Source organism: Pseudochaenichthys georgianus, chromosome 11 (genome assembly GCF_902827115.2).
Source record: "Pseudochaenichthys georgianus chromosome 11, fPseGeo1.2, whole genome shotgun sequence".
NCBI lineage: Eukaryota > Metazoa > Chordata > Actinopteri > Perciformes > Channichthyidae > Pseudochaenichthys > Pseudochaenichthys georgianus.
The window spans coordinates 14,876,248-14,948,336 of NC_047513.1; the positions used below are offsets into that span (position 1 = coordinate 14,876,248).

General features: G+C 41.5%; 3 protein-coding genes across 7 annotated transcripts in view; all 3 read left to right on the forward strand.

Annotated features, from left to right (window-relative positions):
- The first annotated feature begins 5,882 nt into the window (after window positions 1-5,882).
- On the forward strand, window positions 5,883-19,749 carry LOC117455584 (histone-lysine N-methyltransferase SETDB1-B-like). Its single transcript, XM_034095145.2, has 7 exons — window positions 5,883-6,029; window positions 8,762-9,079; window positions 9,228-9,395; window positions 15,047-15,242; window positions 15,559-15,632; window positions 16,151-16,341; window positions 16,447-19,749. The coding sequence occupies exons 2-7, from the start codon at window positions 8,767-8,769 to the stop codon at window positions 16,552-16,554; spliced, it is 1,050 nt and encodes a 349-aa protein (XP_033951036.1). The 5' UTR covers window positions 5,883-6,029; window positions 8,762-8,766; the 3' UTR covers window positions 16,555-19,749.
- Window positions 19,750-22,111: 2,362 nt separating this feature from the next.
- On the forward strand, window positions 22,112-48,213 carry LOC117455543 (histone-lysine N-methyltransferase SETDB1-B-like). Of its 3 annotated transcripts, none has more exons than XM_034095084.2 (10): window positions 22,112-22,403; window positions 40,968-41,127; window positions 41,538-41,635; window positions 41,767-42,204; window positions 42,714-42,881; window positions 44,287-44,488; window positions 45,637-45,710; window positions 47,268-47,458; window positions 47,578-47,686; window positions 47,772-48,213. In XM_034095084.2, exons 1-9 carry the CDS (start codon window positions 22,382-22,384, stop codon window positions 47,653-47,655), a joined length of 1,431 nt encoding a protein of 476 aa, XP_033950975.1. In that variant the 5' UTR covers window positions 22,112-22,381; the 3' UTR covers window positions 47,656-47,686; window positions 47,772-48,213. The 3 variants fall into 3 exon arrangements, with proteins under 3 accessions (XP_033950975.1, XP_033950977.1, XP_033950976.1); XM_034095086.2 differs by lacking the exon at window positions 22,112-22,403 and adding an exon at window positions 27,102-27,193; XM_034095085.1 differs by lacking the exon at window positions 22,112-22,403 and adding an exon at window positions 27,253-27,343.
- A 19,941-nt stretch (window positions 48,214-68,154) lies between these two features.
- The window catches only part of clk2a (CDC-like kinase 2a), a 13,209-nt gene continuing 9,274 nt past the window's right edge, over window positions 68,155-72,089 (forward strand). For 2 of the 3 annotated variants that reach the window (XM_034094306.1, XM_071204808.1), the window contains exons 1-4: window positions 68,155-68,466; window positions 70,030-70,229; window positions 70,367-70,646; window positions 72,053-72,089. The exon at window positions 72,053-72,089 is cut by the window's right edge and continues 54 nt beyond it. In XM_034094306.1, coding sequence (XP_033950197.1) covers window positions 70,030-70,229; window positions 70,367-70,646; window positions 72,053-72,089 — 517 coding nt within the window. In that variant the 5' untranslated portion in view covers window positions 68,155-68,466. Of the gene's footprint in view, window positions 68,467-70,029; window positions 70,230-70,366; window positions 70,647-72,052 lie in introns of those variants that run through there. The other variant, XM_034094307.2, reaches the window with a different exon arrangement.

Genomic DNA, 72,089 nt, shown 5'->3' on the forward strand with positions numbered 1-72,089 from the left:
CTTTCTCCGTGCAGTCTAAAAAAATAACCACTGCACTGTTCATGCGGGAGGCAGATTTAACTCTGCCATATCCCACCACAGCCCCCACAGCCAGACCACACTCCTCCACCGACACACCGACAGGTGAAGAGAGCTTGATGGCGTGTTGGCGAGTCAGCTTCTCTAACACAGCGCAGCTGGCACGGAACGCCATACCTGGCGGCGTGACTGCAGCTGCAGCCGCTCGACAAACAATTAGACGAACAATTCACCAGTGCAACCAAACAACACCACCGAAAAACACCAAAGTCGGCGAAGTGATGCACAAAGACATAAACTATCACCCAGAGAAAAATGAATTGTAAACAATGGTTTGAAAAGTTGTAAAACTTTAAACGATCGCTCTCCGCTATACTCACCGGTCCACTCACAATCAGAGAGAGAGAGAGAATTAATTGAAAATAGGGATGTCCCGAGCACCTTTTTTGCTTCCGATCATTTGATTTTGACAATCTGCCGATACCGATTTTTTTGCGATCTTTATGCATTAAGAGAAGAAAAAAGAAGGTAACAGATAACGGCTGGTCATCCAACGCGATGAATTCAGCTATCTTGGCTGTTATTGTATTGTTCTGGGGCAGTTTCTCTTTCCTTTTAAAAGTCTCTGAAAGTGTTGGTTGTTTCAGTGCCGTTACCCGAGTGGCCGCTGTGTACTCGCCGTGTTGTTGTTGGTGTTTGTTTCTCAGGTAGCGTATTAGATTGGTCGTGTTGAACGTAGCTCTGTTCTTTCCACCACGTGGAAACTCTGCCTTGCAAACATTGCATCTGGCTGTTACACTGCCTTCGCTTTCAATTTTATAATACTTCCAAACTCCTGACATTTTCTCTGTCCCGACTCCCGAGTCACCAGCTGAACGTAGCCTCTCGTTAGCTTACTGCTACCATTAGACACTGCGCCCACTCTGTTGCCAGATTTCAGAGAAATAAGCAACCAGGTCTATGAAAACAAGCCCAAAGAAAGCAACACATACATGATGTTGTGTAACTTTAAACCAAAACTAAGTCCTCAGGATGACTTTAAGACGTGAACATGGTCATTTTTGTTTTGTAACATTAAATAAAAAAAATAAAAATGTATTAAAAAAAAAAAATCCCGATCCCCGATTTTTAGAAAATCACGTGATCGGCTCCGATCCCCGATCACGTGATCGGATCGGGACATCTCTAATTGAAAATGTTACTTAAGTGAAAATACAAAAGTATAAGCATCAAAGTATGGAGTGGCGAAGTCTTCCGGTGGACCTCCATGGGACCTTATTCCGAAAAAATTATGTATTGAAGTCAATGGAGAGAGAGAGATTATCTTTCGATCCCGTTTGAATTGTGCCACGAATTACACATATGATTGTCAATTTAAAAGATAATTTTGTGTGTGTGTGACAAGAGCTATACTCAGAGCTCTGCTGCCTTGGCTACAATCTTTCATCGTTGCTGTTGTATGATTGGTGTTTAACTACGGTATTTAGCTTCTACAGCACCTCCGCTTTTAGGGTTGACGTCGCCCGGAGGTCCCCCGGAGTGGAGTGCACCAGCTGGGCATAAGCTGGGCGTAACTCTACGTCCGACGTAGAACCGAAGGTTAAGACCAAACTAAAGTTATGACTAGTGCACCACTTAGACTTAAGCCCTGTATGCGTTGCGCCCGGGTGTAACTTTTACGCCTAGTAAATCGGAAAGACAGACATAGTAACGTAAAACAGGCAAGAAGGATATTAACGATGGCAGGGCGTCTTGTTTACATGTTTAACAATGAAAGGGCATTAAGAAGAGAGAGTCGTCCGTGATCAAACAAACCCACTGGACATCTATTCAGACAGTGAACTGATAGAGGTTTCGTTTCGGCAGACAAGCCCTTTTTGATTTAATCGAGGAGATCTCCCCTCAACTCCAGCACGGATCAGATCGAAACGCTGCGCTCTCCCCAACCTTGCAGGTGCTGATTGCGCTCAGATTCAGAATTGTTTTGTGTTCCGCTCTCAATTTGACGGTCTCCACCGCCACACGAACGATTTCTTTCTCCGTCAGTTCCCGCTGTAGCTCTGACAAATCCCTCTTTCTCTTTCGGGGTGTGGCCATTTGGGATTCCCCTTGAGTCATCGCTGACGCTGTGGGTGTGGGAATTCCCACTTCTCTGCGGTCCTCTGAGTCTGTAAAATGGTAAAATGGCGTTGCTTGGCAACAATTACTGTTTCGCGTGTGTATTTACGTGGACGCGCATCTTAAGACCAGGCGCAGCCACGCCCGAGACTAGTCAGGCTTGGTGCACTCGGTGTAAATTCGAATCACTACGTCGGACATAGCTAAGCCCGACGTTAGAGTTAAGCCCTACTTTTTTACGTCCAGCTGGTGCACTCCACTCCCGGTGTCATTGTGGGAGCTGCTGCATTAGCGAACGCTACATTAGCAAAACAAACGCTATTTTTTTATGTGTGCAAAAGGTGCAGCAGGCTTCAAACACGTTCCCTCCACTGGTTTCAACCAAGCACTAAATTCGATGTTTTCCAATTAAATACGGTTGAACTTACACATCCCCATATTTATTTGTAAGTGCATTCGAAGATACATGAGTTTCTGACTGCAGCTAGCTGAAGCTTGGTTGCTAGGTTACTAGCTGGGTGTTCTCCGATAAGGGGCCGGGGGAAACAAAGTTAGTGATTACTGGTTCCATGTTGATTTATTTCAATACAAATTGTTGGGGGGAACTGAATGGCTCTTAAGGCCCTGACACACCAAGCAGACACCAGAGAACTCGCCGAAGCCGACTATTGCGTCGCCGTGTCCTCCTGCGTCTTGGCCATGTGTCGCACGGGAACACACCGCAAAGACATCAGTGCATGAGTGGCAATAACTCTCCTTACCAGCAGGCGGCGGTAGTGTGTATTCGTCATTCAAAAGAGGCAACAACCGGAAGACAGAGAAGAAGAACAGACTGCATGATATAAACAAACAACAAGTAGCGTGTGCGTTCCATTTCCCTCTCGTCCATCGAAAACATGTTTCGTGCGGCACTGGAGCGATCAGCCATAAGAGGGGTTAGCGATAAGAAACAATAACAATGTGCCTACATAACTGTCAGTTGCAGCCTTAGTATTGGTTATAGTAACAGCTACAACATTAAAATACTAATACTAATAATAACTTTATTTGTATCGCACCTTTCATACAGGGGATTGCAGTTCAAAGTGCTTTACATCAGTAAGATATAAAATCAGTGTAAAATAAGCAGCAAGAGCAAAGCATAAAGTGGGATAAAATAATGCAGATATATATATATATATATATATATATATATAGTAATCCCAACAGGCCACCTTGTTTATGGTTTGATTCAGTTTTACATTACATTTATTTGATAACTTCAGTTAACTTTGAAGATTCCAAACACTACAAAATATAATCAAGACATATTTGATCATGTATTATAGTAGAAAGTAGAAATAGTTTGAGTAGTTTTTAGTAGAAATATCCCTTACAATAAAGGCAGTATAGTATGCCCGTGTGTCATGTCCAATAAATGGCTTCCCCCATCCTTTAAACTCAGGGTTTGATTCCCACTCCTTTCTGTACTTTTGTAAATACAGTTTAGACTGTGACATGATGACCTACGTGGATGTTTAGCTTGTCACAGAGAGGCACACACACAGTGGACGAGGTGATTAAGTGACTGAAGCTGTCTCGACGCGGGAGAGTGTGGCTGTCTCCTTTCTGCTCTGACTGCAGCTGAGCTGCTGTGGGAGGCAAAGTCTGCGCGCCTGTCAGTACTATGGGAGGGCTGAGGGGCTCACGGCAGATCGTTAACTGCAGAACAATACGTGAGTCTCCAAACACCAGAAAAGTCCCTAATAACACCATTACAAGTCGTTAGATCAGTCGTTAGTCGCTTTTGACAAAAATAAGTAGCCAGAGGGTTTGGAAAGCCGCCGAATTTAACGACAAAGTCGCCAAGTTGGCAACACTGGTCTGTGTGTGACTTCTTAAATCGTTTGTTTACGTCCCTCACTTCCGTTTCGCTTCTGATTCGCTAGCTGAACAGCCAATCAGAGTGATTGCTTGGTCCGACTGATGTTGAATCGGCCATGCATCGGGTCAGGCAGTCCAAATAAAGCGTGTCACGGCAGACGGTGCAGGACACACCAACCTGACTACGGCGCCGCGAATGCCCGACAGCCTCTGACGGCCTCTCACTCCCAAAATCGGGTTGTTGTGTCAGGGCCTTTACTGTACTGGTTACTTTGCAGCACGGACATTTCCCCCAAAACACATTTTAGATGAGATCGCAACACAGAAGTACCTTTCAAATCCGATAATTTTTAAGACCTTCTAAATCAGTGGTCGCCAACCAGTCGATCGACCGGTCGATCGCGAGTGTGGTGCGGGTAGATCGCGGACCGCTAAAAAAAAAAGTAATAATAATAAAATCAAATAAAAATAATAATGTTTGAAAAATACGTTTTTAGGTGTAAACCTATCATCCACCACCCCGTTAACAGGTGCCACTTGATTGACGTATATTTGAGACACCTCAATAATATAATACATTAACCGTGCTTTACGTGAACATCATCCTGACACAAGAGAGGACGGCAGGACTGCAATTTCCCGTGTTCAGTGAATGCAACAGAGGCAAGTCACCAGACCAATCAGAGAGTTGCATGGAAATACACGTGTGCTTGTGTTAGGACTGCACGATATTGGAAAAAAATGACATTGCGGTTTTTTGTTCCCCATTATATATTGCGTTTTTTTTAACCTGTTAAGCCCCAAGGTCCCGGTGGGTACTTTACTTTTTTTTTCACGACACTGTGTCTCTTAATATTTAAGAACCTATTAATGTGTTATACCAGATTAACGGGAATAATCTCAGCTAACTGACGATACAAACCATTTTTACCAAAACATAACACAAGTCTCATAAGAAGCATCTAAATGACCCCTGAGCGAAAAATGCTAAAAGTACCCTTATTACTTATCGTAGCTGCACATACAAGATATCCGATTAAAGCTGAGGTTCCACAGATTATTTAGGTATATAGTATCATCACTGAGTCATCCGAACTCGCGACAGGGGAAGCAAACACAGACATCACAACACGTACCTTTACGGAGCTTCTAGGGAGATCGTCTCACCGTAGCTGTCAATCTGATCAAAAGACGTGTTCAATGGCATTAAAACGAGAAACGCGGCTGAATCGGTTAATCCATAGGTTTTTAACGTCTCTGTATAAAAAAATTATTCCATTTATAATCCACAATTCCATTTTTATGTAAAAATCGCAGAGCAAAAGTTAGCTGCTAATGGTAGCCACCAGAGTGGCTGCTGCTTCCAGTCTTGGCTATGCGGCAGTCTAATACACACATTACCAAATAAGGAGTGAGAGTGACGCGTAGCCAAAACCGGAAGCTGCATACACTCTGGTGGCTACCATTAGCAGCTAACTTTTGTGCTCCGATTTTTACATAAAAATGATCAGATTGACAGCTACGGTGAGACGTAAAAGGTACGTGTTGTGATGTCTGTGTTTGCTTCCCCTGTCGCGAGATCGGATCGCTTGGATACTATACTTAAATAATCTGTGGAGTCTCAGCGTTAATCGGATATATTATATGTGCAGTTTCGATAAGTAATAAGGGTATCTTTATTTTGAATTCTGTGCTAAAGTGCGTTAGCATTTTAAAAAAAAGAAGAAGAAAACCGCACGTCCCTGCGGTGTGAATATTGCGCATATCGCGGTTATCGCCATGACGCGGTATATCGTTCAGCCCTAGCTTATGTCATTCAAGCTCGGCTCTGTGTGTGTGTGTGTGTGTGTGTGTGGCAATAGCGCATTTAGTGTGATAAGGAGAGAGAGGGACCGGTGCTAGCGGGGACCGTGATGTTAGCGGGGACCGTGATGTTAGCATCTGGTTAGCTAGCTGCACTAACGGACATAAGGAGCTGTTTCCACAACAAGCTGGAGGAGAGTCCTCCCCTGTCAGACTGAGGGGCTCAGGTGAGCTTAAGGACTCTTGAGTGTTTATAACGGTTTTGTCACAAATTATTCAAAAGATTATTTCCGCGGCACACCTTCATATCATTATAGTTATACAAACAATAAGAGAATACATGAAAAACAGGTATGAAATACTATATGGCAGTAAAACAAGAATACAGTTTAAAAGGGGAGTGATTTGTAAACTATCCATAAAGTAACAGAAAATCTGTTTACAGTTCTGTTTCATATGAGTACTGAGAGAGGTATCCATAGATTTCTTCATGTTGCTCTTAAAGTGCACCAGATTGATGCTTTCAACTTCAATATTTTAAAAAAATCTTCCCGGGGGATCATCCCCCCGGACCCCCCTAGAGGAGGTGAGGTCCGCTCTCCACTCTTAAAAAATAGCAAGAATACCCCTGCCTATATGCTGTGAGCTGATTATGGAGCCTTCATTGTAACAGTAATTCAGATGCAATTAGCCTATATAAAAGGCCTCAAATTGGAAGCACCGTCTTTTTCACTCAATTCGGCAATAGGTGGATCTCGCCTCTTGGGCTTAAAAAGGTTGGTGACCACTGTTCTAAATCATATTTAAGACCTTTCCTATTTTTTTGGTCATATTTTAGACCTTTTTAAGGCCTTAAATTCAGATTATCAGATTTAAGACTTTTTGAGACCCCGCGGGAACCCTGACATACTGACTGCAGTAGGGTTTGAACCTGTGACCCCCTGATCCGAACACCAATGCACCAACCCACTACACCACACGCCTCCACTTAATGTTACTTCATATTAACGCTAATAAAAATGACAAGGCTGTAATGCTAACTAACGTGCTAGCTACTAGCTAGGTAGCTAACTTGATCCAGCCACTCCTGGTCCTTTCATCAGACGGGAAGCGAAAGAACGAGCAAGACCCATTGCTGGTATGATAACAATCTGGTACTAAGCACACAGGCATCTTGTTAACGTTATCTTAGCCAGCGCCATATAGATAGATTATACCTATATGGCGCTGATCTTGGCTATCTCAGTGGAGGAAAACAATTGTGACATCACTTACGCGACTCTGGGATTTGTAATCTTTCTAGTTGCCTATTTTTTTATTGTGCCACGAATTACACATATGATGTTTGTCAATCTTAAAAAATGATTTCCATGTCAAAAAGTCACAGTTTGTCATAAAACTGTTGAAATATAAGACATATAATACAAATACTAGAAAGACTACAAATCCCAGAGTGGCGTAAGTGATGTCATAACTGATGTCACAATTGTTTTCCTCCGCTAAATATAAGAGATAGCTAAGATAACTTTAACAAGATGCCTGTGTGCTTAGTACTAGGTTTTTATCATTCCAGCAATGGGTCTTGCTCGTTCTTTCGCTACCCGTCTGATGAAAGGACCAGGAGTGGCTCGCTGGATCAAGTTAGCTACTTAGCTAGTAGCAAGCACGTTAGTTAGCATTACAGTCTTAGCCTTGTCATTTTTATTAGCCTTAACATGAAGTAACATAAAGTAACCCAAAATATTAAACAGTAAGAGTAGTAGTCATATTTCGTGAACCCTTTGAAGAGTACTGTCACACTGGTGTGATCATTCTATAATACACCATTTAACCCCGGGGGAGAAATGCTAATGCTAACGATACATTAGCACCGGCGATCTGTCCTACTTCATGCTATCTGCACAAATGGTTGACATTAAAAAGACCAGGCAGTTCAGAGAGAATCAAAGGAAGGCAGGCAGCTTTGCATTCTTCTGGACGTGTTTCATTGTGTTGATAGTAAGGGTAGTCAATCCCTTTTTTGACAAGACAGTAGTGACGGCCATCTTGGTGACGTGTGTTGTTGTGAGAGTCTGCGAGACCAGAGATGTAGTTCATTGAGCGTTTCACACAAAAAAATGTGTTACACAGTTTTACAACAAATTTTTCTTTTTTTGACTTGCAAAATTATCTTTTAAATTGACAAACATCATATGTGTAATTTGTGACACAATTCAAATGGGATTGAAAGATAATCTTTCTCTCTCCATTGATTTCAATACATAATTTTTCCGAAATAAGGTCCCATGGAGCTCCCCCGGAAGGGGAGGGACTTCGCCACTCTATTTCCAAAATAGTATTATTTATTATATTTATTGTCCGACTTTTATTGATGTATTATTGTGTTTTCATGCAGCTGGTAAAGTTGGAGACAATCGAATTACTTTATAGATAAACTGTAGATTGGGAATCAATTCACACTAAAGGTGGCTCGAATAAATGTAGTAGAGAAAAAGTACAATATTTAACTTTGAATGTAGTAGCGTAAAGTATAGAGTAGCATGAGATGGAAATACTCAAACAAAGTTGAAGTACCATAACATTTTAAGTACGGTACCTAAATAAACGTACTTACGATATATAATATTCACTGGCAGAGAATTTGTACACATCATTGTCTGTATGGTACCGAACTAGGAACTTGACAACATTTTTTTTTTTTTTAAATGACAATATTTGCAAATATGTGTCTTATTCGTGAGAAAGTTTAGTCTTTAAATGATAAATAGTACAGACACTCTACTTATTTAGGAAACGGGAGCTAGCAAATCTTTGGCATGTTTGCTTGAAAATGTCACAACGATTATTTATAACAAAGGTTTTCATTCACTAATTTCTGCAGCTCTGGAACAAAATCATCTTTGCTGTAAATCTTTTTTGTTGTAAGGCACAATTTCACCCATGCTTTTTTTCTTTTCAGAAAACATGTCTGACTCTCCTTGTGAGTCTGTTCCCTCCACAAGTGAAAGTCCCAACAAGGAGACACAATTGAAGGACAGCTGTGACCCTCTCAGTTTAATAAAAACCGCTGTGGTGGTCTTGACCCGACTCCCTGACTATAAGATCAGCGCTCTGCGACCACCGACGCCACAGCAGTTCTACAGTGAAGACGACTCCTGCAGTAGCTCTGACTCTGATATGCTGTGGGAACAAGACGATGATTCTAGTGATTCTGATTTCTCACTCTCAAACAACAAACGGAAAACTCAAAAAAAGAACTCCAGCAGAAACGACAATGGTAATTATTGCCACCTACATAAAAACCCATTTTAAATGGGCCTTTTCCAGGACATTTCTCTGAAAATCCTGTGACCAGCCATTCATATCTTAAAATCTTTCTAGCTCGTTGGTTTTAATTTACACATTTTTGTTTGTCACTGTTTCAGAACAAGCCCCTATAATAGTGTCATCGGCTTTTGCGCATTGCTCCACTGAAACCACCAAGGTCCGTCCTAACTTGCCAGAAAAAGAGGTCGCAGTGGGCATGATGATCCTGGCCAAGAGGAAGACGATGAAATGGCAACGGGGAAAAATAGTGGATATCGTAACAAAGGGTAAGAAATTCGATTTTCAAGGAGCGAAATGTGCACACACATAACACCCAGGTCTTTAATAATAGAGATATGCGTATTATTTGAAGATGGCTTTTATGAAGTGCTTATCCATAGTGAGTTTAATACTTATAGTACATTACGGTTGGCACGCAGATAGGAGTACCGCCACCGGAGCAAATATACACTGAACAAAAATATAAATGCAACACTTTTGTTTTTGCTCCCATTTTTCATGAGATGAACTCAAAGATCTAAAATCAATCAATCAATCAATGTTTATTTATATAGCCCAATATCACACACTTGTCTCAGTGGACTTCACAGTTTGTACAGAATATCAGTATGACAATACGGCACCCTCTGTCCTTAGACCCTCACATCGTACAAGGAAAAACTTCCGGAGAAAACCCACAGTTTAAAGGGAAAAATGGGAGAAACCTCAGGGAGAGCAACAGAGGAGGGATCCCTCTCCCAGGACAGACAGACGTGCAATAGATGCCGTGTGTAAATTGAAAAGATAATACATTTGCAACATAGGTAGTCTAAATGTTTGGAAATGCATGTGTCTGTAATAAGAAGATGAATCCACGAGGATATCCATCCAGGACCACAGCCATGACTCAAGATCCAGGGCTCGCAATCCAGGACACAGGACCGCAGGATCATCCATGACTCCGGATCCCAGCGTATATAGACACCAAAAAGAAAGAAATTTGGGGAAGCTGGGTTAATCGGAACATGAGAGTACACAGGTATAGACAGAGAAAAGGAAGAAGTAAGATGTCCCCCGACAAACTAAGCCTATATCAGCAAAACTAGGGCTGAATCTAATCAGCCCTAACTATAAGCTTTATCAAAAAGGAAGGTCTTAAGCGCACTCTTAAAAACGGATAGGGTGTCTGCTGCCCGAACACAAACTGGAAGCTGATTCCACAAATGTGGAGCTTGATAAGAAAAGGCTCTGGCTCCCATTGTACTTTTAGAGATTCTAGGAACAACCAACAACCCTGCATTCTTAGAACGCAATGCCCTAATAGGACAGTAGGGTATAATGAGTTCTTTAAGGTAAGATGGCGCCTGCCCATTAAGGGCTTTGTAGGCGAGAAGAAGAATTTTAAATTCTATCCTGTATTCTATAGGGAGCCAGTGTAAGGCAGCCAGAACAGGAGTAATGTGGTCCCTTTTCCTAACTCTGGTTAGTACACGAGCTGCAGCATTTTGAATCAGCTGAAGCGACTTGACTGACTTCTTGGTACACCCTGATAATAAAGAGTTACAATAATACAGCCTTGAAGTAACAAGTGCATGGACTAGTTTCTCTGCATCGTTTTGAGGCAAGATATGCCTGATTTTTGCAATGTTACATAGATGGAAATAGGCAGTCCTTGAAATTGATTTTATGTGGGCGTTAAAGGATAAATCCTGATCAAATATAACACCAAGATTCCTTACAGTCTCACTGGAGGCCAAATGAATGCCATCCATAGTTAGTATATCTTTAGATAATTTGTTTCGTAGATTCTTCGGGCCAAGTACAATAACTTCAGTTTTGGTCGTGTTTAACATAAAAAAATGTAAGGTCATCCACGTTTTTAAGTCCTTGATGCAGTCTTGAATTTTATTTAGATTAGGGATCGACCGATATGGCTTTTTCAAGGCCGATACCGATTATTAGTAATCAAGGAGACCGATAACCGATATTTGGAACCGATATACATTTGCAGTAAAATCAGAAAATCTTGGTGTCAAAATGTAGAATAACACAAACTCCAACACAACTCAACACAACTTCTTTGAAATGCATTTAAGCATATATTATGTTTAATTAACTTTTAAACATCTTACAACTGGTTTCCTCTCTGTGCCCTTTTCTTTAGTGCAGTCATCTGCAATGAGTTAGAGAGAGAGACAAGAAGTGGGGCTGCAGGCTGACATGCTTAACTAACAATAATGCTTAATTTATTATATCTGTCTATCTAGCATAAAATCCCAATAAGCTGCTAGCAACTGCAAAACACTAGTGCTAGCTAATGTTTTGCAAACTATTAAAAGTGAGGCTATTACAGTAGACCTAACGTTAGTCTAGTAGCCTCACTTCTAATATTTTGCTAAACATTTGCTAGATACATGTTGGCTAGCTAATGAGCTTCTCATATCAACCTGAAAAACTGCGAGGCTCCACTCGCAGCCCCTCCCCTCCCCTCCGCACCACAGTTACTCCGCTGGGAGACGCTGCACGCACCCCCAACTCTGACTGACTTCCCGCGTCCCTGTGTAACTGGGAAACTGATAGAATTGGATCATAAGATCGTGGTGTTTTTGCAACTTCAGCATAGGGGATAGGGATGTTTATTGAACTTCGGTTTAACACATGTATGGCTCTGCCGCTCAGCGCTGCTGCTTGCTTCAATCTGTGTCTGCGTTCTTTCGCACCTGCCTGTAATCTGAGAAGGTCCCGCCTCTCTGGCTGGCTCCCGCCCGGAAAATCTTCAGTAATAGCCTATCAGATAGCGCTGTGGGTGGGACATTGCTCGTGTACACACAGAGTGGTGACTGCAGCCAGAGAAACGGCCGAGCCGATTATCGGTCGACCCCTAATTTAGATGATTAATTTCATCAGACTTTATTGATAAATATAGTTGAGTATCATCCGCATAACAATGAAAGTTTACAGAATGATTCCTTATAATATTGCCTAAAGGAAGCATATACAATGTGAACTAAATAGGCCCGATCACTGAGCCCTGTGGCACTCCATGGCTAACTTTGGTTTGCGTGGAAGATTTATCATTGACACGTACAAACTGAGAGCGTTCAGATAGATAGGACCTAAACCAGCCTAAAGCAGTTCCCTGTATGCCAACTAAGTGTTCTAGTCTTTGCAATAAGATATCATGGTCGATAGTATCAAATGCAGCACTGAGATCGAGCAAAACAAGAATAGAGACAAGTCCCTTGTCTGAGGCTATTAGAATGTCATTTGTGACTTTAACCAGAGCTGTCTCTGTGCTATGATGTGTTCTAAAGCCAGACTGAAAATCTTCAAATAAATCATTGTTTTTTAAGTAATCACACAACTGTTTTGCGACCGCTTTCTCGAGAATTTTTGAGAGGAACGGAAGATTAGAAATAGGTCTATAGTTGGCTAACACCTCTGGATCGAGGTTGTGCTTTTTAAGAAGCGGTTTTATCACTGCTACTTTGAATGATTGTGGAACATAGCCTGATAATAAAGACATATTCATAATATTTAATAAAGAAGTACTAATTAATGTAAAAACTTCCTTCAACAGCTTAGTTGGAATTGGGTCTAACATGCACGTTCATGGGTTAGAAGAGAGAATCATTGAATTTAATTGTTCAAGGTTTATGGCTGAAAAGCATTCTAGTTTACTATCTAGTGTAATATTAGAACTTGCGTTTCCGGGAGCTGTTGATAACACTATACTGGTTAAAGGCAAGAGGTCATTAATTTTGTTTCTAAGAGTAACAATTTTATCGTTAAAAAAGCACATAAAATCAGTACTACTGAGTGCTATGGAAATGGAAGGCTCAATCGAGCTATGGCTCTCTGTCAGCCTGGCTACAGTGCTGAAAAGAAATCTTGCATTATTCTTATTCTCATCTATTAATGGAGTAGTAGGCTGCTCTCACTTTACGCAGTGCTTTCTTATATTCATTGAGAGTAATATGCCAAATTAAACGAGATTCTTCAAGTTTAGTGGAACGCCATATCCTTTCAAGTTGTCTCGACTTTTGCTTTATTTTGCGGGTTTCGGCATTATGCCATGGAGCTAATCTATGTTGTTTTATTTTCTTCTTTTTCAAAGGAGCAACAGAGTCTAATTTTATTCGCAGCGCATCTATAGCACTATCAACAACATGATCAATTTGGGGTGGTGTACATTTTGTATAAGTTTCCTCCCTTACATGCAGACATGCTATCGAGTTAAGTATTGGTGGAATCTCTTCCTTAAATGTGGCTATAGCACTAACAGATAGGTTTCTGCTGCAGGAGCTTTTGATTAATGCTTTGTAGTCTAGTAACAGTACTTCAAAAGTTACTAAGACTTGGTCGGATAAAGCAGGATTATGCGGTTCGCCTAATAGTTGCTCAATTTCAATACCATAAATCAGAACAAGGTCGAGAGTGTGATTTATATTAGTGGGTTGGTTTATTTACACTCTGACAAAAACCAACAGAATCTAATATATAGCATATATCAATATTATAATCTGATATTAAATCATTTACCAATATTGCTTTAGATGCTAGAGATCTTATGTTTAAGAGACCACATTTAATCTTCCTGTTTTGTTGCACTGTAGTAGTTGTTACATTTACTTTTATTAGGTTATTATGTATGACACCTCTATTAGGTTTTACCTTAAATTGTCCTTGGGCAGACACACACACCGCTAATATTGGGTATTTTATTGGGTTCGGGATTCCTATGGATGACTGCCTAGGAGAGAGCGCAGAGAAGCGTGTAAGACTGCGACTCCGCCTCCTGGTCTCAACTCCAGTTTGTCATGGATTAAGTCCACAAAGCCCTGAAATGTTTTCCGAAATGAGATTTGCACCTTCCAAAGTAGGATGAATGCCGTCCCTATTAATCAGACCAGGTTTTCCCCAGAAGGCTGTCCAATTATTTACGAAGCCCACATTGTTTGCTGGACACCATCAAGACAACCAGCGCTGAAATGATGACATGCGGCTATACATGTCATCATTGATCAGATTGGGGGGGGGACCAGAGAAGATTACGGTGTCCGACATTGTTTTAGCATAACTACACTAAAACAATTTCTATATACACAAAATAACCATTTCTCTCAAATATTGTTCACAAATCTGAAAAAAATCTGTGATAGTGAGCACTTCTCCTTTGCAGAGATAATCCATCCCACCTCACAGGTGTGGCATATCAAGATGCTGATTAGACAGCATGATTATAGCACAGGTGTGCATTTTTGCCCCCCCAATAAAGCAAAAACGCACGTTTCAGAGTGGCCTTTTATTGTGGCCAGCCTAAGGCACACCTGTGCAATAATCATGCTGTCTAATCAGCATCTTGATATGCCACACCTGTGAGGTGGGATGGATTATCTCGGCAAAGGAGAAGTGCTCACTATCACAGATTTTTTCAGATTTGTGAACAATATTTGAGAGAAATGGTTATTTTGTGTATATAGAAATTGTTTTAGATCTTTGAGTTCATCTCAGCAAAAACAAAAGTGTTGCGTTTATATTTTTGTTCAGTGTACTTTTGTGAGTGGAGGCAGCAGCAAAATGCATTCTAGCCACCTGAAAGATCAATATCAGTTTAAATGTAGCTATATTTTTGACTGCTTTACCTGGACGTATACAGCCCTTTCCCACAGGAAGCTATAGTTGTTATCTGTGCTCTCTTGACAGCCACTAGGCTCCATTGACAAAACCATACATTTAACAAGCAGTTCGTTTTTTGTGTTATTGTGTGACTTTGGTAAATCCGAAGGGACCCTTTCAGAACATCAAAGTTACACATTAATACTAACCGATCTAGGCAGTGGTAGAGCAGAAACTCTTGTATTTTATTTGAAGAACACTGTAGACGGGGAAAAAAATGACTGTTCTGATTTCATTCTTGGACTGTCTTTGTTTACAGAAGATGGGCGGTTGAAGTACAAAGTTTGTTTTGAACAGAAGGGGAGAAGCCTGGTGTCCGGCCACCACATTGCCTTTGACACCATACCCGATCTGGAGCAGCTGTATGTCGGGGCCCGTGTGGTGGTCCGGTTTCCAGATCACAAGTTCCGGCCCGGAGTTTTGTCAGAGCTCCCCAGCAGAAAGAACCGCCTGAGGTGTGTGGTTTTATACCCATGTCCATGTCTCACCACTAAGCCTGTTCCAATAATTACGTTATCAATTCATGGACATAACCTCGTATTATATTTTATCATTTTTTTTCAACTTCCAATTCTGATATCTGGATATTCATAAGAATTAGACATTTATTGCTCTGCCAAAGTAAGTAGTTGTTTTAATGAAATATAATATTGTTTAATTCTTGAACAATCTATCGTCCAACAAAAGTAGTGACATGACACGCCTACTCCTCACAGAAAATCTAAATGCTTTAGTATATGTTTGATGTTAAACCTATTTTTTCTTTTCCAGGTTCTTGGTTTTCATAGATGATCACACGCCGCTCTATCTTGGTTTACCTTCATTTCACCTGGTGTGCAGACCATGTAAGTCTTGCTGTTGTCACACTCTTTTATTCGATTTTTCTTTTATTTGGGGCAATGTGTCGTGGGAGAATAGCATCTATTAAGCACTATCAAAAGAGTACCTTGTTTATTATGCATACTGACCATCTTTTTTGGATGAAATACCAACTAACTAGGGGTATTCTGTTTTTGGGAACAGTTCTAAATATAAAAATATACATATTGTTTGCTTTATTTTGTATACAAAGCATAACATAATTTGACCAATACTGATGTCCATATCAAGTACACATGGTTCCTTCACAACACTTGACTACACAAGTTCACATGCTCGTCCGATAATTAATTTAGAATGCAACAAAAGTATTGTGCAAAAACATCACAGTGAGCATATTCATTAAAAGTGACATGGCCACAGTTGCATGCATTTGAAGCATGGCAGCATAAAGAATATTGGCACCTATTGAGATGCAGTTATAACTAGCACTAACTAAACCATACGCTTCCTTAATAAGAGTGATTCATTGTTTTCCTTACAGTGGATGATATTTTAGAGGACATTCCCGACGACCCTCATAAGGCCTTCATGGCGCGGTACCTGAAGGACTGGCCGTACCCACATTTAACGCAGTTCAAGGCTGGACAGATGCTCAATGTGCAGTTAAATGGAGTCTATCAGAGGAGTGAGGTGCAGGCGGTCGACTGCAGCGTGATGCAGGTCCTATTTCAGGTCAGCACCATTCACAAAGCTGCGTTTTTTTTAACTATTGTTATTAATCGACACATTTTTTTTTTATTTCTGTGAAATAATGTATTTTTTCTTTGTCACTGTCAGGATACTCAAGTAAGGGAGTGGGTCCATCGAGGCTCCATCCGACTTCAACACATGGCTAGATTTTTGGACATAAATACAGTGGAAGAGCAAGATTATGATTCTGATTAAAAACCCAAAGACACAGGAATAATTATAATGTGGATCGGACGAGCCCCCCATTAATTACAAGCTGGCTCCTTCTTGCAACAAAAGTTAAGGTCACAAATAACAAAATGGAAACTGAGGAGGGCTGGTTTGGTGCACGGGGCAGCGAGAGAGCAGGGGAATGATCTGCAGCGCTCTTTACCAGGCTGGAGCCACAGGGGGGCCTCATCTCTCCTGATTACAGGACACAATATCGTCTCCAGGAGTGGAGTGCACCAGCTGGGCGTAACTCTACGTCCGACGTAGAACCGAAGGTTAAGACCAAACTAAAGTTATGACTAGTGCACCACTTAGACTTAAGCCCTGTATGCGTTGCGCCCGGGTGTAACTTTTACGACCAGTATGGAGCAGGCGTAAATCGGAAAGACAGACTAGTATCCATAGTAACGTAAAACAGGCAAGAAGGATATTAACGATGGCAGGGCGTCTTGTTTACATGTTTAACAATGAAAGGGCATTAAGAAGAGAAAGAGTCGTCCGTGATCAAACAAACCCACTGGACATCTATTCAGACAGTGAACTGATAGAGGTTTCGTTTCGGCAGACAAGCCCTTTTTGATTTAATCGAGGAGATCTCCCCTCAACTCCAGCACGGATCAGATCGAAACGCTGTGCTCTCCCCAACCTTGCAGGTGCTGATTGCGCTCAGATTCTACGTGAACGGGGCCTTTCAAAATACTGTGGGAGACATGATTAATGTTCATCGCACAACTGCATGTCGGGCTATAAGACAAGTTTCATTGGCCCTTCAGCACCGATTTCTTTCTCCGTCAGTTCCCACTGTAGCTCTGACAAATCCCTCTTTCTCTTTCGGGGTGTGGCCATATGGGATTCCCCTTGAGTCATCGCTGACGCTGTGGGTGTGGGAATTCCCTCTTCTCTGCGGTCCTCTGAGTCTGTAAAATGGAAAAATGGCATTGCTTGGCAACAATTACTGTTTCACGTGGACGCGCATCTTAAGACCAGGCGCAGCTACGCCCGAGACTAGTCAGGCTTGGTGCACTCTGTGTAAATTCGAATCACTACGTCGGACGTAGCTAAGCCCGACGTTAGAGTTAAGCCCTACTTTTTTACGCCCAGCTGGTGCACTCCACTCCTGGTTCTCTGCAAGAAAAAACTAAAACACAGCACCATACAATGGACAAACACAGGGTTGTCACAACCCCAAAAGAAGAATTGCTATTATTTAATGCTGGTATATTCTACTCACGCCTGGCAACTATTCTTTTTTTTAAAAAAAAAAATTTAAAAATAAGTGCAAAAACGGAATAATAGTACATTTCCTTTTGTCCAGAAATGTTGCAACTCTGGTGTACTGAATGTACTATTTTTTAGTACATTTTAATGTATATAATACATTGAAAAATAGCCGTTCTGCATAATAAGTGATTTTACTATTGGTTCTTTCAGTATACTTTGATGCTTATACTTTTGTATTTTCACTTAAAGGTGGTAAGTTTCAGAAACCAGCTCGAGATACACTTTTTGTTATATTCCATGGAATACTCTTAACATCCCGATAGCAATGAATATCTTAAGTGCTTTGACAAAAAATCCATAAAAAAATGTCATCTGTGGAACCCGTAAAGTACAACCAATTGGATTGGATTGCCGCCCTGTCTGTCAGCCTTCCATCTCGTGCACGTACAAATGTATCTCGTGCCCTCATTGGGCGTGCATTGCAGCAGTACTTCAATGACTCGCCAGCAACAGGCGGCCACTTTCACCAGTCTGCTGACATCATGTGCGCGTTCATGTGTGTTGGAGGAGGTGCTCTGTAAGGAAGTCTGAAGGAAGGGGCGGATTCTTTTCGGCTGTGTACTTTCAAATTTTAGTGCACTCGAGCCGGTTTCTGAAACGTACCTACCCCACCTTTAAGTAACATTTTCAATACAGAATTTATACTTGCAGCAGAGCTTTCGACTTATTTTTTAAATGTTTACTTAAGTACAGGATCCAATAACTTATTCATCTTTTGGTTACCTGCGTACAGGACACAGCAAGGAAGCTGACACATTATGACTGTTTTACAGTTCAGTGAACATAACCAAATGAGAGGACAACACGTGTCGTTAGACTTACAGAAATACACATGGCTTATTTGTTATTTAAAGATGACATATGTATAACGGCCCGTCCACACTACAGCTTCGACAGCTTCAAAAGCGGTTTCCAACTCTTCTGCCCATTCACCTTGAATGGGGTGACGTCACTTTTTGCCGAACTGCATTGTGGGAAGCAGAGCGGAGCTTTCCTGGCGTTTCAGGCTGCAAAAGTTGAGCAATGTTCAACTTTTGAAGCTTCTGAAGCTTTCGGTGGAAGCGTCAGCCAATCAAATCATATGCCAGTACAAGCTCTAGCCAATCAAACCGCTGCTTGTGTGTCAGGGGAGGGAGATTCATGTGACTGGTTGTTGGTCAAGCTTCCCACACGCCCAGCTCCAAGCTTTTTTTGAAGCTGTAGTGAGGACGGGCCGTTAACGTTAGAGCTCAGCCGAGTTATTCGTTTTAATACAAGACAGTAAATGATGCACTTTATGCTGAGTTTTTGTTAATTCATTATTTGAAGCAATATTTGTTGTAACCATAGAGGTTGTAACGTATTGAAAAGGTGAGATGTTGGCAGGTGTTGATAAATTCCAGCGAAATAGGGAATAACATTGTTCTTAATCCTTCAGTTGTATGATTTCTTTTTTTATTTAGCGACTTCAACAACAGTAATTCCTACGAGTCAAAATGTACATAAACTTCTTCAAAATGTGTTCAACTGATTAATGATTACATTTAAAGATAAGCATAAACACTTTTTGTCCCAATATTTTATGGGTGAAGGTGCACTCTGAACAGATGAGTTTGAGGCTATGATGAAAGACTTTCTGATGTCCAATATGGAGTTTGTTACATTGTTGTTGAACCTAAACATCCAGCAGATTTTTACAGAACCCTAGAACAGTCAGTGACTCTTTATTCATGGACATCTTTTTTGTATTCTTTGTTTTGCTCATGTAGTGCTTTCATTTTCTCAACATTTTAGAAGTTGCATATGTTTTTTGCTTTCTTTTGTTTTATTTAAAAATGTTAGGTTGAAAATATGTACATTGTATACTATCTTGACTCAGCTTCCAATTCAGAGATTAATAAAAAATAATCTTCAACTTTGTTTTTTTTCCCGCTGTGTGCCTGATTGTCTGACATCACTTATTGTAGCTACTGTGCAGCTACCTCCACATATTTGAGACATATTTTATGACATTTTAAGGGAGGAAAATGTGGCTGAGAAGAAAGGCGTAACAAAATGCCAACATGCTTGACAGAAGAGCTGTAACAAAACATTCAAACAAGTAAAAAAGGAGTGGAGAGAGAAAATAAAGAGTTCTATTTAAACACTAAAAGATCATTTGCTTGTTGAAATAATCGTAAACTGCAAGAAATCTCCAACTGTATGACCAGGAGTATTAATATGGGTCTGCAAAGTGTTACGCCCCACCCTTAAAATGGCCCTATGGGGCTAACAAATTTCCACCACTGACCCAAATAGAACACGAAAGACACCTTTTTAAAATCATCGAATCCATAGGATTTATTATAACCAACACATCAAATGTTTAAGTAGGCATCCTAGGATGAGAGGCAGAAACACAGCAGTCCCCACACCAGAGGCCTCTCTCTTCTAGTAATGTTACGTATTGCGCCGAGACTTCGGAGCGTGTGTCGAAGCTTTTTGTGAAGCATGTATCGAGGCTTGTATCGTTTTGGGCCAGTGACGTCATCGATGACAAACGAAGCCTCGCTGCCTGTCGATACCACGTGACTGCTTCACGAAGTGATTCAGATTGGTTGAACCGTTGAACCACAACGCTCATAATACCAATGGATGTATAATAAGAACCATATTATCCCTCCTGTACCCGGGCCCGGTGACACGATGGAATCAAAAGAGCTCAGACCCTCACTTATATCGAGGTCGGAACATGTCCTACGTAAATGGATACAAGCATAAATAAATGTAGGAATAAAAACATGAATAAGTAAATGAATAAATACAGGAATAAATATCGTCCAGTGTTTTAGTGTGTGTGCTGTGGCTCAGTTGGAAAGCAGTTGACTCACGACCGCAGGGTCCCTGGTTCAACGACTGAACAATACATATTTTTTGTTGTTTATAAAAGCTAGAGCTAAATGAGATAATGTAGTTAATAAATGTATTCTTTGATATGGTTTAGCCTTTCTCAGGCTACAACATGGTTAAGTTTATGAATATTATTAAGGAATACAAATCCCTCTTTGCAATGTTTACCAGCATCCTTAGGCTTTTCAATCACAATTGTTCAATTGGAATAAAAACAATATTGTTAACATGAAAATATGATTTTATGTTCGTTGTTTAGAGTTATTCTAAGGCTTTACTCAGAGCCATATAATGGCTCTGGCTTTACTCATTGGGAACTCGGTATGATAGAGCACATTGTTGAGAGAGCACACTGTTGAGATGTCCAATCTGCCTGTTTTACACACTTTGACCAACAGGGGGTTTGTGTTCAAATGAAGCCCATGATAAAGCCTCATGAGATGAATCCTTTTGCGAACCAAGTCCCTCAGTGGCAGCCATGATAAGTGCCGTTCGAATTCTCTAGAATGATGAGAATGATAGGAAAGGAGGTTTCAAACTTCCTTTATAACCTCCTTTAGCTTAGGAACCACTGGACCTCCCTAACCGACAGGAGAAGCGAAAATGCTGCCCCACAATGCCTTGCAGCCGCAGCATTTGCCATCGCTCAACAGTCGGCCGTTCACGGAAACAACCGATTATGACCGAGAAATTATATCATGAAAGTTACGGTGCTTATTAAGCATTTTAAAACATAGGTGGTAAGTTGCCAAAGTGCTTTGTTTTGAACGTTCATCAGTATTATAATCAAAAAGAGAAATATGAACGTTAGTTTTTACTGAAATGATCAAATAAAGTCAACATTTCACTGAGCTGTGTGGGGTTTGTTCAACTTTTAAAAGATGTTTGAATGGTGATATACACAGTGATAGATGTTAAGGACTAACGTTTATAATAAATACATCTGTATTGATTTTAAGGTCTTTAGTTCATACAATCATACGTATTGGGATCATTAGCAGTGGCGGCCGGCCCATAGGGGCGCTAGGGGCGCCGCCCCACCTCTTGCCTGATACAAAATAAAAAAAATTAAATAAAAAAAAAATATTTAAAAAAAATATATATTTTATATTTTAATTTTTAATGAACAAGGTAAATATCATACAATTAGTATCACAACAATGTATAATCTACAATACAATCTCGTTTAAAATGGTGTTACGATGTCTAAAGTTACTGATAAGTCACCTGTTTCCTGCCTGGCCTTGCCCATGGCATTAGTTTATCATTACGGGGCAGAGCCCCCGAGCGAAACAGCAGCAACCAGCACGTTGCAAAAGTCTCAATAGTAAACTGTGCCGCCGAAACATAATTTCAGCCAATCAGCGCCGTCAAATATTTTGGTCACGTGGGCGCTCAGGTTGGCGCCCATGTTGCTTACGTGCGTTGACGTGATTTGTTTTTTAGACTCGTGAGTAACCAAGGTGACGCAGTATTTGGATGAGAATGGTGTGCAGGTGGAGTCGCCGGAGCCTCGGTCCGCCCAAGAGCTACTCTCCAATCCTTTTGAAAGGAGAAGTTTGGGAGATAAATTGATACTTAAAGACCTTGGACCGGACCAACCCGATTTGTATATATCACAGCAAGCTCGTGAAAAATACAACGTATCAACAAGGCTTCTCACATGGCTGGCTGGATGCAAACAGGTAAATGCTATCTTTTGTTTCACATGCTTGCTCTTCAAACAGCCGGGGACAGATACGATCTGTTCAGAAACTAGACAAAAGTTAAACAAGTACAAACCACAGACTGTCTGTGTCATGGAGAATACAGTCGCTGGTTTATTTATGTCTGTAGGCCGTTGTTGTGAGTGTGTACGGTCGGAGCATATATAGCGTTAGCTTAGCCAAGCTCCATTCAGGGAACAAGCATTCTAAAAGGTTTTTCGCCTGCCGTCTGTCTGCAGACTTGTCAAAGCATTAATTCATGGTTTTTACTAACCGGTATCAGTATGTTGTTACGTCGGCATCATTTAGAAACGTGTATTACAATTTAATCACGGTAAAATATGTTCATGTTGTTGTAGCTCCCGAGCCAGCGCGTCTTGTTTGAATGATGCGAGTAAACACAGCTGACAGCTGCGGTGAAACTCAGCGACTAGAGCGATGCGATAGGAGCGTTTAGAGCAAGCGAATATTCGCATCGCGTCTGGTCTGAACGCAGCATTAAAGCGAGCTCCACGCTGCACTGGAAACGCGCCATTACATCTCCAGAAGTCCTAATTTAAGGGGTCATTGGTCCCAAAAAACTTTACTCACTCTATCAATAGCCCCACCAAAAATATTTTCCACCAGCCGCCACTGATCATTAGTATTAATGTGGACCGGAGGGAGAGGGTGACGAGCATAAGTTTCACTTTCCTTTTTTATTTCAATTCCAACTTTGGTCATGAAGAATATGTTTCTCTGTTGTCCACGTTCATAAAGCAAAGCAGCAGAATCAGAGCACGGTGCAGAGTCTCTAGATGAGTCCGTCGTTCTTATTAAACATCCATGTTGTAGTCCGCTGTATAGAAAACTGTGGTTTCCATAGTTTCCCCACAGCAGCAGACGCACACAATGACGTCCGCTGGCTGGCGTCGGATAGTGAAAGTGCATTCGGATTCTCTAAAGTACCGCAGTCTCTTCTCCGAAGTCCTTTTGAATTCTCCTATCCACTATCCCTTAACCCCGTGACGTTTCACTCAGAGGTCAAGGAATAGACGACAGGGTTAGAATTTAGGAGCTGATTTTTAAACTATCCGACTGCAGTCATGGGCTGAAGTCGAATAGTCCATTTAGCTTAGGAACCTTCCTAAAGGAGTGAAATGACCCGGAAGTCCCTCAGTGGCAGCCATGATACGTGCCGTTCAAATTATCTAGAATGATGAGAGTGAAAGGAAAGGAGGTTTCAAACTTCCTTTATAACCTCCTTTAGCTTAGGAACCACTGGACCTCCCTAACCGGCAGGAGAAGCGAAAATGCTGCCCCACAATGCCTTGCAGCCGCAGCATTTGCCGTCACTCAACAGTCGGCCGTTCACGGAAACAACCGATTATGACCGAGAAATGATATCATGAAAGTTACGGTGCTTATTAAGCTTTTTAAAACATAGGTGGTAAGTTGCCAAAGTGCTTTGTTTTGAACGTTCATCAGTATTATAATCAAAGAGAGAAATATGAACGTTAGTTTTTACTGAAATGATCAAATAAAGTCAACATTTCAGTCTTTACTGAGCTGTGTGGGGTTTGTTCAACTTTTAAAAGATGTTTGAATGGTGATATACACAGTGATAGATGTTAAGGACTAACGTTTATAATAAATACATCTGTATTGATTTTAAGATCTTTAGTTCATACAATCATACGTATTGGGATCATTTGTATTAATGTGGACCGGAGGGAGAGGGTGACGAGCATAAGTTTCACTTTCCTTTTTTATTTCAATTCCAACTTTGGTCCTGAAGAATATGTTTCTCTGTTGTCCACGTTCATAAAGCATAAAGCAGGCCTATTCAAATGGCGGCCCGCGGGCCAGATGCGGCCCAGAACCAACTCCCGAGTGGCCCAGCCTCCCGTGGCCAAATTCCTACACTAGTACAGACCATGAACGCAACACTCCGCGTTGCTTAGAAACCACCAAACCACAACGCAGCACGTTTTTGGAAAGTGCATCTAGTGGTGCTAGTAACGGTGGTCCTATGATAGCAACTCTAAAACATGTCTCTCTCAACTCTGAAGTGTAAACAAAGACAAAACGGTCATTGATCTTGTGGAGCAGATGCGCGAGTCATTGCCCAAGTCAAGCTGGACCTTTTCGCGACCGTCTTACGGGTCGGATAGTGCATTTTCCGACGCTCCGCAAACACATCACATCCCCAGCACAAATCACGGATGTGATGACAGATTTCATTGCGAGGTTGAAAGAGAACTTTGCCGGTCGATTGGATGGACTTGCTCTGCCCATAGAGGTGATGGGCTTTGCCAGAGACCCCTTCACTGTTGCAATAGAGGGGGGCGTATCCACCAGAGCAAAGGAAGTGGTCCCCTCCATCGACGAGGAGAAATGTACACTGAAACTTATTGACATGCATTCATCCGTAACCATGGCACAAGAGCAGCGCACTAACGGGCCAGCGAAGTTTTGGAGTGATGTCAAAAAACAGCAGTTCCCTAAAGTTCAGAAAGTAGCGATCTGTGTGCTCAGTATGTTTGGATCAACATACAATGTGAGTCAAGCTTTTCACACATGAACTCAATCAAAAGTAGCACTCGCTGCTCCCTGACTGACAGCACTCTTCACCAATGTCTTAGGATTGCATTGGCATCCTATGAGCCAAAGATCACTGCTCTTGTTCAAGACTAAAAATGTCACTTCTCCCATTGAGAAAGTCAGCGATGACAAATCACACATGAGGTGATAGTAAGCAGCTAGTTTACTATAGTAGACGTGTAGTGTAGTGTAGTGTAGTGTAGTGTAGTGTAGTGTAGTATTCATTCATGTTAGTTACCCTTATCCCTTGTTTTGGGTTTGTGCACTGAAGGGTTTGACAGTTCTTTTTGTATTTAAATGCACTTTGTAATGTGTCTGGGTCAAATGTGACCAACACGTATGATTTTTTGTTAATACTTGAAAAGTGAAAAAATAGTATTGCTACAGTACTACCTCTTCATGTTACATTGGAGCTCTTTAACGGTTTGCTAATGCACTTTTTGATGTGCATGTGTCATATGTATCCAATTTTATTTTGTATGTATGAAGACATTTATTAAGACTGCTATTATTGTATTCAGTTAAATGCACGTTGTGATGTGCCTGGTTCAATAAAATAACCTGAATATTTGACTTCTAAAGCGAACAAATGTAATGCTTCAACTGTGCACTTTTTGTTTTGTATGCACTTTGAGAATCCTCAGATTCTGTTAAATTAATGCTATTATAGTTGCTATAGTATATTTAGTAGTTATAATGCTAATGATATTAATTTGTTGTGTTTGTATGCACTTTTTGACGTGCCTTTTGTTAGATGAACAATGAATACAAATGGCATGTTTTTCATCGCAGTAATATGTGTTGGTTTAAAATGTGTCATTACCCGCTTTTTACAGGCCGCTGAATGTCTGGCCCAGCTGAATTTTGTAGTTATAAAATCTGGCCCAACTGAATGTGTAATTGAATAGCCCTGGCATAAAGCAACAGCATCAGATCACGGTGCAGAATCTCTAGATGAGTTTACAGTCGTCCCTCGTTCTTATTAAACATCCATGTTGTAGTCCGCTGTATAGAAAACTGTGGTTTCCATAGTTTCCCCACAGCAGCAGACGCACACAATGACGTCCGCTGCTGCATCATAAACACGTCGGATAGTGAAAGTGCATTCGGATTCTCTAAAGTACCGCAGTCTCTTCTCCTAAGTCCTTTTTAATTCCCCTATCCACTATCCCTTAACCCCGTGACGTTTCACTCAGAGGTCAAGGAATAGACGATAGGGTTAGAACCTAGGAGCTGATTTTTAAACTATCCGACTGCAGCCATGGTTCCTAAACTAAAGGAGGTTATAAAGGAAGTTTGAAACCTCCTTTCCTATCATTCTATAGAATTCGAACGGCACTGCCACTGAGGGACATCCGGGTCATTTCACTCCGTTAGGAAGGTTCCTAAACTAAATGGATTATTCGACTTCAGCCAGGGAATACATACAGCCGTAACAAAAGTAATTTATGTTGTCAAATAAATGGAAAACAAGTCTTTTTTTTCTTGTTTCCAAATTGAGGAGCAGGAGTATACAGTAAGTAAGCAAAACAATTATAACTAAGTTGTAGTATATACTTGGTTATTATTGAGTATATTTACTCAAGTAATGTCCTTAAGTACAATTTAGAGTACTTGTATGTATGTGTAAGTATTTTTATGGTAATATGTATACTTTTACTCACTACGATTTGGAAGCAATAGCCTACTTGTTTACTTCTACTGAATGTATCTCTGCAACATTTTAGTTTAGTGACTAGTTACTTAGAAAGTTCATATTATAGGAAAAATAAATCCACTAATGACTTATGATGTACTATTATCGATTGTGATACCTGGTCGTATACAAAAGTAATTCATGTTAGCTCCACCTTCAGAAGTAAAAGTTCTTAATACGCACAGCTTGTACGGTACCTTAGGTATATTGTGATGGTAATACTTGTACTTTTGCTTAAGTAACATTTTGAATTACATACTTTTACTTGTGGGTATTTTTAGACTGTGGTATTACTACTTTTACCAAGTCAAAGTTCTGAGTACTTCGTCCACCACTGCAAATGATGTATATTTAACAGTATGCAGAGCTGTTTGTCAGTACGACCACCGGGAGCAGCAGTGAGCTTCCGTCTGGTGCAGCCAGCAGTATACGCCGAAGAAGATATCGCGCGCGTTGTCGTTTCCCAGATCTAGATGAGACATACAAAGAGGTAAGCTACGGTGTGGGATTTAAAAAAGAAAAAGGATCTACAAACTTATTTGCTAAACCTTTACAAGAGAAAAGGCTTCACGGTCGAGGACTAACCGATGAGTTGGGCGGGTGTGTCGGGCGGATGTGTCGTAGGCTCTGTTATCATGGAGTATGTATCTTTAGCATTAGCAACGGCTAAAAACAATCTGAAAAATCAGTTGTTCTTATATTAAAAGTGTATTTAGCTTGTTTCTACTAAAGCAATGATATGTATGCAGACTTTAACGCCAGGTATTTGAAATGATAAATGTTGTTTTACTAAAGACAGGAAACAAAGGGAGCTGTTTTGTTCCAATACAACCCCCACCTTTCAGCACCATCTCCTGCCAAAATGTAGATCATGTTTTCATTTTCTAGATACATTTTTACCTCTAGAAAATGGCAGACAATAGTAAAAATGCTCAAGTCCAAGGAGATGTGTGTTAATGTCTTGTTTTGTCAGTCCAAGACGAGTGGCGGTTCTAGACCAATTTGACTGGGGGAGGCCAGGCTGGGGCCAGTTATTTTCTGAGGAGGGCACAATAAATGCAGGACGAAAAAGACAAAGACAGTGTGAAGTAATTGCGCATAAGAAAACAATGTAATACAGTTATTGGTATTTGTTTCATTACACATTATTATATGCTTACCTTTAGGGCTGCAACAGACGAGTAATTTGATTATCGATTAATGAAACGATTAGTCGACTATTATGCTTTGCACAATTTCTCAAACGCTCTTATTTAGCCATCAACTTTTAGATTTAGCTTGAGGTTGTTTAGGCATGTGGAAACTAACAATAAAGACAATAAAGATGAATACTTAATTCAAAAATACATATATTATTACATTAACAAAACAAAATTAACATTGCTTTTTATTTAATTAAATAAATAATATTTCACATCAAAAGAAACAATATTTTAACAAATCGTATTAAATAATGTGATAACAGAATTGTAAACAGAATAGCTGAAACTTTAACAAAATAAATAACTCAGTTACCTCTAATAATCTAGTTACCTCTTTCCATGTTTGTATAATTGTGTTAACTGCGTGTGTTGCTGACATGGAAAAGTTATTCGTGGATGGGGGGACTACAGAGCTACTAAAGACAGTCGAACCCGGTGCATTCCTCCGTCTGAATGTGGTGCACTTTTGCTAAATGTTTAGACAAATTGCTCGTGTTACCGCCCTGACATGCTAAACACTATTGGCAAAGATCGAAAATACATCATAGACGCATTTTCTTTTCTTTTTGCATATTAGAAACAAGTTGGCGACACTAAGACTGCGATATAATGTTTATGTAGCAATAATACATATGACATATATTTTTTAAATGTCTCCAGTACCGATAAAAAGACCTATAACGTTGGAGCTTAACGGCGCGTAGAACACACGTGATGACGTCAACGAATCGATGACTGAATTAGTTGGCAACTAATTTGGTCATCGATTTTAATCGATTAAGTCGATTAGTTGTTGCACCCCTACTTACCTTTGTGTGCTGTTTGGGTCTGTGGGACCCGTTTTCAGTGTTTACTAAAAGAAAATGTATGCAATTTAATTATTTTAACCTGCTTTATTTGGGGGTGGACCTCACATCCTCTAGGGGGGGTCCGGGAAGATATTTTTTTTAAATGTTGAAGTTTAATGCATCAATCTGGTGCACTTTGAGCACAAAATGAATTTATGGATACAGCTTTCAACAAAGGGAGCTGTATACTTTTCAATAATCCAAACATCTTTAGAATATGATCACAACCAATAACAAATCATTTAAACTTGTTTATTCTTATCTTATGTTACCTATAGTTAGCATTCTTAGTTTAGTTTATTTATTTATTTCGAGCGTGTAAAACCAAAGATGATACAGTACTATACAAATGAATGCAATAACAAAACGAAATATTTAATTAATAATTGAATAATCTGTAGTATCATTGTCTGATATCAATAAACAACAAAGATTCAGCTAATTACACGTCTGAAACATACAATATAAATGTATACTTATAATCTTGAATAATTTATATAATATATACAGGCAAGTTATGAGAATGGTCTCTATATATATATATACATATGTACATACACAAATTCATACAAACACAAATTCATAAATTGAATACAAAACAAGAATATAAACAGTTATGATTTAGCAATCCCTGTACCTTGTGAGAATTGTCTTTATACCTCTTTTTGAATAGTTTTATGTTTGGACATCCCTTTAGCTCCTCACTCAAATTGTTCCAGATCTTCACCCCACAAACAGAAACACAACAACTTCTCTTCACATTAGTGAATATAAATTAACCACGTAAATAATAATTCCCTTGTCTTTCATTGAACAATATCTGAATATTCCCAGGTCATTGAACTTGGAATTCAACAAGATCAGACAGTTTTAATAATTTCAGCTCTAAGAATAATGGGTTTGTATGACCCCTATAGCCAGGGGTGCACATAACTTTTTTGCCCTGGTTCTCAAAGGAGCACCTGGAGATGTTGCAGGTGATCCTTAAAAATGAAATAAACCGTAACTTTTGAGGGGGTCTTGACTTTATTTGCCAGACACACGGCACTGAACACACATGCAGAGGTGAACACAGAACACACATGCAGAGGTGAACACAGAACACACATGCAGAGGTGAACACAGAACACACATGCAGAGGTGAACACAGAACACACGTGCAGAGGTGAACACAGAACACACGTGCAGAGGTGAACACAGAACACACATGCAGAGGTGAACAAAGAACATACGTGCAGAGGTGAACACAAGACAACATTAGCACGACCAGTAATCCTACAAGCTGTCATCACTACCCTCCTGACTGTCAGACATGGTAGCTGATGATGTGGCCTACTACTTTCTCTCTGGTTGAGTCTGCGATTAGATGCTTGCATCCACAAGTCAACAGCTGGTTTTGGGTCAAAAGTCTCTGTTGTCATCTTAGACAAGTGGATGTAATCAAATAAGTATGTGAACATAACCAATAACCTACCATAGCCAATAACAAATGAATGCAACTTATTTTATTTGTGTTGTTCATTCATATCTTATTTCACCTTTACATTTATTTATTTATGCATTTTTTTTTCTCTCCAGTTTTAAAGGATATTTTTGGTTACTGTCCTATAGTATACATTGGAATGATTTCAAACCTGTTTATCCCAATAATTATAAAGGAGTGCCTTGGAAATATGTGTTTACATAAATTGTGACCAAACTGTTTGAACTTAGACTAAAGTGAACTATCTAAACACTCAAGAGTCCTTTACCTCACTGAGCTGTAGTATCAGCCTCTCAGTCTGACTGGAGAGGACTCTCCCTCCACATTATTGTAGAAACATCTTTTTCTTACATCCGTTAGAGCAGCTAGCACCAGATTCTAATAACAACAGCGCCGGTACCGGGCAGTGCGCCCTTCTCCCTCGAACACTCGCATTTTGGCTGTGAGCTGCGGGCGCCAGAAAAGCCAACATCCCCCACTTTCATCACTGACAGCGCCCATCGTACAGGGAAAATGAAAAGTGTAACCGGGGTGAAAAGGGTGTTACATTTACTTAATTATGAATATTGTTAGATCAAGGCTGAAAATTAGGATGAGCCACAACGGTCAAAAATGTTTTTTTTTTCTCCCAGAACTGCCAGCGCAGCGCCTCCCCAGATCTGGCGCCCTAGGCGAACATCTATAACGCCAGTGCTACGGGCCGACCCTGAGTTCATATGCAACTCGCAAATATCTTTCTTTCTCTCTCCTCTCTTTTCTCTTCTCTCTCTTCTCTCTCTCTCTCTCTCTCTCTCAATTTTGGTACGCAAATGCGCCTTTTTGCAAATGACCCGGTGCTCTTGTTTTGGCGCACCAGTTATGTACAGCCCTGCCTATAGTCGACATTTTTAATAAGTCTTATTGCTCTTTTTTGTAGAATAAATAGGGATTGTGTTGTAGTTTTATAATTACTGCCCCAAACCTCTGCACAGTAACTTAAATAAGGTAACACCAATGAAAAGTAAGGAATGTAACCTCCTTTAGCTTAGTAACCACTGGACCTCCCTTGACGAAAGGAGAGGAGAAAGTGCTGCCCCACAATGCCTTGCAGCCGCAGCATTTGCCGTCACACAACAGACGGCCGTTCACGGAAACAACCGATTATGACCGAGAAATGATATCATGAAAGTTATTGTGCTTATTATCAGGGCTGCACATAACTGGTGTGCAGGTGTCAACCTCCGCCAACAAAAGAGCACCGGGTCATTTGAGAAAAGGCACATTGGCGTACCAACATTGAGAGAGAGAGGAGAGAGAGAAAGATATTTGCGAGTTGCATATGAACCATGATATGAACTCAGGGCCGGCCCGTAGCACTGGCTAGATGTTCAGGGCGCCAGATCTGGGGAGGTGCAGCGCTGGCAGTTCTGGGAGGGAAAAAAACATTTTTGACCGTTGTGCAGGGGTAGACATTAAGGGTAAATGTCTACCTCCGGGCCAGTGGCATTGTATTATCACTGGCCCCACCATTGTAACCACTGGCCCGGAGCATTTGTCCAAAAAAAATCGACTAATAATGAAGAAAATTAACACATTTGTTGCAATAGTAATTTACAAGTTGTAAATAATTTACAAGTTGTAATGTAGTTAGTTATGCACTAACTACTAATGTAGTTAGTGCATAACTAACTACAATTTAACAAAAAGTGCATAACTAACTACATTACAACATTTGAATCATCAGTTCTTCCTCATTTTCCTCAATTGTTCACATATGGTTTATTAAAATAATTATATTGTGGTCATTGTTAAATGTCTGCTATTATTATGAGTATTATTATTTGTATAATGCGCTTTCTGCCTTCCTGTCATTAGGAGTTAGAAATGTAATATATTAGATTAGAACCTTCATTATCCTAAACTGCTGGGACATTTCCCTATAGCCAATACCTTTATATTTTCTACTCTTCACTTACTTGTCAGCATAGGTCGGCATTGATGTACAGAGCCGACTAAAGACCTTGTTTATATTGGCATCACATTGAGAGGTGCAGCCAGTGACGCGTCCTAAAACCAGGAAATAAGCTGCTGGTTCCCTCGACAAAAAGCAATGGGATTTCTCCACAGGGTTTTGGAAAATAGCTGGAAATAAGTTCTGTGGAAAACAAACCTGTTTGATAAATGCACGTTTTGTTCAGCCGGATAATCTCCACATGTCTACCCTACTTTTATAATTTTCAAATCTTAAATCTAATCGATAGATTATAAAAGGGCGTCACTGCACCACTAGAAGCCAACTCCATTGATCAAGCTGGCTGAAACTTTCTCTCCCTCTTCTTCTCATGCTCACTGTCACTCTCCTTTAACTCCTCCGGTGACTTTCTTTTATTTGAAGATTGTTTTTTGCCCGGCGCTTGGCCGGTTACCGCTGGTATTAAAAACATTTTGGCGAATGGTTAGGTGGCGCGATAGTCTGTAGTGAAGGAGCGCGCTCACGGGAAACAGCTGTTTGCTTTTCACCCAACAACGACAACCGACTCACGAAAAGCTATGTTGTAGCGTTGATAAACGAAACAATTTAACAAAATTGCTAGTCAAAATGCCAATACCACAGGACCATTTTTTTTTTTTTAAAAAGCAATATTTTTAGTGGCCCGAGCGGACAAGTGGAAAGTGCGTTCTGCTGGCCCGGGGTGTCTAAATAGTGCTTCCGGGCCAGCGGGCCATTTATAATGTCGAGCCCTGCCATTGTGGCTCATCCTAATTTTCGGCCTTGATGTAACAATATTCATAATTAAGTAAATCTAACACCCTTTTCACCCCGGTTACACGTTTCATTTGCCCTGTACGATGTAAGTGATGAAAGTGGGGGATGTTGGCTTATCTGGCACCCGCAGCTCACAGCCAAAATGCGAGTGAGCGAGGGAGAGAGAGAAGAGGGCGCACCTCCCGGTACCGGCGCTGTTGTTATTAGAATCTGGTGCTAGCTGCTCTAACGGATATAAGAAGAAGATGTTTCCACAATAATGTGGAGGGAGAGTCCTCTCCAGTCAGACTGAGAGGCTGATACTACAGCTCAGTGAGGTAAAGGACTCTTGAGTGTTTAGATAGTTCACTTTAGTCTAAGTTCAAACGGTTTGGCCACAATTTATGTAAACACATATTTCCAAGGCACCCCTTTATAATTATTTCGATAAACAGGTTTTAAATCATTCCAATGTATACTATAGGACAGTAACCAAAAATATCCTTTAAAACTGGAGATAAAAAAAAAAATGCATAAATAAATGTTAAAGGAATGGTCCACTCATTAGATAATTAATCAAAACTTCAGTATTTAGTGAAACATTATGTTTAAACCATACCCTGAAGAAATCAGCGATATTCCCCGGTAAATAATGATTTTATAGCTCTTTTTTTATCAACCTTTATATTCCGTCTGGCCGCCGCCATTTTCAGTAGTCACGTGATGGTCGTGACGTCATCCATGCGTTCACTTTGTCAACACACGGAAACATGGCGGAGTATTTGAGTTCGGACTCGTCAGCAGAGGAAGAAGTTTTGACCAATGTGAAGAGATTGGATGGGGGAATTCAGCCATACATATCAGTATGACAATACGACACCCTCTGTCCTTAGACCCTCACATCGTACAAGGAAAAACCTCCGAAGAAAACCCACAGTTTAAAGGGAACATGGGAGAAACCTCAGGGAGAGTAACAGAGGAGGGATCCCTCTCCCAGGACGGACAGACGTGCAATAGATGCCGTGTGTAAATTGAAAAGATAATACATTTGCAACATAGGTAGTCCAAATGTTTGTAAATGCATGTGTGTATAATGGGAAGATGATATAAGATACTATATGTATGCATGTAGTACCACCCTTGCTAGCGATTCCCTCTCTAGTTTAGCATACTCAGCTTCGTTGTCCCTGGCCATAGAATCACGAGGGCCGTAAAAAAACTGGGGGGAAATACACACTAGCCGGTACTACGCTATATGGAAAGGCCACCAAAAATTGTCCTGGCCTGGACGCTAAAGGACGTTAAAACGGGGCGAGCCGCTGCAATGGAAATGCGCTATAACATACCTTATTCTGACTCCGAGCACTACTTCTGCTCCTCCGTCGCTTCACACTTGCAGAGGGCGATTTCTCAACTGGCCGAACTGGTGTCCTGGTCGGTGATGACACCAGAAAGACCGATGGTACTGCATCTCCATTAAGTAATGGTTGTTCCATAAATCCCATGTTATGTTTTATCATACTCTCAGAGTAGTCGTCCGGAAATTTGAAATGTTCGCTGCATACATGAGCCTGTGAATCTTTCGGTTCGGGCCGGCCACATTTCGCTAGCCACTGCCTCCGAATGTACTTCTTACGCTTACCTTTTGGCAACAGATGGAACCGAGCATTCCGTGGATTGTTCCTATCAGAATTGTGGCAATATTTCGCGATACAGTGAGGCATATTTGAAGAGAGAAACTACAGTAAATAACATGGAGATCAACGTGTCTTCGAAAACCAAACGCATGGTTTACGTCACGTCCGGAAAATGGCGGCGCCCACAGTGTTGATGTTATTTCGGTATATAATCAGTTTAAAATCACTGATAATGTCATCGGATTAAAAAAAAAAAAAAAAGACTGGCAGAGACTGGTCTGTTTTATCGGATGATAATTATTTAAAAATGAGTGTCATGAGCATACCATTCCTTTAAAGGTGGGGTAGGTAAGTTTCAGAAACCGGCTCGAGATACACTTTTTGTTATATTCCATGGAATGCTCTTAACATCCCGATAGCAATGAATATCTTAAGTGCTTTGACAAAAAATCCATAATAAAATGTCATCTGTGGAAGCCGTAATACTGTAAAAAGTACGACCAATCATTTTAGCCGGCCCGGCTAAAGTAACTGGATGGCCTACCTGCCTGTCAGCCTTCCATCTGTGCACAAACTTATCTCGTGCCCTCATTGGTCATGTGCTCGTTCGTGTGTGTTGGAGGAGGGGCTCTGTAAGGAAGTGGCAGATTTCTTCCGGCTGTGTATTTTCAAATTCTAATGCACTCAGCTGGTTTCTCCCAAGCGGCAAACTGTGGGGCAGAGCCGTGAAGCCAATACGGAAGTGCCACACACTGCAGTTCATATATTGGCCGATAGGCGATGGCTGCAGAAAGGAGCAATTTCCATAGACCCCCATGTTAAAATGCCCAACTTTACAGCAGAAAAAAACATGTTTCTACCCCTGGCTCCATACATTTTTATTATCGATATAGTTAGATTCCACCTTCATGATTATGGGTCTGTGAGTGAATTGTTTTCTAACGCGATCCTTTTATTTATATTAGGTCTTAAAGTGTGTGCATAAATTAGGGCGTGGTCACATTGAGTGACTGCTCTGTCAAGTGCCTGCGCTGCTTCTCGTCTCTCTGCTAGCAGCTCCGTGAAGCTACAGGGACTCTGCTTGCTCAGCTCATCCAGGAAACACAACTTGTAGCCGGCTGTGGTTGTTTTTGTTCTTCATGCTTATATATCGGACTATTGTGACTCGCTCTGCGTTTAAAACAGACGGTGCATGAATGCGGTAAGTGAAATTCGAGTGCTTTATTTATGTGTTAATGATTTTAATCAGCTATGTAATGAATGGTAAGGCTTGGGTTAGCATGTAAGCTAGTGGTAGCTACATCGGTGCTAACGATTGTAATCGTACCCTCCAAGTTAAAATCATAGACTGTATATATAAAGGTTAAAACGAAATAGACAAGTGTTAAGTGGGATAATACTGTTGAACAAACGGCTTCTGTTTGAGGTTGATAAAATAAGGTTACATCCTTGTAACTTAGAGATATTTTATTATGTAGGTAGAACTGTATGCATCTAAGGTTAATTTAAATTGGCTATGCTCAAGTATGTAGACAAGTTAATGTCGAAGTAGTTATGTGAAATCAACCTCACAATAAGATGTGTGTATATTACAATTATTAATGTCATATTTCAAGATGATTACTTAGATATTACAATATGGTTGGTTGAGCTGGAGTTCATTATCGAGCTTACACGTTAACGTCACAGTCATCTGAAGAACGAACCCAAACCTTGTTGTTTTTATTAATTGCATTACCAAATGGGTATCAAATAAACAGTAAGCATTGGTAACACAACTTCCAAAGTTACAGTAAAATAAAAAGGACCCTGACTCGGACAATACACAATCCAACATGTTCAACAGAAGAGAATCAGTTATATTGTTTGTACACATGGTACTTTACATATATATCTGTTTGTTTAAGGTGTCCAGGTGATGCAGGCAGGCTGGACCAGAGAGTGAGAGACAGAACTGGACTCCTCACAGCAGTGAACTTCAGCTCAGGTACAAATACTCTTTTTTTCATACTGTACACAGAATCAAGAAAGATATTGGTTTAAATAAATGAAGTATTGACTTTAATACACCGATATGTATTCCATTAAACAATACTAAATACTCGATCACCTACACATCAGTTAAGTTGAGGGGTTTTTCCATGCAAAAAGTTACATTTAGATATTTAGCAATATGACTTTGTCAGCTTTCTAATGTAATGTATTGAAGGCAAAGATATTTAACAACACATAGTGAGAACTGCTACTATTTATCTCTCAATATTGTCTGTAAAAAACGTGGTAAAAGTGATTCTTCCAGTGAGACAACAGAGCAAGCTTCTACAGTTGCACTACGTTTTGATAACAGTTAAATATTATTTTGATAATAACATATATTTCAATGTTGATGAACTTCATACTGTTCATTCATAATCTGATTGTCTTTGTAGCTCATTGTTGAAATAAAAAAAACCCATTACAAAATAATTATATCTACAGCCCCTAAACACACAAACACACCGCTTTCATAAATAACACACTTGTTCTGCAATAATATGTTTTATGTTTCCTGTCATTTTTGTTAGGAAAGGACATGCCTGAAAGACACAACATTTTCTCCTTCTCTGAGGGTCAAGAGGAACATTAAAAGCTGATGTTATGAGATTTTAAGACCAGTACAGGACATTCACTAAGAAACTACTTTTATTGTAAAAACAGTCAGCTGATCGAATGCAGCTATTTCCACATCTACACTCCATCAGCTGATTATTTCTATTTGCCTCACTTTATGAGCTTCACATCACTTGTGCCTTGTACCGCAGAGTTTGCAACGTCACAAATAAATGGACAAAAGGAGTGCAAATACAAATACAATTTATTTAAATGTAAACCAAAAGTTAATCAAATGTTTTAAATAAAAAGCACATATGGACAGAAGGTGTAAACCTATTAAATGTATAAGTAAACACATTTAGTCAAATAACGTGACAGACTAGGCCTGTGCAGTTGGTATCAGCTTTGCCCAGCATGGGCTCCTTCATCAGGCCTGGTCTGCCTCGCTGAGGAAAGACCCTCAGTCCTCTCCACACCAACAGACAGGACGTCCATCACACGGAGGTTTCTCCCTGAAGTCTCTGCAGCCCTCTGGACACCACGCTGTCTCAATCCGTCCACACTGAATATGAGAGGGGGGAAATGAAAATAATAAATGCTTTAGACAATAAGAAACATAAAGTTGACTGTTGAGTTGCTCAGTTTTTTTAGATTGTCAATACTATTACTGTATAACTAATATCTCAGGTTAAGAGGCACATTCAAATAAAGATTGGTCTTTAAATACATTTTGTCTTTTGAATTGTTTGTCTAAAGTCAAGGATCTAGAACTGGTACTTATTTTTAATGATACAGTCTGGTTATTATGCTGTTGGCCTCACAGGTAAGAGCACTAACTAGCTACCATCACATGTACCTTAGCTTGACTTAAATGTATTAAACGTATGGTTAAGTGATATCCAAATATATATATATAACTAATGTCATGCAAACATATTAATATGTGCTTGATTCCAGTGTTGAATTTAGCACAATTGCATACAAACGTTAAGGGGTTTTAAGATTCTGAAGTATTATGCTAAAAACTCAATAACTTAGATTATTATTTATAGTTTTGCTGAATAGTTTCAAGGCCGCTTACCTTAGAAACGTAAAATGCGACGGCAGCGTGCAGATGGGGAGCATGTTAGCTTAGCTTGGTAGCTTCAGCTAGCTCTGGAACTTCCAGCTGGGTGGCAGCAGGTCCCGCCTCGGCTCCGCCTATTTGCCCTTATTTGGAGCAGGCTGGAGAAGGCGGGAGTTGAACTCTGACGTCACTGTTGAGCCGTTAGTGGCCGACTCCGCCTACTAAGGGCTTCACGGCAACTCTGCAGAATCCTATGGGTGACGTCACGGACCCTACGTCCATTTATATATACAGTCTATGGTTTCTCCAAAATTACCTACCCCACCTTTAAGGTAAAATAAGATGTGAATGAACAACACAAATAAAATAAGTTACATTCATTTGTTATTGGCTATGGTAGGTTATTGGTTATGTTCACATACTTATTTGATTACATCCACTTGTCTAAGATGACAGAGACTTTCGACCCAAAACCAGCTGTTGACTTGTGGATGCAACCATCTAATCGCAGACTCAACCAGAGAGAAAGTAGTAGGCCACATCATCAGCTACCATGTCTGACAGTCAGGAGGGTAGTGATGACAGCTTGTAGGATTACTGGTCGTGCTAATGTTGTCTTGTGTTCACCTCTGCATGTGTGTTCTGTGTTCACCTCTGCACGTGTGTTCTGTGTTCACCTCTGCATGTGTGTTCTGTGTTCACCTCTGCATCAGGGTTTCCGCTAGGATTTTTTTCTCGCCGGTCAAATGTCCGGGCAGAATTTATTTTACCGGACTAATTTGAAACTTACCGGTCATATTTCAATAATAATAATAATAGTTGTGTAGCAGAGTTTCCGTTAGCAGGTAATTACCGGACTATGAGCAGATATGCTTCAGTTTAAAACTCAGTTCACGGGGCTCATTTTTATATTGCTTCAGTTTATAATCGTAACAGATCGAAAAATTCAGATTCATTTTTCAATAAATGATTCCACAAACAACATAATTATTACATTCAAACAAACTACTTGTAGTAGATAAGGTACATTATTTAGAAGTTTACATCAACTTTGAATAATAACATGGGAGAAACAGATCCTCTCTTTCCCTCCCTCTCTCTCCTGACAGCACGTCAGTTTCTCATGCAGCTCGCTAAACAGAGGACGGGGCTTCAGGTGATTCTGCAGAGCTGCGTGTCTCGGTCAGACTCAGCAGCTGATCTGATCTCTCTCTCGCTCCGGTTACACTTCACTCGCGTTTATGTCCATATCGATCAGATCCAGCTCTCCTGATCGGCCTTTATAGAGAGCACCGATCAAACTATTAAGAGTGAATATCGGCCGATAATGACCGGCGGCCGATCGATCGGAGCCTCCCTAATTATTACCAGACATTTTGACCGTCAGGTTTTGAATTTACCGGTTTTTTATAAATGTTACCAGCTAAAAACCGGTAATTACCGGCTAACGGAAACCCTGCTCTGCATGTGTGTTCTGTGTTCACCTCTGCATGTGTGTTCAGTGCCGTGTGTCTGGCAAATAAAGTCAAGACCCCCTCAAAAGTTACGGTTTATTTCATTTTAAGGATGAGCACCAAGCAACATCTCCAGGTGCCCCTTTGAGAACCAGGGCAAAAAAGTTATGTGCACCCCTGCTTATTAAGCATTTTAAAACGTATGTGGTAAGTTGCCAAAGTGCTTTGTTTTGAACGTTCATCAGTATTATAATCAAAAAGAGAAATGTTAGTTTTTACTGAAATTATGTTGTCAACATTTCAGTGTTTTCTGAGCTGTGTGGGGTTTGTTCAACTTTTAAAAGATGTTTGAATGGTGATATACACAGTGATAGATGTTAAGGACTAACGTTTATAATAAATACATTTGTATTTATTTTAAGATCTTTAGTTCATACAATAATACGTATTGGGATCATTTGTATTAATGTGGACCGGAGGGAGAGGGTGACGACTCTGACGAGCATAAGTTTCACTTTCCTTTTTTATTTCAATTCCAACTTTGGTCATGAAGAATATGTTTCTCTGTTGTCCACGTTCATAAAGCAAAAAGCAACAGCATCAGAGCACGGTGCAGAGTCTCTAGATGAGTTTACAGTAGTCCCTCGTTCTTATTAAACATCCATGTTGTAGTCCGCTTTATAGAAAACTAGTTTCCATAGTTTCCCCACAGCAGCAGACGCACATTTATGATGTCCGCTGGCGCATCATAAACACGTCGGATAGTGAAAGTGCAGTCGGATTCTCTAAAGTACCACAGTCTCTTCTCCTAAATCCTTTTGAATTCTCCTATCCACTATCCCTTAAGCCCGTGACGTTTCACTCGGGTCAAGGAATAGACGATAGGGTTAGACGTTAGGAGCTGATTTTTGGATTATCCGACCGCAACCTCGGACTAAGTCTGTGCACTAACCAGGGAGGCCAAAGTCTATCCACGGTCCTCCCCTTCTAGTCTCAACCAACCATAAATGTGCGGGCAATGCCCTGAATAATAAAATGTATGTGCGCAAGAGGTTCAACCGTTCAAGGCTTTTTCTGGAAATAGTGGTTACAGACTACAGCACTGCTGCCTGTGATTTCTATGACCTGACGGAGTCCTTTGCCAAGTGACTACCGGTATATATTTTGCTATTTTATTAAATAGTTGAATTTAGAAGTTGTTTGTCTTTCCTGGAATAAACAACACAACCTCATTATTTGTGACTTTTTGTGTTGCAGTGATAATGGAGGCGGATAAGCTAGAGCTCCGGAATTTGATAAAAATGATGGTGAAGAAGGACAAGCTGATGGAGTCCGATGTGTTGGAGAAATACGTCCTGATTCAAGCTCTGGTGGATCAGAAAGTAAAACGGGCTTCCGAACTCGTAAAGCTCTGCGAGTGAGTGTTACAACCAATTGCTACTTATTATTGATACCTATTTTAAGCCGTTTTAAACATAATCAACCACAGAGGAAACTTTTTTAATCTTTGAGGCCCGAATTGGACGGATTGACAGGAGAAACAACTAAAAACTTCAGAATATGAAGGCAGCAAAAACATTTTTTAACACATTTAAATGTGTTCTTAAAATAAAAGACCTCATATTCCAAACTATTGTAATAAAGAGTGTTTCAAATTCATCCATCCATTCTAAAAACTGCCTATCCTGGACAGATTTTTGGGACAAAGTAATGTTTTAAAAAATAATATTGTTTTTATTAAAAGTACTGTCCCTTCTGAGTATTTGAAGTACAGTCAATTTATGTTCTTTGCTTGATTCGTGTTGTATTTGTTGTTAATGTGTTCAGGTCTGTGTCGGCATGTGAAGCCGTTGTCAGGAAACAATACGCCTTGCTGCGGTGGGAATACTCAGACTCTGATTCTGAGGATAATGCAACAAGCTGTGGTGAGATGCACATTTTTGTGAAATTAAAACATTCATGCAGGATTTGTCTCTTTTTAATTGTGAATTGCTTCACCAATAAACTGGCTTATTTTAGTTTGTTTGACCAGTGATTTTTTTTAAATACTTTGTAGGAACATCATCAACGCTGGAGAGCAGTGCAACACTTTATGGAAGAAATTCCAAAAAACCCTCTATCAGGAAAGAACTAGTGGTGGTCTTGACCAGACTTTCTGAAAATCAGATGAAAACGTTTTGTCCTCCGACGCCTCTGGATGACCACAGTGAAAATGAATCTTCCAACAACTCGGATTGTGATGAGCTGTGGGAACCAAAACAGAAGTCCGATGATTCCGATTCTTCATTCTCAAGTAACAAGACTGCTTCGAAAAGGAGAAGAAAAGGAGATCATAAGAACCAGAAACGTTTTCAAAGTAAAATCAAATCAGAACATGGCAGAATTACTGCAGCTACGAGCAACGAAGGGAAGATATCAACACCCCAAGCAAGTGCCAATACCGACGATAAGACTGCAGTAATGAACACATCAACACGACCAGCAAAAACCGAAGGTAATGGACACAAAAACATTAAAATCCCTACGACGGAGGACGTTGCGATCATTGAATAACTTTGAATCCTAATAAATTCCTTGTCATATTGATCCTGTCATGGAAAAAAACATAACAAATAAATACATATTTACATAGCTTGTGGTTTATGTACATATTTTCGGCTGACCCTCTAACATTAGGCATGGTTGTTTTAAGGGGGAACTAATATTTTACTTTTAAAGTGAAGTATGAGATAAAGAAACACCTAAACAATGACCATTCAGTTTGCTGATCCATCTTCTTTTTGCAATTGAATTGGGTGACACTTAAATCTTATTGGCCCAATCGCAGTCACCTGAATTAATAATGCACACCATAAACATCTATTTTACAGATGGTGGATATTGAGACATAATTTATAAGATGCAACATTTATTCTGTTTTAAAAAAATGATATGGGCAACTATAAATTAATTTACCATCATCAGTTTGGATATGCCCTATTTATGTTTCTTTTCCACTGACAGGAGCAAGCCTAGAACAGAACTGTGTTGTTCCTTGTCAAAAGTCTGAACAAGTTACCGAGACTGCTCCCAGCGCGCCACTAGGAGCGATCAAGGTTACCATGTGTGTCCTGGCGAGAAGGAAGGCCATGAGCTGGCGTCGGGGAATAATTCTCGAGATGATGGAAAGGGGTAAGAAAAAAAGGAATCTGTCCGGCACAAAAATAAACACACATTCTTCATTTTGACAGGTATTTGTCTTTTTCGGGGGCTTTAATCATGTTTGTCAGTGATTATGTAGTACAAATCGATTAAATGTAGTAAACATACATAACCCTTCCTAGAGGCAGGGTTAACTTGTACAGCACATTTCAGGAATTAAAAAGTGCTTTATATAAAACAAGCTCAACATATCATAATACAGGAGTACAAGACAAGAAAATGTTATGTGTAATAATAAATTAATAGGTATCTGATTTGATAAAAGGGCTTGGGCAAATGAGAAAGCCATGACCCATCCCAGACACACTGGATGGTTCATAATGAGGCAGATCAGAAATGTATTTAGGCACTTAACTAAGCAGGGATTTATAACTAACTATTATTATTATTATTACTAGTATTTTAAAATAAATTATTTGACAGTAAAATACCTCATGGTGGGAAGAGAAACGGGGTAGGCTAACCCACTTTTAATCTTATCACAGTGTTATCTCTTTCATAAAAAGGGAGGTTAACTAACTATCCCACACGGCAGACAGTTTCATAGATATAAAATTCAGAGGGGAAATGTACTGCAAGACCATGGTAGGAGTTCATTGCAGGGTCCCAACATTCACAGAGTGCACAGTTCATACAAGGGTGGTTAAATCAATCAATCAATGTTTATTTATATAGCCCAATATCACAAATGTTACATTTGTCTCAGTGGTCTTCACAGTGTGTACAGAATATCAGTATGACAATACGACACCCTCTGTCCTTAGACCCTCACATCGTACAAGGAAAAACTTCCAAAGAATGAGAATTTCATAAATTGCTATAACGGGCTGATTCTAAATTGTCTTAATGTGGCTGTTGAAATTCAGGTCTGAGAATACGTCAGTAGAGGGAAATTTACCACATGTTAAATCATGTAAAAAAAATTAAAAGTATTATAGCAGTGTAATACAAGTTTAAGCAATCCATTCTCATATCCAGTACATATGGGAAAAGTACATGTATTAACTAAAGTATTGCTCATTACGCCATTTCTGCAAAATCTTCAACCTGTGACCAAGGCCATGTCCACACTAATACAAATAAAAGACGGTTGGCATTGATGGCACCACATGGTCATAATCTGTCCCGAACATGTGAAAACTGTAGACAACTGACTTGTAAATTCCAGCTTAGGTGTTAAAATAGTTTTAATGCTTACTGTAAGGATATAGTTGTAGGCCCATAATGAGCAGCCCAATAACAACCTAGATGAGGCGAAATGTAGACAACAAATTAGTTTTGCAGATTGCTAACATTGTCTAAAGAGGTTTTTTGCTTTTAATAAGTAATTTAGAATAAATAGTATTTAAAAAATGTTGCTTTCTTTTTTTCGCAGAAGATGGACGGATGAAATACAAGATCCAATTTGAGAGCAAGGGGAAGAGCCTCGTCTCCGGCCACCACATCGCCTTTGACTACATGCCAAAAGTGGACAGTCTGTTGGTCGGCACTCGTGTTGTGGTCAAGCATCAGACTGAAGAGGGCCAGTTCTGCCCCGGGACCCTGGCAGAGCTCCCAAGCAGGAAAAACCGCATGAGGTTCGTGTGTAATGGAATACCTTCGAGGATCAAGTTAAACTTATACTTAAGCTACACTATTTCTCACATATCACAGGTCTTTTTTTTTCCATCGTTAAAATGTGTTTCACTTTGATCCTCAATTTGTTCCCAATGACTTCATATCATTGTTAACCAGTATGTATAATTCTAGAGAAAAGGTCAACTCAGCCATTAAAAAAAAAAAAAAAACCTTCTTTCCAAACGGAGCACTTCTAAAAACAGAAGTGGCATTTATCATATTTTTGTATGGCTGTCAAAGTTAACGCGTTAACGTAACTTCTTTAAACGCCACTCGTTTTTTTTTTAATGTGCGCGTTCTGTGACCTTGGGACCGCTCCGTAGTTTGAAAGCTGCATGTTCAGCCCTGCCAGGTGGTTTTCTCGACAAGACCAAAGTAATATGTACCTACTGTCAATGGGAATGAAGTAACGACCGGAGTAGGTCAAGATTCACAGAGACGCACCCCTCCGCCTCGCAAGCAGACCACTCTGGATAGTTTTTGAAGGAGCCGAGTGGACATCATAACTGGTCTAACTGCACTATAGAGGCTGAGTCCTGGTTCTGTGGTACACTCTCACTGTTACAAGCACACGTTATGTATTGTTTGTTTTGTATCAGCCTGTTTTGAGATGTTGCCCCATGTGAGGATTGACACAATTACATTGTGTGAGATTATCTGTTTTACGTTTGAAGGATCCAATGATGATTTGAGCTGCTTGAAAAAAAAACAGGGGATGTTTAGTCAACCTTGACAAGTGTTTTAAACTACATGTATTACTATCCAATGTTATATTCAATATGCCCATCTGTTTAATGTGGGGATTCAGTTTGCCTAATCTTAGAGCATACAGCACCTTTGAGGTTATTCTGGAGAATATTTATCTTTAATAAACAGACATTTCTTATAAAGCAATCATATTTGTCCACTTCTATGTTGATAAGAATATCAAAAACATGTCAAATAAATAAGGCTAATTTAGAATAGATAAACGTACAAATAATTTGTGACTAATCGCCAGTTTACTTTGGACAATCAATCCACGACAGCCCTATATTTCTTATGATAAAATGAGGATGCATTAGCCAAAGTATTGTGTGATGATGAACATCATATATTTGTTTTCCAGGTTCCTGGTCTTTATGGATGATCACACGCCGCTCTATGTGAACTTACCTAGCCTTCACCTGGTGTGCAGACCATGTAAGTTTGTCTCATTCATTCACATCAACAGATTTGAAGATTACGAGCACAAATTGAAGGAAATACAACTAATGTGTTGTGTTATATTAGCTGTACAATTGACCACATATGGTGTTCTTAGCTTCCATACCTCCTGTGTTTTACGAGCGACTTATCAAGTCTTGGCAAACGGCATAAAACACGATTAAACGTGATAGTATATAAAACAATGCGCGTATATATACACAACCTATAGAAATGCAAAACGCCGTCAGTTTAAAGTAATTCCGTCCTGTTTACCTCATCATTTATGAGAATACATTTCTTAACAAGAAAACATAATCGAGTGGTGATCAATAACATTTCCGTATTTATTTCTCCAAGTTATGTTTTTGTGTGCACTGAGGATACTCAAACAGGCGTTTGTTAAATCATTTTAAGATTGGCTTTAATCCATATATGATAAATGAGAGGTAACTTTCTATTTATGGTATTATTTCCACATATTTCTCTCCATTCTTCCTTCTGCCAACGGTGTCACAGTTTCTCGTCTCTCCCGTTTGTGCTTAGTGCGTACGCATGGGTCAGAGTTTGCGTGGAGGACCGCACATTTTCCCGTCAAGTTAGTATTTTATAAATCCCAAACATTGCGTAGAAACTGGCGTATGCCATTTTTTGAGCGTATATCCCTTTATAAATGAGGCCCCAGGACCCTGAAACTGAAGCAGATAAATGGAATTCAGCCATACGCAATAATTAACCCAAAAATGTTGTCCGTTAAAAACATGTTACCTCTGGAAATATGCGAATAACAATAACTGCATAAGATTCCTGACAACAATGCATGTGCATATTTCTCAACAACTTACCCACTTATTTGGCATCTGTTGCCATCAGCAAGAAGGTTAGCCTGCCTTAATGCTAAACTACGGAGCAGCATTATGATACATTTAACTGATGACCCTCTATGGCAGGGGTGTCCAAACTATGGTCCGGGGGCCAAATGCGGCCTATTTTGAATCGGCCCTCAGCAAATTAAAAAAGTATAATGAATTATGGCCCACAAATTAAACATCTGCTATTGTGCTTATTAAATATAATGTTCAAATATATAACAGTATTAATGTGTTAAATAAATTCAGTGAATTAAAGTTGAAAACATTTTCTAACAAATCTTAGTTGATAAGAAAAAAGTCCAATAACACATTTACATTACAACCTTAAAATATACCCTTCATATTTCCTCTTATAAGCAATCTGAGCCTCCTGTTTTAAGGAATGAACTGCCAACACAATAAATGAAACCCTACGGAGAGCTGTGTTTTTTCATCAATATCAACCACAATTTACCTACATTTGATTGATTTTTCTAACTTAAAACTAAGAGGCAATATACCTCTAGTGAGCGGCCCAGCCCTTCGTATATTTTTCTGTATGTGGCCCTCGGTGAAAAAAGTGTGGACACCCCTGCTCTATGGAGTTAGAGCTTCAAATTTAACACCTGTCAAACATCTGTTCACGGTACCTACAACTACTCTGTCAGTAAGTGACAGATTCTGTCTGTTTTTCCTGTGACAGTGACGGACCCCTTGGACGATATTCCAGATGTCAGCCACAAGAGCTTCATGCAGCGGTATTTAAAGGCCTGGCCTTACCCGCCCCAGACGCAGTACCGGGTTGGACAGGCTATAAATGCAGAATTAAATGGAGTAATACAGAGGTGTACGGTGCAGACGATCGACTCCAGCTTGTTTAAAGTTCTCGTTTTGGTCAGTATTTGTGAACATCTTTCTTAAAACTATTTCCAACAGTATTCTTGGTTTATTCTCCCCTGCAATATGTATTTAGATTGCTTGACTCATAGTAGTTTTTGTGTCATCAATCATAGGCGGATCAACATGAGGAATGGATCTACCGAGGCTCCTCATGCTTGGAACACATCATCAAAATGAATTCAGATAAATAGGCTCAGAAGAATACATCTTCTGCAGTCGCTGGTAAATTTGTTTAACCTAAATAAAATTATTCAAGTTAATCCTGAGACCTATTTTATCTCATGCATTTATGTCTTGTATTCTCCAGAATCATCAAAGGCAGCACCCTGATGGAACATTGATGTGTAAAGAGAGCTGTGTCCTCTCAAGATGGCGGCCCCTTCATTTAGTGAAAGGTGCTCTACAAGGATACGCTGGAACGTTTTTCAATCCGCATTTAAGTTACCTTCCAGCTGGAAGGGCCGATTGAGAGCTATAAAGATTATAGTAAAGTTCCAGAAGTGCTTACAGTATTAGACATCTGATTCATTGCCCTTGACCTGGTCAATGCCCATGCTGTTCATGTGAACAATGTCTGGAGATCATTCTTCCGACATGCCCGATATATTTGATGCATATCAGAGAATGTCTGTTTTCCTGGGGAATGCGATGGGCCTTGATTATGTTTTTCTGAAGATTTAGACCATTTATAATAAATGTATTTTAGTTGTGTGATAAGTTAATAAAAACGATATGTTCATTTCCATCAACCTTTGTAATGGCAATTTTATTATTCCAATGTTCTATATCCTTTTGCCATTACTTCACAGGAGGTTTTAGAGTGATCCTGACGCAGACAAACAGATGAATTTCCGGTCTTTTGCTGCAGTTTAGAATGATGTTTATTGCTTTACATACCAAGGTTTAAGTATGCAGTGTCAAAGGTTTGTGGTATGAGCATCTGCCGGCAGGGCTGTCTGGTAGAATCGGTATGCTCTTCCTCCTGTGTCCTCTCCTGTCACCTATGACCCCTTTTATACACCCGGTGCAGCTAAACCCCAGCCACCAAGTGTTCAAAGATAATATTGCACTATACATATAAATAAGGTAAACTGAGACACCAACAACACCCATAAAATGGCTCCTACAACCTTGATATAACTATTGACTAACAAAATGCAGCTTATACTAACTCAGACCTTGTACTTGAGTAAAGGCCTGACACACCAAGCCGATTTAGACCATCGATAGATGTCTGGCCGTCGATGAGCGTCCTGTCGCCCTACTCGGATTAGTGTGTCCCGCACCGTCGTGTCTTTTCGGCCGTGCCGACACCTTATCAACAAGGTGAATCGGCAGCGGAGGCTGTCGGCAAAAATAAATCACTGATTGGCTGTTCAGCTTAGCGAAACACTATTTGCCTGAATGGGAGTGGAGCAGTACAGTACCTGTTAAGCCCATAGACTGGTTAGGGGTTAGGGTTAACCCTAACCTACTAACCCGAGCCTGTTTTCCAGGTCTCAGGCTCGAAAATGACATTCCCAGAACAAATTATCATAAAATTAATAATCTCTTTTCTCAAAGCAATGATAAACCTGTGAGTTGGATGTATAGAAGAGTCAGAATCAATATAGATTTTATGTTAATGTAAATTCAGATTGAACATAGTCACCGACAATACTGATGAAAAAAGTACAGGGCTTAACAGCATTCATCAAATCCGCTTCACCCAACAGTATAACATTTAACAAAGTACAACAGAACACCAACACCTGGATGCACAATAACATGACAATACTCAGACAACATTATGACCACCAGGTTATTGCTGTGGAGCTGGCTCACCTCTCTCCCTTTAACCAGGCTGCCTTTGCCAGTGGGGTCGGGCGAGGTATGCCCGCAGACTCAGGCCCTCTTCCCTTTCCACCTTGAGGGACCTCCTACCAAGGGGGCCCCCAACGGAGGAGGGCCCCGCGGCGACCTCGTTTGCCCCCTGTGACTTTCCTCCTCTTCATCCACCAGCAGCTAATCTGCCCCTGCACCAATATTACTCTGCTCACCCCCCTCCCCATCCTCATCCCCCTTATCCCCTCTTTCCCCCCCTCCTCCCCCTTCTGGTCCAGTTCCTATTCCCTCAACGAACCCCTACCCTTTCCCTAATCCTAAACCTAAGGTCTCCCTTCCCTCGCCTAATCCTAACCTCGTCCCAAACCCCAAACCCCAAACCCAACCTCACTCTCCCTCCTGCCTCATCTCCCTCACCTCCCTTTTCCTCCTCCGCCCATTACCTTACTCCCCACCTGGCCCAAATACAAACCCCCCACTAACCCCCCTTCTAAACGGACTCCTCATCTCTCTTCCTTCGCTACCTCTCCTCCTACTTCCTCAGGCCTCTGTGCGTCGGGGGGGAGGGTTGTGGCGGGGGGCCCGGGGAGCTTCCTCAGCCCCTGTCTCAGCGCACTCTTAGAAGCCGAGTGCAGGTTGAAATCCATCCGCTCCCTCGGACCGTACTCGACCGTCTGGGAGACGATGGGACTGGGTCCTTGATCTGCCCCTCCGTCTTTCCTTCCTCCCCTCTGTCCTTGCCACCCTCCCCACAGACAGTAGATACCCCCATAAATACAGACACCTACTTCCCTCTCCCATCTCAATTCCATCTCTTCACCTCCCTCTCCACCCTCCATACATTCACACAGCAATGTTGCTCTCCCCTGCAGCAACACTATCTCCTCCTTTTCACCTCCAGGTCCACACAACAACCAGCAGAGGGAGCCAGAGCTGTTTGCTGTGGAGCCCCTGGAAAGCACTCTGAGCCCTGAGGTGGATGTAAACTTAACATCAGTGATGATTAAAGGCCCACTGAAAGTCCGTTTGAATTCAAGCCTAACATCTGAGGCATCCACCTCCCACTCCACAGGGGTCTCTGCAGCGGCACCTGGCTCCCCCACACGCCCAGAACCTCATACACATCCCAGAACCTTTAAAAAACTGCAGGTATGGTCGTTGAAGTTGCTGAAGAGGACCCTCATTATAGGGGACTCTAATCTCTCCCGCATCCCCCCCTTTACAGACCCCCTCCTCCAGATAGATAGTTTTCCGGGTGCTAAATTCCATCACATAACCTCGATTTTCAATAAACTTCCCCCATGTCACAACACCTCACAAGTAGTTATAATATCAGTAGGACTCAATAATGGACTCTCAGACACTGCACCCTCATCTTCCCTTAAACAGTTGCAAGCCATGTGGAAACAGAGTACTCTCTGCTTTCCAAACGCCACCATTTACAACCCCATCATAAACTTTTCCAACAGTCTGAACATCCACCAACAGAGACAGACTGCATTCACCACACTCAACAACACCATAGCTTCCAAATGCAACTTCATACCAGAAATAAACCCACTACTCTTCCAGGTCACCTCACATGACAACATACACTGGACCATGCAGACGGCCGAGGTGTTACTCAAGTACTGGAAGCAGCATTTAAACTCCTGAACGGGGATCACAATTGTATTACAACTCCCCACCGCTCAAATATAACCAACCTCTCTGCTGTGTTCTCCCCCACAGCCGCACAGCTGGAACTACTGGAAAAAGGTCTATCATTCATTCTTATTGGGCTATATAAATAAACATTGATTGATTGATTGATTGATATTATGAAGAGAAATTGAAGATTTTGTTTAATTGCTGATATATTTATGATCCACGTCACATATTTAGTTTCGGCGGATATGTAATATTTAATGCAGCCGAACCGTGTATTACAATGCCGTTATGTGATGACCTCCTAAGAGAAAAGCAAGCAAACTCGGGAATAAAGTATTATTTTATTTTAAAAAAATGTTTTCGTATTTCACATCAACAGGAAGTCCGGTTAACTAAAATGTCCGTGCGGAACTGTAGGAGCCATGATCGCTGTTGATTGGTTGGCTTGGGTCACATGGGTATGGGTGGCACTCATTATAATCCTGTTCACCTGTGTGAGGTGTGAGTGTGTGGAAGAGAGGGTGACACGGGGCCATTGTACTTTTTTGTTGACCGCAAGACTACAATTGCTTGGATTATAACAATGTATATGTCTGATCACTGAGTTGTTTAATTAAACTACCATACTACGAAACAGATTCTCAGATCTCGGCGAGTACTTTTTTTAGCGTGTCATACAAGAGCTAACAGGCCCGGCCTCAGCCTCTCAGCGACTTAGTTTGTTTCCTGCTGTCGCTACATTTTGTCAACAAAAAAACAACAAGCACAAAAGGCGTAAGGCGATCATCATCAAACAGCGCATGGATTAAGGATCTACTGGATGAGAATGGAGATATGGAAATAATTCACTGAGGTAAAAGCACTGGCTGTTAATAGAGACTACAGTTTGGAAGCCGCATTCAACGCGGATCACTGCCAGGTAAGCCTTACAATCAAACGAATGCACTGAGGAAGCTTGAATATTCTAACGGAGAAAATGAGTCAAATACATGTTGACGTTGAAGGTGTTGAAATGGACTATGGGAAAAGAGAACGCACACTCACTGCGAAGACATTGGTAAATAACATCGAAAAACTTCAACGGGAACGTAAAACCAGTGTGAACAAAATAAAAGCACTCATACCAGAAATAAAAGGACACATGAGAGAAAGAGGAAATGCCTCACGTGTGCAAACTCATTTAGAGAAATTAATTCAACTGGGTGAAAAAGCCATCATTTTACATGAAATGTTGATTCCTTTACTCCCAGAGGATGAACTGAAGAAACAAGAGGAATGGTTTGCCAGTATCTTGGAATACAGTGAAAGTTTTCAGAGGGACATTAAACTGTGGTTAAAGGAGCCACAAGAGGATTCTGCCACAATAACTGCTGCTGTGCTGGATATTCCAACTACAGATGACATGCAAGAGGATGTACAACCAAGTGACCGTGTGTCAAACGTGGAAATCGGAAGAAGAGCAGCCCGATCACAAAATTCTGCTTTGGGGAAAAAGTCTGCAACTTCTACTGCTTCGTCTGCATGCCGTAAAACAGAGGCTGACTTGGCAGCTTTAATGGCAAGAAATAAACTATTAAAGGACAAACATGAACTGGAGGAAGAGGAGGAGCAAATTAGGGGCTGCTCAAGCCAAGAATACATCAGAGCTATCAGTGGACAGCGCACTGGTTTCAAGTGGCCTTACAGGGGCTGGTGATGACAATTGTAAACTTCCCATAGTGCAAGTCAAGTCAACGAAGGGCAGCAAGATTGTCACCACCTATGCTTTCTTGGACCCAGGAAGTACAGCAGTGTTTTGTACAGAGGATTTGATGCACGAGCTTGGCCTAACTGGAAAGAAGGCGCAGATTAGTTTACGAACCATGGGCCAAGAAAGGGTCGTAAATAGCCATATTGTGTTCGGACTAGAAGTGGCTGGCTTAAAAAATGACAATTTCTTTGAACTGCCACAAAGCTACACCCAAGAGTGCATGCCTGTCAGCAGTGGGAACATTCCTAGACAAGCGGACCTACAGAGATGGCCTCATCTGAAAAATGTTAATTTGCCTGAAATAAATGCAGGGATTGGACTGTTGATAGGAACCAATGTGGCTAAGGCCTTGGAACCATTGGAAGTCATATGCAGTGTGGATGATGGACCCTATGCAAGCAGGACAATCCTGGGCAATCTCAGTTGTGAATTTGGATGGACCTTGGCAACAGCAGTACAGCGCAGACTTCCCTGAATGCAGATTGGAGGAACAAGCTGGAATGTCAAGAGAGGATCTCAAGTTTAAGAAGTTTGCAAAGAGAGTGTTTTTTCAGCAAGAGTCGAAGAGGAAGTGTAAAAAGAAAAGTTTTAAAGATGAGAAGAAGCCTCATCTCAAATCCCAACAAAAGCCCTCTCCTTCAACGGCTGCTCAGAAAGCCCCCCGCTGCAAACAAAGAAATGGAGAACAGGATGAAGTGGACCAACGTGCTCTACAAGGCCGAAGGACTCAAAATCAAAGACAACGAGGACATGCTGAGCTCCTCGTTAAAGGAGTGGGGCGATCAAAGCGAGAATATCGTGGAGAAGATGCAGGAAGAGACGGAAGAACATCCGACATCAGTGACATCTTTTCCACAGTATTGACTCTTTTCGACTGACAGACTTAAATGACACTAAGGATTATCTTTAACTGAGCCAAGGTGGTGGTACCTTTTGGCCTAACTGACTTGTGACTCGTACACAGAAAAGAAGAAGAAAAACTACACATACATGAACTGCAACTGCATGGACTTGATTATTAAGTTATAATTGTCACATGTCTCCCATTTGAATTGTTAGTAATTATTAAGTATACTATCGTAATAATTAGAGGCTGGTGTGTAGGAGCCATGATCGCTGTTGATTGGTTGGCTTGGGTCACATGGGTATGGGTGGCACTCATTATAATCCTGTTCACCTGTGTGAGGTGTGAGTGTGTGGAAGAGAGGGTGACACGGGGCAGTTGTACTTTTTTGTTGACCGCAAGACTACAATTGCTTGGATTATAACAATGTATATGTCTGATCACCGAGTTGTTTAATTAAACTACCATACTACGAAACAGATTCTCAGATCTCGGCGAGTACTTTTTTTAGCGTGTCATACAACAGCAAACAGGCCCGGCCTCAGCCTCTCAGCGACTTAGTTTGTTTCCTGCTGTCGCTACAGGAACAATACCCCAACCCATAGATCCGAATAGAGTGAATAATGTCAATCACCACATTACACACATCCCTTCACATTTACATTTTAATTTACATTAAAGTATTTCGTGAGGCCTTCTAAAATGTTTTTGAATATAATTAGAGTTGTAGTTGAAGAGTTTGTAAATGATTGCGCAATCACTTAATCGCACAACGGCACGTCCATTAATACAGATACAGCTACAGATTTCAGTATTCTGAGCCCCTACTCTCCCCATAACTGACGGCAACAAAAGTCCTACATTATTCAATTAAAATAAAGAAGTAAAAACAATAAGTGTGGCTTGATATTGAGTAAGAAAAAGGTTGATAAATGCTGTGAGAATGGATCTTCAGGTAGCATTCGCTCGCGATCTCAAGTCGTCAACAACATACGTTTAGGGAGCTATATGCCTATGGACATCCCGGAAAGTTGAAAATGTACGCTAAGGGCCGCCCCCCCTTGCGTTGGAAAAAGCCGACACGGCCGTCCCCCTCTTGCGTTGGAAAAAGCTGACACAGGGGACTTGACATAACGTCAACATAGGCCGACCTGGGAGTGAGGATGTGTTGCGTCAGTTAGCTTAGTTTCTTCCCGTTAAGTGAGTATGACACATTCATAGTTTATTACATTTTAAGAAGCCCTGAGACACAGTTTCGTGAAAAAAAAGCCTGTTAAGTAAATGTACTTTGTTACTGTTGTGGTGGAACATTACGGGACATAATTCACTGTGTTATAGAGAGAGTGTGTTGCGCCACGGACCTGTTAGGTAGCGCACCTGTGGTTTGTTAGGATTCTAGCTTGAGTAGCATGTAATGAAGTTGTTCCTACCTTTCTGTGTAAACCAGTGGGGGCGCTAGGGGGTGGCTACTTCGGCTCAAGCCCTGGATGTTTCACTTTCTTTTTTAAAAACGTCTCCTGAGTAATGTGCAGTACCAGAGCCCACCAGAGAGGCAGCCGCTGCGGGACATTAGCCTGCGTACTGCGTAGCCTTCCCTGCCCTGAAGAAGAAGTGATCCTTCCTAGTGCCTGACAAGTTTTAAGCTAATAACCTATAAAGTTATGGATATTAGAAAGTTATTTTCATCGAAGCAGGCGCCACAAGATGCAGCAGCAGCAGTATCAGCAGCTGACAACAATGTCATCACCAGCAGTGAAGAAATGGATGATGTTTCAGGTTTGTGAATCTAATGGTGATATCTGCACTCTGGCTGACTGAGTAAGAAGTGAAAAAGTAACGTTAATGCTATAGTTAGTAAACATCGAGTAACCACACTAAGTATACCCTTATATGTTAGTATGTATACAGAACATGACTAAAAATTATCCTAAGATGTAACGTTAACCCTTCATACCTCAGTCTACTTTTAAGACACTAAAATAACGTATTTTTATTTTGTTTTCGCGCGTGGAATTAGACCGGCTCTCGTTTCAGTACACATAACAACAGAACCATAGCAACGGAAATGATGGGCAACCCTCTGAATCAGACTCCGATTGGCTGTGAATGCATCCACTCAGAGTGTCCGATTTAGAAACGTGACTCTAACACCCTGATCCCACCGGAAGCGTCTGCGCTCAGGGTCTGGTGGAATAGCACCCATTGACTAGAGTGGCCGCGATCGCTAAAAACGCCGCAGCCGCAGCGCAGCGCAGACGCTCCTGGTGGGATTAGGGGGTTACACTCTTTACGTCACAAACAAAGATGCTGGATGAGAATAGATCTATAAAACGATAAGCAATGCGCCAGAATCAAGGTGAGACTATCCGCATCCTTTAAAACTCTACGCACATTCGTTTCACCAAAATAAGTAAACGACTGTATTTGAGTTAGTTAAGGCATTAGTTTGCTTCATTAAAGGGTGTTTATGAATAAGTGTTCTCCAGTGCCTTTTGTCCGCTTTAAGGTATTATTAAGGTAGGGTTAATGTTGCTCCCAAAGTGCACCAGATTGATGCTTTTAACTTCAATATTTAAAAAAAAATCTTCCCAGGGGAGCAACAACTCCTGGGCTAAGCCCCGGATATCCTACAATCCTAAATCCGCCACTGGTGTAAACTAATGGAAAATAAAGTGTGGAGTTCCATACTCAACACGCCGCCTCCGACTACCATTCATCGGCTCTACACTGGTGAGGGACCCTGACGTTTTCGAGATAGATTCCGAAAACTTAGTGAACATGGCTGATCGCGATGTTTATGTTAAACTGCCGGAGTTTTGGGAACATGCCGCTACGGCGTGGTTCGCACACGTGGAGGTGCACTTTGCCTGCCGCCAGGTCCGTGACGAGGACCTGAAGTATTTTGGGGAGCTCTACGTCATCCAGGTTGGTTGGATTTATCGCAAATCCCCCACGCCATGGCAAATTTATGAGGCGATTAAAGCCCTTCTAAGCCCCAAGGTACTTTTTTTTTTTTGTTCACGACACTGTCTCAGGCAGAGATGTTCACAAGTCTTTTTTTGCAAGTCCAAGTCAAGTCTTTGGTCACGAGTCCAAGTCAAGTCTCAAGTCTTTGTGGGGTGAGACTTGATCAAGTCTTTGGTCACGAGTCCAAGTCAAGTCTCAAGTCTCTAAAAAATAAAAGTCTCATGTCTCTTCTGGTTGTAATAAGCCTTCTATTGTCTGCTGCTATCCAGTCTGTTAAGAATACTGCACAGCTATATCTAAGAAATTCAAAGCATTTACTGTATTATTATCACTCCTATATCTATTAGCATATAGTATCAGTACTGATTAGTTGTTTGTTATATTATCACTTTAAACAGGCTATTGCAATGCAATATGAGGAAAAACATCACACTTTAGCTAAATGCAAACAACTTATAAGCAAAACACTTCAGAATCAGAAATCAGTATCACAAATACTTTATTAATCCCCCGCAGGGAACCTGTGTTAAAAGTACTTAAAAGTAAACATTTGTTCTGTGCCATTTGCAACTAAAAAACTATTGCTGCAATATTATCTGAAATATACTGAACTGGTGATATTAAAACATGACCTGTTCCAAAAGAGATATCTACCATTAACACCATTTACCAGCCAAATGCTGGTAAATCATGCAAGTGGCTGGTAATGTATGTTGCACGCACCAGCCAAAAATAACAATGGCAATCTATTGAGTGGCTGGTAAAATTGCAACATTCACTAGGCTAGCCATTTGGCCAGTGGACAAAAATGTTAAAATTTGACCTCTGCAACCGTATTGTTTAATTACATTGGGTCTCTAATTACATCTTTTAAGTCTACTATAAATAAACATATTCCTCTATCCTCTCACTCAAACCCAGTGTAATGGTAACCTGATAAACCTGTAACATTAATGTTACGTGGTCAACAATAAACCTGTAACCTGCCTATAGACCGACAGATGTATTTATGTATGTAACTGTATTTTTCTACGTTTAACGTTAGCCAGTAGATGGTGGCAGCGGAACGTAATGATTAACGTTACCGACCTTTTTTATGTCATGTCAACGCCACTCAACGCAAAACAAGTGTGACAAGCAAACATTCACTCATCTTTTCAAATATTCAGTTACAAAGCTAGTAGCAAGCTAAGTTAACATTACATAGCTGATGCTGAGCTAAACATGTTTGCTAACCGTCCATATGCGTTAATGTGACTGACCTCTATGTTATCAACAAACAGATTTGGAAAAAGAGAGATTTGGAAAAAGTTCGACGCCGGAGTTGCCAAAAACAATCATTTATTTATAGACCACTGTGTTGGATAAATAAATTATTGTTTTGGGCAACTCCGGCGTGGAACTGTTGTCCTTATGTTACAAGCAGAGCCAGCTTGTAACAATCATTTATTTATCCAACCAGAATATGTTCATAGTAAACATTTAGTTTCTACATACTGGAATCTACATACCCAGCTTTGCAGTCACAGTGAGCAGCCAGCAACCACATCGCCACGCTGGGTAACGGCTGCCCATGGATGATGCGGCGGTTCATTCACCCGGAATGACGGTGTTACATCAGCTCTCAGGACAGTGAGGGTTGTGTCGTCAGGAATGATATGCCTCACTGTCTGCACCCAACCAGATTCCAGCAGTTTGTAGGATTCTAGTGCTTTGTAATTTCTCATTGCTTCTCTAGTGTGAACACCTTGTTGAAACACAAAGGTAAAACATACACTGTCACCTTATAATTAAACATCAAACATAGTAGGATATACTACCTTTGATTTGACAGCTGGTAAGCATCAATGTAAGGCTTAACACAGTGACAATAGCTACAATACTGGTCGTACCAAATTATATCAATGGCCAATGATGAGGTTATGTTTACAGCCCAGGGCCTGTATTACAGACCTTTATTAGTCCCACAGAGGGGAAATTTGCATCGTCACAGCAGGAAAGAGCGACAGACAGCTTAATGTTACCAATGTTAAGAAAAAAGTACTAAGTTATGATATAATAAAAAACGTGAGAAGTAAGAAAAAAAATACTTTCCAAAATAAAAATCCTGTAACAGTCTAGGTGTTGCTAAGCTTCCTGTACTGAATATCATAGTCTATTGCCTTAATCAATATCTAGTCAACTCTAAAATACCACATATATGCAATGGCATGATAATATTATTGTGACAAGTGGGGTATTCACCTGGCGTTTCCAGAAGATAGACGTAGATGTTGCCAAAATCCACCGGAGGCCACTTTCTAGGGTCATTTAGCCATGAATCGGCAGGAACTCTGTAAGGGCAATCAGACAACCCACACAGCTCTAATTTACGCCGGTAACGATTGAGAGCACACCCCTCAAGTCCAGAGATGTAATCGGAAGACATGGGCCTACAGGGATGTCTTCAGAATATAAATATTAATAGAAAAATGATTGCGCTCTGCCTGCTTATGTTCGCTCGCTGTTTAACTTTGCACCTCCATAAAAATGGCGCATTTTCGTGGGTGACTCGTGACGTCACTGTGTGTGAAAGAATAATATATATCACTCAGTATAACAGGCCTACTCTTTTTATTTGCTTTAGTTTAGTAGATATCTACAAAGAGTCGATATTTTAAAAAACGGCTGTAGCCAGGGCCGTATCCAGAATTTCCTAAATACCGAGGTCCAAACATGCTAGGGGGGTTCGGGGGTATACTCCCCCGAGATTTTTGGGATTTTCATGATCTAGTTAGGTGCTTTTTAAGTCCTGTGGGGGGTCACAAATTGGATAATATATTGATTTCAAACCATGTCAGTGGGCTGCAGCATCAATTCTTTTTTAAAGTGTAATGCATAACAATCAGTTGAGTGTTACTATTAATGATCTGGACATGCAGAAGAGGCTAAAATGATCACACAACATTTTCAACATTCATTTTCCATGTCTCTCTCCTTTCCATAACCTGCAGCCTCTCTTCCATCTTCTTTAGTCTCTCTGTCTTCTTCCTGTTCATTACTCTCTCTGTCCTCTACTCTTTCTCTTTGTTCAATCTCTCCCTCGTTGCTCACTTTTTGCTCCTCCTCACTTGTCGCTCCTGCCAGTGAATTAAAAGCAATTCAGCAATTTAGTTCATTTCACTTGTTTGTTTGCATTATTTTTTTTAACTTTAAATCAGTTTTGTTTGATTCTCAAAAGAGAACAAAGATGTAAGCAAATTGTGTTTTATACAATTGTATGTTATTATGACATCATAACAAAGATGTTGTTTTAAAATTATGCCTATTGTCTATATTCTAAATGAAGACTACGTTATAGATAGATAGATAGATGGGGTTATTAAGCCTACATTCGTTTGTGTGACTATTCCTGCAGTTCCTCCCTGACTTCCATCACTTTCTCTCTCTCTCTTTCTCTCTGACTGTCCTGTCTCTTCCTTACCAAAGCTGAGCTTCGACTGACGTAGTCTTTTCATTATATCTGAGTCAGTGTGAAAAGAAAACAATACAATGTTATATCTTCAATGTTTTACTCAAATTGAAATGAAAGAAAAGCATTACAACGTTTGTTAAAAGGTAATCCTTCTGACATTGGATGAATGTAATTAAATGTAGCTCTCTAGCTAGTTTATTCACGCAATTTAAACTAAAGTATAGCCTATAGCTGCAATATAAGTTAGTGTGCATGTTGTCGGACGTCCACTGACTAACGTAGAGCGTTCACACAGGATCTGCTGGTCATATGATGTCCTGATGAACAGAAACACAAGCAGCCCGCTGGACTCAGATCTCTAGATACCTCATCCCTCGGCAGGGGGGGTGTAGCCGCCTGTGACGGAGCATTGCGGTTGCAGTCTGCACATCCGTCCCTGGTGGCCTGAATGTCCCCGGACATCCCGGGCCAGTAAACTATGGCTCGGGCATGCTGCCCCATCGCTGAGGTTCCCTGGTGGGCGGCATGGAGATGCTGAAGGACTCTCCCACGGAGGGATGGGGGGACCACGACGCGGTCACACAGTGACAATGTTGCTGGAGCAGGAAGTAGCCAATGCCACGCATGGACCAGTCAGGGCGGAGGCAGGTACGCTTCTGCATGTCGTAGATCTCTACACCCTCACGGATGGCCTCCATTATGGCTTGCTTGGACGCCTGGAAGGCCTCCTCCAGAACGGGGGACCATAGGAACACACAGCGTGGGCTGAGGAATGGTTTAAATGGAGCCATCGTGTCACGCAACTGGGCGTAGTTGGCCACCTGGTTGACAAGGCCGAACCAACTCCTGATGTCCGTCGTGGAGCCAGGGGTGGGGAAGTCCCGGATGGCGTCCAAGTATTTCGGGAGTGGTTCGATGGTAGATTCTGACACCCTGAAGCCAGCGAAATCGACGCACCTCTCCGCGAACTGAAAGTTGTCTGAGTTCAACACGATTCCCGACCGGCCGACACGCGCCAGGAAGTCGATGGTCCTCCACCAGTGTTGTTCCAGGTCGGTGTCATAGTGGATGGTGTCATCCACGCAACGTTCCTTGCGTTCATAGTCCGAGAGGACGGCATCAAACCGACGGTTGTAGCCATCCCCTGATGACAGGAAACCCTGTGGTGCCCTGGTGTAGGGCCAACGGCCGAAGGGTGTGATGAAGGCAGTGAGGTGGCGATCCGACTCACGCAGGGGGACACTGTGGTAGCCGTTCCAGGCGTCTGTGACGGTCTTAGGTGCCCTTCGGGACGCAGCGTGCAAGGTGGAACGGGGACTCAGTGGCGAAGGTCTCACGTTGGCAGAACTTCTTAAGGGGGGAGAGGTCCACTGTCCTGCGTGGGGAACCATCGTGCTTCCGAGTGACTACCATACGATGGCACCACGTCACAGGCTCGCCGTATGGCACACGTTCAATGACCCCAAGGGCTTCGTCCCGCAGTAGGTCATCGTGGACCCTCCGCTGCCAGTGTAGAGGCACTGTAGCCGCGGTGTGACATGCCCTAGGCGTAGCTGCGGGGTCCACGTGCATCTCGATAGGTGGCCCCTCCATGCATGGTAATGCTCGATGGGGGCAAGTATTGAACGTTGACGAGGCATATCTCCCGAGTAGCCAATCTTTCATCCTGTTATTGTTCTCTGGCTTACAAGGGAACGGTAGTGCTACGGGGCGCGCCGGGGGGACTGTGCGCTGAGGACATGTGCACTGGGCGTCCCGGGGGTCACCTGGCCCCACGCAGCCGCCGTTGGCTGACCTCGTCGCATTGACGGACAAGGGCTGGTCTGGCGTGTCAGCCGTGTCAGGGCTACGCCTGTCCTTGTGCCCCACTGCAACGTCGTCCGATGGGAAGTTCACGGGCAAGAGGCCGAGGTTGAGCAACGACTCGTAGGAGAGGTACATGGCCCGGACCGAGCTGCTCACATATACCATGGAACGGCAGGATGTGACACGCCCCCCGCTGCAGGTTGTCGAGAGCCTAGCGAAGAACGCCCTCTCGATGGATATAGGGGAGCGGTTGGCGGCTGACAGGCTGAGGCTGACGGGTCGCAGGTCGTCCCGCGAGAAACCCCAGGCCAGGAACTCCTCCAGCGACCAAAGGTCCGACTGCGCGCCAGTGTCCGCGACGGCGGATATCCGAGCTCCGTCGGCCGAGCCCCGGTTGCCGGTGCCATCCCTCAGCCCGACTGGCATGTCCATCGAGATGGTGATTAATGCTCGGGGGTGGTCTCTCAGCCTGGCCCGTCTCCATTCGCCCTTGGAGAAGATGTGGTGCTCGAGTCTGATAGGTGCTTGCCTGTTGACACATCCGTGCGACGTAGGGGCTCGGCGTCGGCGATGGCTCCTGTGACGTCGGCCAGGGCGGGCCCCAGCTTGCACCGATGAGACCTGGGAGACCGGCTACGACCCCATGGCGGCCTGTTGACTGACGGACGACGGCTGTTGACGCCTCTGTCATCGGCGGGCCCTATAGCAGCCGATGCACACCTGGTGAGGCTTAGGATTCCACCGGCGAGGCCCCTCCGTGAAGACGTTAAAGACGCTCTTACATTCCGGGCACGAGGCACGTTTAGGTAGGGCTCGGGGCGGGGCTCGTCTGTGGAGTCGTCTTCAGGCGCCGGAATGACGACATGGCTGATAGGGAGGACGACGGGAGAGCGTTACGGGCCATCTCTCTGTTCTCGACGAGTGCAATTACGTCATTAACTGGCTTAACCAGGACGTCAGATGTCCCCAGCGTCTCGCGGCGTATGTCTGAGTCATAAATGCCATTGAGCAGAACATCACGGATGATGTGGTCGGTATAGTCCACGTCCTTACCACACTCGCATACCGCATTATATGCGCATGTCTCTGCTTTACCCCGCACTCTGGCAGCGAATGCACGGAATGTCTCATCGCGTTCCTGGCGGAACTGAAGTAGCTCGGTGCGCAGGACGCATGTAGTGACTGGGATGACAGCTAGGGAACGCATGACGTGATTAGGTCTGGCAAGGGTCCGAAAGCGGCGTCGGGGGCGGCTTTCAACAGGCTGTCTCCAAGTACAGGCCCAGCGCACCGAAACAGCTGGAAGGGGGCCTGGGCATCCCCTATGCCTGAGCCGGCGCGGAATACGTCCCAACGGCGGATGAACACGTTCCATTCCTCTATCGACACGCCCACATCAACTTTGGGCCGATCGAGTCTCGGGCCGTGAGGGGCTGGGGCCTGGGCTGGCGCGGCCATGACAGGCGCTGCGTGCTGGTGGCTAAATCCATGAATCGTCAATATAGCAATGACGAGTGCTTCAGACAAGTCTTGGGATTCGAACTCGCAGCCGGGGACAGGGCATCCAACAACGACCATGGTGTCGTCATGAAGAAACACACTCCTCAATGTCAGTTTTGGTACTTTAATGACAAAGATGACGACACCCTGAAACAGAGCAATGCCGCAGGATAAGCTGACAAAGTATTACATACATGCATGTTATGACCAATACACATAGCAGTGGACACAGTCTTACATGAGTGAGTGGATGAACGTCTCAACTCGAGGCGGAGTGAATGAACAACATGTGAACTAAAATGGCCGCTAGGCACTACCGGGTCAAAGCACGGCATATCCGGGCAGCGACAGCAGTGACGCTGCCCTCTAGTGGCCGGCGATAAACTCTTCACTTTTGGCCCGTAATTTATTTTCCTCATTGTAGCGACCAGAGGGGAGAGGGGGATATATCCAGTCTCTGTTGTTATTATGAGAGTGCTCTGTTTGATTCTGAAATTGTATATTTATATAAATATATGCATATATATATATGTGTGTGTGTCCGCATCTGTAGCCTGTTATTGTCTCATTATACTGCACTGTGAATGAATTAAAAGTAAATATATAAGTCGTCGTGAACACATCTGTCCATCAGACAGAGGGCTGCTGTGCCTCCTGTCATCATTGATGGACGTCTCTTTAAAATGACCGCTCAGAGGAGAGGAGTTCTCATTTCTCTAACCCAGGGTTGCCAACTCTCACGCATCTGGCGTGTGACACACACTTTCACCCTCAATCTCACGCTCTCACTCTGCCCAAACTATTCTCACGCCAAAAACAAGAATACCGAAGACTAGAAACGGTTTTGACAACTTTTGTCAGGTAGTGATCGTCTTCTCAATAGAACATATTTGATAATGTCTTCTGGCCAATCAGAATCAAGATAACGGCGTGGTGTTGCAGGAAGTCCCGACGGAGAATACTTTTGCTGTAGTACATCTCTATACATCGATACAACATTACGTGTTGATAGAAATCAACACGTAATGAAATAAGACCCCACGGTTTGATGATTGATAGGTGTGTGGGCTGTCTTTCATGTTGACACACAGAACAATGGGGGCTATCAACCCTTATCCACAATGTAAAGTAATTCACAGCCTCTTCCCTCTTCTCTCTGTGAGGAGCAGCAGGTTCAGCTTTCAGAACAAAGTAACAAAAAACTAAAATGGCATTCATTTGTTTAAATATGTCGTGTAGTAATAGATGTATTTATTTTTCTTCTCAAGAGAGTACCAGAATGTGTATTTTATGTTAGTATTTCAAAAACTCTCCTGGGGGAGAATCCCCCCAGACCCCCCTACAGGGGTTGGGCTTTCAGCATGTCAACTCTTTCACCCATGGGTAAATTGCAGGATTGGCTCCAGGTCGCCCTTTTTATTTACTACAAGACAAAATGTGCCTTTTTATTTCATACAGTTCAATTTGGATTGAGACAGGGAAATAATCTAAACCTCACGCGTGGCGTTTCACTGTCAAGGGGAGTGTGTAATTACATTGCAAATACTGACTTGAGCCCCACCACTGTATGGGTTAGCCCTACCATAGATTACCCAACAAAAATACTCTCTGGCAACTGCCGACCCGTATTGCGCAAGCGCAGATCTAAGATCCAGTAGAAATGATAAAAAAGTAAAAGTCTGCTGCTTATTGTTTTACTAGGCCAAAATAGAGTGTGTTAATTAATATGTTTGGCAGTTTGGAGTAAGTCTGTAGATTTGTTTGTGTGTGTGTTTCATGTACAGTATAGGCCTCTCACGATAATTAATTTTGTTGGATACATTTTCCAGGAAATTATTGCGATAAACAATAATATTGTCGGCACCGTTGTATGACCATTTTAGACCCCTGACATAATGATAATATATAATAATAATTGAAGTACATCCTTTCGAACTGCTAGTCACATCCTCATGTAAATGGAAATTTATCGAGTTCATTTTTATTTATCGTACAATAAGTCAATTAATTGCTTATCGCGACAGGCACACAATAAAACAGTGGAAACAAACATGTGTTTGACTTTCATTAGTGAATGAAACGTTGTGCCCTTTATAGTCTGTGTCCAATTTTGTGTATTTGTATATATTGTATATATATCCTATATCTACGGTGGCCCTGAAGTGCAAGACACCACAGCATTTCACAAAACACTACAGCATTTCAGAAAACACCACAGCATTTCACAAAACACCACAGCATTTCACAAAACACTACAGCATTTCAGAAAACACCACAGCATTTCACAAAACACCACAGCATTTCACATTGGACGGAAAGGGTATTCCTTTAGGGAGAACACTTCTTGTTTGTGATTGGACAGAGCCAGCCACAATCACTGCTGTGATTGGTTGTTTTTGCTGCCAGTCAAGAAATGGCTTGTGATTAGCCCACACACCTATCATCAACCTGTAGCTGCTCCGTACACACTCACAACAACATCATACAGACATAAATAAAGCAGCGACTGTATTCGCCATGACATAGACAGTCTGTGGTTTGTACATGTTTAACTTTTGTCCAGTTTCTGAACAGATATGAGGAGCTGTGAGATCTGAGTGTGTGCTAACGGCTGATGTGTTGGGACCATACCTTGTGGGACCATGGTTGGGACATATTTCGCTGTCGGGTGTTGACCAATCACGAAGCGTCATTTCTTGACTGGCAGCAAAAACAACCAATCACAGCAGTGCTTCTCTGGCTGGCTCTGTCCAATCACAAACAAGAAGTGTTCTCCCTAAAGGAATACCCTTTCCGTCGAATGTGAAATGCTGTGGTGTTCTGTGAAATGCTGTAGTGTTTTGTGAAATGCTGTGGTGAACACTTCTTGTTTGTGATTGGACAGAGCCAGCCAGAGAAGCACTGCTGTGATTGGTTGTTTTTGCTGCCAGTCAAGAAATGACGCTTCGTGATTGGTCAACACCCGACAGCGAAATATGTCCCAACCATGGTCCCACAACGTATGGTCCCAACACATCAGCCGTTAGCACACACTCAGATCTCACAGCTCCTCATATCTGTTCAGAAACTGGACAAAAGTTAAACATGTACAAACCACAGACTGTCTATGTCATGGCGAATACAGTCGCTGCTTTATTTATGTCTGTATGATGTTGTTGTGAGTGTGGAGTGGACGGAGCAGCTACAGGTTAGTTCTCCCTAAAGGAATACCCTTTCCGTCGAATGTGAAATGCTGTGGTGTTCTGTGAAATGCTGTAGTGTTTTGTGAAATGCTGTGGTGAACACTTCTTGTTTGTGATTGGACAGAGCCAGCCAGAGAAGCACTGCTGTGATTGGTTGTTTTTGCTGCCAGTCAAGAAATGACGCTTCGTGATTGGTCAACACCCGACAGCGAAATATGTCCCAACCATGGTCCCACAACGTATGGTCCCAACACATCAGCCGTTAGCACACACTCAGATCTCACAGCTCCTCATATCTGTTCAGAAACTGGACAAAAGTTAAACATGTACAAACCACAGACTGTCTATGTCATGGCGAATACAGTCGCTGCTTTATTTATGTCTGTATGATGTTGTTGTGAGTGTGGAGTGGACGGAGCAGCTACAGGTTAGTTTAGCCTGATGAATCCGATTCAGAAAACACGCATTTTAAAAGCTTTTCGTCTGCAGACTTGTCAAAGCGTTAATTCATGGTTTTTACTAACTGTTATCAGTATGTAGTTACTTCGGCATCACTTTGAAACGTGTAATTAAATCACGGTCAAATATGTTCATTTTGTTGTAGGATTTACATGGAGATACGCCCCATCCCCTCTCCAGCGCCTCTTGTTTGAATGACAGCATTGACAGGAGCAAACACAGCTGACAGCCGCGGTGAAACTCGAGCGATTAGAGTGATGCGAATATTGGGTGGTCTACCATAGTATTTACATGGAGATAAGCCCCTTAAAAACCATGAGTTAATAAAGCATTAATTCTGTGTTTACTCCTGTCATTCAAACAAGACGCTGGAGAGGGGGCGGGCCGTATCTCCATGTAAATCCTATCAGAATCGGATCCATCAGGCTAAACTAACCTGTAGCTGCTCCGTCCACACTCACAACAACGTCATACAGACATAAATAAAGCAGTGACTGTATTCACCATGACATAGAGTAGACAGTCTGTGGTTTGTACATGTTTAACTTTTGTCCAGTTTCTGAACAGATATGAGGAGCTGTGAGCTCTGAGTGTGTGCTAACAGCTAACGGCTGATGTGTTGGGCTAATCACGAAGCGTCATTTCTTGACTGGCAGCAAAAACAACCAATCACAGCAGTGCTTCTCTGGCTGCTCTGTCCAATCACAAACAAGAAGTGTTCTCCCTAAAGGAATACCCTTTCCATCCAATGTGAAATGCTGTGGTGTTTTCTGAAATGCTGTGGCTTTTTCTGAAATGCTGCGGCGTTTTGTGAAATGCTGTGGCGTTTTGTGAAATGCTGTGGCGTTTTGTGAAATGCTGCGGCGTTTTGTGAAATGCTGCGGCGTTTTGTGAAATGCTGTGGCGTTTTGTGAAATGCTGCGGCGTTTTGTGAAATGCTGCGGCGTTTTGTGAAATGCTGTGGTGTCTTGCACTTCAGGGCCACCGTAGATAATGCTTTTCTAAAATAATAATGTTAATTGTGTGAATTTAATCTGTCGATATAATGAGAAAAGAATTACATGTCAATTTTTGTTAGTATTATGTATTTTAAAACGTTAAAAAAAAACTAAACCAACAAAAACTAAACTAAATAGTTTCCCCTTCTTAATCACAACAAAAAACGGCATCTGTTGTTTTTATTTGGCCAGAAATTACAGTCAAGTTTATTTATAGAGCAGGTTTAAAAAAAATGTAAATCTGTGATGCGCATGACAGAGGTTAAATTAAACTTTGAAGAACATTCCATTAAAATAGTCAAACATGTGATTGAGTTATTCTGGCTGCGGGTTCAGAGTGCTGCGCGGTGTTGGTTTGTGTACATTCAGGACGGAGTTGCAGTCTCGGCGTAGCAGCCACCAGTCTGAACCAGAACTGTCTGTACAGCGAAGGCAGGGAAGAGCTGCTGCTCGCTTGCTAGCAACAGAGCATTGAACATCGGTGCTGGCGATAAGATAATAGAGGAAAAACTGGAACGCCAACACGGATTTCTTGTGGGACAAACGTACAGGCCTCGCTGCTAAAACGGTAAAAAAACATTTACAAGACGTTTCGTTATGTAATGTTAGCCACATAGCGACAAAACGGTTAGTACGACAGCTAGCGAAAGTATCTGTTTTGCTAGCTGATGTACGTAGCTAAGCTAAGATGGCGGTCAAAGTATTTACGTTAGCTAATGTTGCTAGCCCGGCAAGCTTACAGCCAGTACGCTGGTCAGTTAGCTAGTTAGCTGGTTAAAGTTTACATCTATATTTCTCCTTTCATGTGTATGTTTTTGAAAAGTATGGAGTGACAGCACTAGATATCTCAGTGACAACAACATAACAGCGGTAACGGGTTGCTAATGCACGTCGGTATGATATCAGCTCAACGTTTAGACGCTTATAACTGTATGAATTTAACGTTACACTAATCAACTGATGAAACAGTGACGTTATTTGAATTCATTTAATTAACGACCAATTAACGTCAGTGTGTTGTTTGCCATCGTTGTATTTACGCTTAACTGTGTTGGGTTGTTATTAGTTAAATGGGATCATGCAACAGGGTTATTAAAATGCATCCCTGCATCTGATCAGTTGACATATTCCAAGGCCTACTGTAACACTTCGTCTAGCTGCAGGTCATTTTGCACAAATGTATAGGCTTCAGGATGCTCGTCGAAGTTGGAGTCTTAAACTCAGAGGTGGAAGAAGTACTCATATCTTGTACTTAAGTAGAAATACCACAGTGTAGCAATACTCTGGTACAAGTAAAAGTCCTTCATTGCTTATGTTACTTAAGTTAAAGTACAAAAGTAGCAGCATCACTTTTTAGCATCAAAATATACTTAACGTACCACAAGTGAACTACTCTTGATGCAGATTGGCCAAATGTCTAATATATATTTATATATTTTTATTCTAATTATTGATGCATTAATGTGTTTATCACAACTGTTAAATGTGCAGCACATTTTAATTCCTTTGTATACTGCAGGTTAGCTTGTGAATTTAAAATAGTAACTACAATCTTATTTTAGCGTTGATTATATTTCACATCATTAATCCAAATCGGCAAAGGAAGTAAAGATGTTTAAAAATGCAGTGGAGTAAAAGTACACCCTTTAACTCTCAATTGTACTGGGGTAGAAGTAGCGAACAATGCAAATACTCAAGTAAAGTACTAGTATCTCGAAATTGTGCAGTACTTAGGAAATATACTTAAAATGTATGTTTCTATTCAAACATAACTATGGGCCTCCTAGGTAATCACATTCTTAAAAAACAAGTTTGTTTACTAAGCTGTTGACGTCAATCAACTTGTCATCTTCACATACAGTAGAATGGTTGTGAAAAAATCTTTCAGTCTGATATTCAGTTAATTTTGGATCACATTTTTTCATTGTTCTATCCTACAACTGCCCACCTACTGACTCCCACAGTTCCCTTTACAAGTCTGGCAGTGGTCAGCTGTCCCAGTGATGCAAGCAGCTGACAAAAAACTTGAGTAAATGTATAAACAGCTGTCCTGCAACTGTTCCAAATTGAAAAGGCATCTTATGTACTAAAAATCTTAATGATGTTTGTTTTTGTCCTCATAATTCACTAGATGCCTCACACGAGACGGTACTCGTCTTCGGAACGAGACAGTCGAAGCAGCTACCAAGACCGCTACAGAGACAGAGGGCGAAGACACCGGCACAGAAGATCACCTTCTTTCTCCTCCAGCAGTGACAGAGACCGAGATCGAGACAGAGACCGAAGGGGACGAGGACACCGACAGGAAGGAAGCTTTGTACGCTCAAGGAGGTATGTTTGTGTGTATATTGAAAATTATTTTTGTTTGTTTTACTGCTATTTCAAAGTACCAATTCTGCTGATCTTTTTTGGGGTCTGGTTGGTTGTCAGTTTTAGCTTTCAATGTATGTCTCTGTCCTCTGATTCAGTCGTAGCTGTGACAATCGGTCTACGGAGCAACGGCCGTTTGACAGAAGATACTGCGACGGATACAGGCGCTTGGATCCGAGCCGAGACCGCGACAGAGAAAGGGAGCCACATGGAGCAGCTGAAAGTTATTACCCACGCAATTTCACCCCAAACCTGTACGACTACCGACGTGGCCGCGAGAGGGAGCGAGAACGGGAAGAGTCGTTCCGACGGAAAGGCAGCAGGCGTAAGCACAAACGAAGGCGGCGTAGAACCAGGTCCTATAGCCCATCCTCCTCGGTGAGTACAGCCAGTCCTGAGGTTGTGTTTTAGCTCTTAGTCTCTTCTTCCACTCAGCTCCTTCTGTCTCTTTCTTTCTTTAACAATTTCCGCTCCATAGCTCCTGGAGTTGGTAAGTAGTACAATCTTTATGATTTTTTTTTTTTTTTGTTCTTTCAGAGGGGTTTGTTTAATTTTTGTCTAGGTGGGGTTTGCTTGAATTGGCATTTCTTTTTGGGAGAGCATTTTCATTTTTATGCAATTAAGTTTTATATTAGTTCACTAATGATTAAAGGTGGGGTAGGTAAGTTTCAGAAACCGGCTCGAGATACTCTTTTTGTTATATTCCATGGAATGCTCTTAACATCCCGATAGCAATGAATATCTTAAGTGCTTTGACAAAAAATCCATAAAAAAATGTCATCTGTAGAAGCCGTAATACTGTAAAAAGTACAACGGTGGCCTACCTGCCTGTCAGCCTTCCATCGGGGCACAAACTTATCTCGTGCCCTCATTGGTCATGTGCGCGTTCGTGTGTGTTGGAGGAGGGGCTCTGTAAGGAAGTGGCAGATTTTCTCCGGTTGTGTATTTTCAAATTCTAGCGATCTCGAGCCGGTTTCTCAAACTTACCTACCCCACCATTTTAACTGCCAATTATTAATGTTCTTCCTATACACGCCCATCACAGCTTTTCCACTTTTCCTTTTGAATGCCTAGTTACACCTAGGTCACACTTAGTTTGTGTCTGGGCCCTACCTTTCATAAAACTTTATATTTTAGATTGTCAGTTATTTGTGTAAAGCCCAAATGCTTGTGGTAACAGTTGGAATGCCACTTGTGAATACAGCACAGATAGACAGAAAAAAGTGAAAATGTTCTACCAAGCAATTACATTTTTTTTATGGACATTTGAAATGTCTTAGATTTGTTAAAATGCATTTTTGTGTGGATTAATTTATACACAGATTTGTGTTAAGTAGTATAAATGTAAGTAAGCAAGGGGTTGAATTTAGTCTTAATATGTTGGGGTTATCTTTAAATATTTCCTTCTTGATTACACATATTCCTTCTCATTTTATTTTCCATCTTATTTATTCTGACTTAGTTATACTTCTGTTTGAATTGGTTTTGCGTTTATGAATGGAATACAAGTTGCTTCCTTTTTGTAAGCAGCTGTGGATTAAAGGTAGAGGGAGGAGCATCATGTAATTTTTGACTTGTTCCCTTGCACTATATCCCTATCGTTATATATTTCCTTCACGTGGTGTCATGCGTGAATCGCCCCATGACCACCAAACCCACCTACTACCACCAACACCACCCTCCTCTTCCCTCCTCGTCTACCATTGCTGCGGCTGTCCCTGAATATCCCCCGTTCCCTCCGGTTGTGTCGTGACCTGCTGATGGCGGTTTGGGTGTGAAAACAGCGGAGCGACAGCCGGACGCGGGCACTGAGTGTGAGGG

What these genes read in the sequence shown, in the direction of transcription:
- LOC117455584 (XM_034095145.2), top strand. Translation starts at nt 8,767, where the DNA reads ATGTCTGACTCTCCTTGTGAGTCTGTTCCCTCCACAAGTGAAAGTCCC. An exon ending in AGTGGATATCGTAACAAAGG is followed by an intron (nt 9,396 to 15,046) that starts GTAAGAAATTCG and finishes CTTTGTTTACAG; the next exon opens with AAGATGGGCGGTTGAAGTAC. An exon ending in AGCAGAAAGAACCGCCTGAG is followed by an intron (nt 15,243 to 15,558) that starts GTGTGTGGTTTT and finishes TTTCTTTTCCAG; the next exon opens with GTTCTTGGTTTTCATAGATG.
- LOC117455543 (XM_034095084.2), top strand. Translation starts at nt 22,382, where the DNA reads ATGGCTGGCTGGATGCAAACAG. An exon ending in GGCTGGCTGGATGCAAACAG is followed by an intron (nt 22,404 to 40,967) that starts GTAAATGCTATC and finishes TTTGTGTTGCAG; the next exon opens with TGATAATGGAGGCGGATAAG. An exon ending in AGCAGGAAAAACCGCATGAG is followed by an intron (nt 44,489 to 45,636) that starts GTTCGTGTGTAA and finishes TTTGTTTTCCAG; the next exon opens with GTTCCTGGTCTTTATGGATG.